Source organism: Equus caballus, chromosome 4 (genome assembly GCF_041296265.1).
Source record: "Equus caballus isolate H_3958 breed thoroughbred chromosome 4, TB-T2T, whole genome shotgun sequence".
Taxonomy (NCBI): domain Eukaryota; kingdom Metazoa; phylum Chordata; class Mammalia; order Perissodactyla; family Equidae; genus Equus; species Equus caballus.
In genome coordinates, this window is record NC_091687.1 from 61,415,838 (window position 1) to 61,476,785 (window position 60,948).

Sequence of the window (60,948 nt, forward strand, 5' to 3'; positions counted from 1 at the left end):
AACAATTAAAATGTCTTGAACACAACCTAAGTTCCAGGAACTGTGCTAAACTACAAAGCAGTCCCCACACTGCCCTGCACACTCGCCAGCAATTCAGAGTCCACACTCAGGAAACTGCTGCTCGATGTAATCAAAGCTTCCATCTTATTTTTATTTATTTATTTATTCTCCCCTTCTTCCATAAAAGATTGAAGTGACCTACAAGAATACATACATCAAAACAAGATTTTAAAAGTGTTTTCGTTTTCTGGGGCTGCCGTAGCAAAGTACCACAGGTGGGTAGCTTAAATAACAGAAATGTTCTGTCTCACAGCTTTGGAGGTTAGAAGTATTAGATCAGGTTTCAGCAAGGTTGGTTCCTCCTGAAGGACCTGGGGAAGGATCTGTTCGAGGCCTCTCCTTATTTCTGGTCGTCCTTTGGCTTTTGATAGCATAACTCCAATCTTCACATGGCATTCTTCCAGCATGCATGTCTGTGTCCAAATTTCCCCTTTTTGTAAGGACACCAACTGTATTGGATTAGGGGCCCACTCTACTCCAGTATGACCTCATTTTAACTAATTACATCTGCAATGACCCTACTTACAAATAAGATCACGTTCTGACATAGTGGAACTTAAGACTTCAACATATGAATTTTGAGGACTTCTACATATGAATTTGGAAGGCACCAATAGGAACTGGAATTTTGAGTGAAAATGACGAAAGTATGGGAGAATTCCCAGCAGAGAAGGCACACACATGTATTGATTCATCGACCTAAAACCTCAGTAAATTAATAAAGTAATAGTAAAAAGTTATTAATCCATGTGTAGAAAGAGGCTCCAGGGAAGACAAGAGTAGATAGGAGATGGAGGGTGGATAGCAGAGAGAGGAGAGGTAACTGATCTGGGAAAAAGAATGAATTTACAACCCGAGGCAATAAAATGTGAGGCATTTTATCACCGCACAGAACTCCAGAGAGCCTGCACTGGGAGATGCCGGATGCCAGGGGAGGCGGGTGTCAGGCAAGAAGCTTGACAGAGACATTGGCTTAACAGCCCATATTCAGAGGCACTGGGCCTCTTCCCCACCCCACACAGCCAGAGGACTATGTTTCCCAAGCACGCTCCTAAAAGAACTAGGAGATTTAATTTTGGAGAGATTGAATGGAAAGGCTCAACCCAGAGGACACCAGGGTTATAAGAGGGCCAAGGGAGTGAGTATGCACAGCGCTAAAACCAGGGCTATTAAGTGAAAGCCCTCACAGCCAGTGGAACTCTCAGGCCCCTTCCCTCACCCAGATCTTAGAATATCTGCAACCAGAAATATGAAAACAAAGAAAGGAGGGTGAGAGATTCTATACTGGAGACCCAAACAGCCCCAGGGGAATATTTTCTGATAATGATACTTAAGGTTCCCCAACAAAAGGCTGGCTCCCTGTCTGGTCATCTTACAGTGATTCCTACCAATCGACAATTCTTGCCCATGTTTACAGAACTTCAAGTGAGCTTTTCGTGTCTCACTCTTAAATAGGAAAGGACAACCGACACTAGAAGAAAGCCTATGAAAGCTGGAAGTGGAGTGAACGAACAAAGCCACCAGGAGTAAACAGAGCAAATTAAAGGAACCAAAGACATTTTTTTGAAAATCAGTCATTATTATCCTTGGAGAGATAAGAAAGAACAAAATTTGATAGAAAGAGAACAAATGGAAAATAAGAAAGGCTTCTTGGCAATTAAGAATATGATAACAAATTAAAACTCATTCAGAACATTAGAAGATAAAGACAGGAAAATCTTTCAGAAAGCAGAACTAAATGTCTAAGAGTTAGAAAATAGGGAAGAATAGATAAGAAAATAAAGAGATAAGAAAAGATCAATTTGGGAAGTCCAACATCTGAATAATAGGAGTTGCCAAATAGAGATAAGAGAAACGGAGGGGAGAAAATTATCAAATAATAATAGTAATATAATAATAAAAGAAAATTTTCTGGAACTGAAGGAAACATGTCTCCACAGTAATGACCCACTGAGAAGATAGCCTGACAAATGAAAGAATGCTCACAACCAAGGACCATCATTGTGAATTTGAGAACACCAAGACTAAGAAGAGACTTAAATGCTCCCAGAAAGACAATACAGGTCACATAGAAAGCACTGGGTAAAGAATGACATTGCAGGCAGGTAGGATAGTGTAGTAGTTAAGAGCATAGAGCCTGGAGCCAACCACCTGGGCTTGTAACCCAGCTTATTAGTTGCATGACTTTGGGTAAATCACTTGGCCTCTCTTGCCTCAGTTCTCTATCTCTGAAATAGAGATAACAAGAATCCCTCCTTTATATATAGAATAAATATAAAACACTTAAGATAGAGCCTGGCTCATGAAAAATGTTATATACGTGCTAACTTAGTTCTTTCTCCAGACTTCTCAACAGCAATGTCAGAAACTAGAAGACCATGGAGTAATATCTTTAAAAGTTTGAGAAAAAATATTTTCAAATCTAGAATTCTATACCAATTAAGCTACAAACCAAGTGTGAGGACATTTTCAGACGTACGGGATATCCAGAATTTTAGTTCCCTTATATTCCTCTCTCGGGAAGAGACTGTTTGCTTAAACAGAACCAGGAAAGTTGAAGATGTGGAATACGGATAACAGAAGATTGAACACAAAAAAGAGAGAGGAATTTTCTAGATGATAGTAAAGGGAAGACACAGGATGATAACTGCGCTACAAGTATTCACTCCTAAAAATGGAGGATAGGAGATTTCAGGAGACAGACCCCTGGGGAAAAAAATGGAATTGACACAATTGAGTACATAAAAAATATTATTGATAGGCATGCAGTAGAGATACAGAGCACTAGGAGGGAGAAAGGAAAGACACAGGAAATCAGGAAGATAAAAAGGTAGGCAGCTTTTAACTCCAGGAAAAACAAAGGATGTATAAGAAAAGGGACATAGTTGTAGTTATTGCTTGCTCAGAAGTAAATAATATCTGTATAGGCAAAATGATGTATATGCTAACTCTTGATTTTCTTGACGACTAAAAATTATCATATAGCTGAGTTTTGGAGATGGGGGAGGGAAAATCATAAGGATGCAGTGGAGAGGGCTCAGTCCTCCTTTACTAAGCTGTTAAAGTCTATAGTCCATATCTAAAACTGAAAATTAAAGAAATAGCAAGATGAGTATGTTATTTCTAAACATGGAGATAAACATCTGGGGATGGAGCCCCAAAGAGTTGAAGGTGATTTTCTCTGAGAAGCGGAACTGGTGGCTTAGGGAGGGATGGGGCAGGAGACTTCTGCTTTTCCATGAAAAGCCTTTTCGTACTATCTGACTTTTTTAAACTACATATATCCATTACTTTGGTAAAAATTAACTTTTAACTTATAAAAAAGAAAGAATAGAGGGAAATAATTCAAAATATTAGTAGTGGTTTTACGTGAATAGTATGACTACAGGTGATTCTAATTTCACTCTGTATTCTTTTCTGTATCATCCAATTTTTCTACAAAGAACGTGTATTACTTTTGGAATTTACAAAGTGTACTTTATTTGTGAAATGAAATAAAAATGAAGAGAAAAGAAAGGTTGTACAGTTTGATGCAGTTTAAAAAAATGATTTTCAAAAAAAGGTAAATCATGACTCCCGTAAAAATATAGAAAAAACACATGGAAGATTAATTAAATAAGAGAACCGGTAAGATATTACAACTGATTCCAAAGAGAAGTTAAAAAACTGCAAACTATAGATGAAGCAAAGAGATGTTGAAATGAACATCTGCATGTGCAAAAAGTAGTCTATCCACAGAGCGATAAGCAATTACACTCTGCACACAAACGATTTGTGTTTTGCTGGACATGACTTATTTGCATTGCTATCAGTTTTCTTTAGGTTTTTTAAGGAGTTGTGAAAGAAGCCTAGTTAAAGATAAACAGGGTGAACATTCCTATAGGATCAGATAATCCCAGCGGTTTTCGCATTCCTTTGAAAGGATATCCAGTAATCGTTTTTGCCCATTTGAAAGCCTCAAATTTTTTCCCTACATGTAGTTAAGGGCTAATTAGTCTATGGAATCTTGTGTCATAGGGTCTCATATGATTATTCAATAGCGGGATGCAAGTTTGGTTTGAGTTCACAGAAGCCAAAGCAAAAAGAGAAACTGGTTATAAGTTTATTAGGGTGCCCAGAGGGGCTTAAAATATTTTGAAACTAAAGAAGTTTCATTTCATTTTTAATTGCTGGCAAATTTTTCCTCTGAAGAAAAGAGATCAATTTGCCTTTGTAGGCAGCTCCTTCTGTTTGGGGGAAAATTACCAAAATGATCCCCTTATTTACACAAACGTAAAGCAATACCCATCCATTGTTTTAGAATACCCTATGAGGTTGCCATTAACTTTGAATGCAGTTAGATTACAGCAGTGTGTTTAGTAAGGGAAATTGGGTTCATTTTAAGTAATATCACGTCATTGGAGAGTTGCGGGTTTCTTAAAAGTCCTTTCTACATGGGTTTAAATTAAACCATCTCTGAAAAATAGTTTTGGGGGCAAATGTGTGTCCTTTTGTACAAGTATTTGCTCCTATGAGAGATAAGACTGGACTTTGCCAAGAGGCCTGTCCTTCTGACCTTCTCTCTATGCCAGACTGTGAAAAGAGACTAAACTTATCTGGACTGGACTGACATATACAGTGTTTCTTAAAATGACCAGATTTGGGGAACAATATAATCAATTTTTGGGATTTCCTTATTCAAGCCGGAAAAGCCAGGCCATATCCTACAGGTGCCTATTTCACTGTTCCTACAGTTGGTCATCCTGAGACAGGAAGGGAGCACACTTCAGCGTAAGCAGAAGGAGCAGAGACGATCAAGTCTTCTGCTTCCCAGAACAAACCTCATGAATTGCGTTCTTTTCCATGTGTATAAGGAAAAATTAGAACTTGAATGTCTATCAGGGAAGGATTGGTTTAAAAATTCAATTATAGTATATCCAAACAGTGAATATTAAAACAAGTAGGTATTAAAACAAGAGTAGAAGGTATATATGAATTGACATGGAAAGTATTTCTCTCACATGAAGAAGATAGACAGAGCTGGTGCAGCAGCTCCAAAACCCAGCCACCTAGTATCTTCCTTACCACCATCCACCATGGATGGTCACAAGATGACAGCTGTTCCTCCAGGATTCACTTCTAAGCTCCAGGCCGGATGAAAAGGGAAGGGCAAAGTACAAAAGGCACAGGGCAGCTGAATCTTCTCTCTTCTCTAACCAGGAAGAGGATAGTATTTCCAGAAGGCCCTTCCCATGTACACTTCTGCTTACATTTCATTGGCCAAAATTGTGTCGTGTGACTGTTGTGACATGGCTAGTTGCAAGGGAACCTGCGCAATTTGGTTTCTCAGTTGAGTACTTTTGCTGCCCTGAATGCAGTCAAGGGGATAGACCAGGTAGCTGGCAGTGTCTGCCCCATGAGTGTATCAAAGACTAAAAGAATGTCACCAAACAGTGAACAGGGTTTGCCTCCAGCGGTAGTACTCTAAGGGATCCATAACCTTCTCTTTGATGTTCTTCTGTACCATTTGGAGCTGTGTCATTCTGTATCATTAGAAATCAGGAACTTCAGGTCCCACCACAGACCTGCTGAATCAGAAATACTGGGACCACTAAACTACTGGCTTTACTGCTTCTTAAAGTGATTCTGAAACTCAAGGAGGATTGAGAAAGAGTGCACTATAGCACTTTAAAAAATCAGCAAAAAGAAAAGATATGTGCATTTTGAGAGGAAAAAATTGTGACAAGTCAAGGACCTCACTCAAGCTAATGTGTGTTTTTCACTGTAAAGCTACAAATATAACCTAATTAATGAATGTGTCAACTGTTTCTTCCTTCTTCTGAATCATTAACATTTATTCTGGCCTTTAGCAGGAAGGGTTTTTCAAAGCTGACATTCAGAAAAAGAAAAAAATGATCAGCCTTGTCTTTTGATTAATTCCTCTACATTTTTCTTGTGCCTCATCTCTCAAATTTACAAAGACTCAATTAGGTTCATGATAAACTTTTTTTAAGTACATAAAAGGAAAAAAGCATATGGAGTTGAAGTGGGGGAAAGGAGAAACAGGTCTCAGGTGGACAAGCTCAGAACCACACGATAAAAGAAAATGGCAACTGCAATCTAGAAACTACCTCCCTTTTCTTATAAATGACGAGTGGGTGGAGAAGGCGAAAGGAAAGGTGATCCCACTTTGACTGGGAAATGAAGTCAACAATGATATTAACTTTTAGGCACTGCCTAATGCCTGATGATAACACCTGTGTCTTTTAGCATCAAAAGGCAGTTTTTTTGATGTTGCATAAACACGATAATAATTTCATTTTCTTCTTCTTGTTAAATGTGTTATCTAGCTTCATTTTAATTGTCAGGGGATATACAAATGAGTATATAAAGTCTTTAGCACCTGAAATGACACCTCATCAAACTGAAAAGAGAAAGTCCCCAGCCACTGTTTCAAGAAAAACATTTTTTTGTTTTTTCTTACAAGAGTTTCATGTCCTTAAGTAAAGTTTGAATTATATCATTGTAACCACAATATGTAAGAAGTTAACAAACCCATTACTCAAATTTTATGAATCAGAAAATATCATTCAGAGAAATGGTATACAAGTGATTTTAAAAGACTAGAATTTCACTTAGAATTTTCATGGCGGATTCCTTCCATTGTGAGATTTCACACTAGGAACTAGGCTCCAAGTCAAAGCACAGATTTCCAGGTAGGACCCCAAGCGCCTGGGAAAAGTCAGCCAACGTGGAGGTGCTCCCGGCTGCTCTTCATGCTGTGTATCTTCTGGGCATCAGTGAATCTTCAATCACCTGGGTGATCACTACGCATACTTCACAAACACAAAGTGCTCTCAGAAAATTCTAGTGTCGAAACATCTTTGTGGAAATTGTGACTTCTAATTCTTGCTTCTTGCCTTCATTTTTCTAAAATAAAATAAAATATTCTCATATGTTCACAGACATTTAGACTACTGAGTGGTATGACTGTCAGTACTCTTAACTATTGTCAAATTTGAGTGGACAGAGGCAAAACAGCCAGGAGGGCTGAGGTTTAATAAAGTGAAAACTAAAGATGTCTCGCTGTAGAGAACCATTTGAATCTCTCCAGTACCAACTGAGAAATATCTAATTACACACTTGTCCCTTTTGCCTTGTAAGTTGTATCTTTTTCTATCTTTTGACTGAATGGATTAATCATTCATGAAGAATCCATCAGTCAGAAGGAAAGATTGAGGAAAAGAAAATCACAGAGGCAAATGCTGTGGTGTTCACACTAACCTTTGAGAAGAACCATTCCAGGGGCAGCCAGTCAAGCTTAATGGTTAAGTATCTGGACTTCGCCATCAAACAGTCATGTGGAGTCAGAGATTTGAACCTCGTGTCTACTAGCTGCTACCTGTAGTGTGACTTTGGGACAATCCATTAGCCCCTCTATACCTCAGTTTCATCTTCTGTAAAATGGGAATAATAAAAATTCCCATCATGTAGGTCAGCTGTGGGGATGAAATGAGATATCATATGCTAAGTTGTGTTAAAATGGTACTTGGTACAGGTCAGCCCTTGATATCAGCTATCATTATTATTATTATGTCTATATAGTTATTTCAATATCAAACATTGCTTTTTAATAAGTGCCATTTAAATGTTGCATTTAAATACTTCACACAATCTCATATTAAATTAAAATCAATTCAATTAGAATTTTTTAAATTCGCTCTCCTCTGGGGCCACTGGAGTCTCTTGAGCATGAACCTATCACCCCCCATTTCTTAGCAGATTTTGTGGAATCTGAGAGACTGAAATACAGCAAAGCAGCTATGGGCAAGTTGGGGAGAGCAGGAAAGGCAAACACCCACTGCGGCAGCCACACCCTAAAGTGACCCAATGAGTCACCTCTGTGTAATTCCCTCCTCTTGAGGGTGGGAGGAAACTGTGGCTTGCTTATGACCAATAGAATATGGCAATAGAATATGTCCCCCCTATGATTGGAGTGAGAAGGAGAGAGAGTGAGAAAGAGAGCATAGGAGAGTGAGCAACTCCAGCTGGAGCTGCAGAGACGCTCCCCTGCGAGCCTTGAAGAACAAACTTCCACCTCGTGGACTGCCTACGGAGAGGATCACGTGGCAGGGAACTGCCGACAGCCTCCAGCTGACAGCCAATAGGAAGCCAGGGCCCTCAGTCACGCAGCCGCAAGGAAGTGAATTGAATTCGTTCTGAATGAGCTTGAAGCAGATCTTTCCCTGAGCCTCCAAAGGAGAATGTCTTCCAGCCAGCACCTTGATTAGAGCTTTGTGAGAACCAATGGGGGACCCAGTTAAGCCGTGCCTGGGCTCCTGACCCATGGAAACTATGAGACAATAAGTGTGTGTTGTTTTAAGTTGCTAAATTTGTGGTAATTTGTTACCCAGCAATAGAAAATAAATACATCTGGCCTTCAACTCTGAGTCCTGTTATACATTAACTTGCATCCCCTCAAAAGATTTTGAAGTCTTAACCCCCAAGTACCTATGAATGTGACCATAATGCGAAATAGAGTCTTGGTAGATGATCAAGTCAAGATAAGGTCATTAGGGTGAGCCCTAATCCAATTTGACTAGTGTTTTTATAAGAAGGGGAAATTTGCTTATAAACAGACAGACATCTACAGAAGGAAGACAATGTGAAGACACAGGGAGAAGGCGCCCATCTAGAAGCCAAGGAAGGCTGAGGCGACTGAAGCTGGGAGAGCGGTGGAACAGATCGGCCCTCACAGCTCTCAGTAGGAGCCAAGTGTGCTGACACCTTCATTTTGGACTTCCAGACTGCAGAACTGTAAGACAATAAATTTCTGTTGTTTAAGCCACCCAGTTTGTGGTACTTTGTTATGGCAGCCCTAAGAAACTCATGTAGTTCCCAAAAACAAGAAGCTGGAAAGGGCTGCTTTCCAATCATGGATGGGGGAAGACTGGAAAGGTGGATAGAATTCATCCACCCATTCATCCATCCATCCATCCATCCGTTCATTCAATAGACATGGAGCCTTTACTTTGCCAGGTGGTGTGCTAAGCATTCGCTATGTGCCAGGTGGGCACTATGCACTTTGTAGTGGGGTTACAGAGATCAGAGCACAGCTCCTGCCCTCAAGGAGCTCACCATCTAATGCAGAGAGGGTAAGGCAAGCACAATACGGTTTGACACATGCTACAGCAGAGGATGCACATGGCTTTACAGTGCTTAATCCCACTCCAGAGAAGAGGGGTAAAGAAGGCTCCCAAGAAGAGGAAGATGGAACAGAAAGCAAGAAGGAGAAAGGAGAGAGTGGTCCAAAGTAGGGAATCTATGTAAAAAAGGATCAAGGCATAAATCAGCAAAGACATTCCAAGAACTACAGCTCCACATGGCCACAGTGGAGAGTGCTTGTGGGAATGAGGCCAAGCCTGCTGATATGTGCTGTGCTAAAGGGTCTGCACTGTGTTCTGAAAGCTTGGGGAGCCACTGAGGAGCCTTAGGGAAGTCAGTGACATGATCAGATACAGGTAGGATTGTGATAGAGAATCCTGAATCATGGCCACAGCAGACGGGATGGAGAGGTGAAGATGTGCTCAAGAGAAATTCATGAGGCAGAATTGACAGAACATGGTGAGTGGTGGTGTCAGAGGAAAGATGGAAAGAGAGGAGTGCAGAATGATTCCTTATTTCTCTTGGTGACTAAGTAGGTAGTGGTACAGTTGCCCCAAACAAGAGAATACGAGAAGAGGTGACGGTTGGAGAGAAGATGAGCTCAGTTGCCACCTTGGTGGCCATTTCCTGCCTGCTCCCTTGCTAAGATCACCCCAATTTTGTTCACTCTCCTCTGAGCAGCCATGATTCCAGGGGAGGTTGGACCACTTCTCAGCACCCCGGCAATAAATCTTAGACCTGTTCGATCTAGACCTGCACTGTCCAAGACAGCAGCCGCTGGCCAAACGTGGCTGTTGCTCACTCGAAGTGTGGCTAATCCAAGGTGTGCTGTGAATGTAAAACATACACCAGATTTCAAAGACTTAGTATAAAAACAAGAATGTAAAATATAACCTTAATAATTTGTTGTATTGATTATATGTTGAAATAATAATATTTTGGATATACGCGGTCAATAAAATATGTTATTAGAACTAAAACCACCTGTTTCCATTTTTTTTAATGCGACTGATAGAAAATTTTAAATTATATGTGTGGCTCACATTATATTTTTACTAGGCAGTACAGGTCTAAATCAGTCATGTGGTCTCATTCCATTTGTAGTCAAGGATTTAAGAAGGTATGTATATGTGATGTCATTGTGACCAGTGAAAATGGGGGTCAGTTGCGAGGCTGCTGGAATGGTTTTCCTCTCTCTAAAGGAGGAACGGAAGACAAGAGAGACATTCCTTTTTCTGCCATGGATGTTGTCATCATAGTGTGCTCCCAGGAACAATGGAAGACATTTCGGGACCTTGAAGACCACTGGCTTAAGAAAATAGACCAGACTAAAAAGATAGAGAAAAACTGTGTCCCTGGTGACACAATTGAGCCTCTGAATCCACAGAATTTTTATGTTAAAATTATGTTTTTCATGTTAAATAAACAAGTATATTATTAAAGTCTAATTTAAATGAGTTCCTTGTTACTTGCAGACAGAAGCATTCTGACTGGTCCATCCAGTGGCAACAGTGTCAGAAGGTGCTATCTCTGTGCGTGTTATCCTTCTACTTCATTTATATTCAAGTTTTCCTCTGAAAAAGAAGGGGAAAATTGGAAAAATAGCTGGACAATTCTTTTGTGATCTATTCCAAAATACCATCCTCTTTCGTGTCTGTGGAAAAAAAAATCCTCATTGGCTGAAATTGCCTTGGTAGGATAACACTTTTCCTGATTAATACTGTACTTTTCTTTCTTTTTTTTCAATATGCAAATAAGGATTAGGCCCAGGGCAGGCAATAGAGGACTGATTCATTTCTGTAGTAACACATATGCAGTTACCCTGAGTTCTGTAAATGGTGGGGAGGGAGCCATTTCCTGGCCAGCTGCCAGTCCCCAAGCCACACAGAACATGGTAGTCACTGTCTTTGAAAGCGGCTTTCTGTGGCTTCATGGAGAAGGAGGCTTGGCGTGATAATCACAGTCTGCTGCATTTTTGGAACCAGTATTAAAAATCTAAATTTCACAGATCTTTTCTCTGGTATTTGATTATACGCTAATATGAAGATTTTAGTGTACAAGACTCTGACCCACCAAGCAACTGCTTTATTTATCCGTCCTCCCCAAGGTCTAAATAGAATAAGCAGCCAACACCAGACATGAGAAACACTAGGAACTCTGGTCAACGCATGAAGCGTGTAAGAGAGGCAAGGAAAAGGAAGAAAGTTTTCAAAGCAGTGTTGGCTGCAGAGAAATTCATGAGAGCGAAGTGGCAGAGAGAAAACAGAAAGGTGTGGGAATGTAGTGTTGGAGCTGAAAGGGACCTTTGAGCTCATTCGGTCCAACCCTTTCCCTTAAACATGAGGTAATGGGGCCCAGAGAGGTGCTCTTGGCTCCTTCCTACTTTCCTTCTACATGCACTGAACGCTGGCCCTGGACTGTCCTCTCCAACCACAGGGCTGCAAGGATGGGGAGCCACAGGCAGCCCGCCCTCCTGGGGCCTCAATGCCAGCTGTTACAGTCAAGATCAGACCCAAGTTAGGGTGATTTTGGTTTTTTCCTCATTTTGTTTTGTTTCTTCCCTGCGAAGCCACTGCCTCCCTCTTTCCCAGATATGAATCAGTACTGGCTCTCAGACTAGTTCTGCTTTATGTCTGTGTGGGGTAGGGGGGGTTGGTCACCACTAGATTAAGAAAATAAAGCAGTAAATTTTTGCTCAGATATTATTCTGGGAAAGCTCACTCTTCCTCTTTCTCTCTCCCTTTCCCTCCTTCCTTTCCTTTCTCCATCCTTCCTTCCTTCTCTCCTTTCCTTCCTTCTTTGCTTCTTTTTTTGCAACATACATTATTTCCTTGAGCAGATTTATTTACCATCTTTAGCAGTCTTCCTGCTCTTGAGAATGACAAAGAAATTTCTTGGTTGGAATCATGATCCAAACAGGACTACCACAGCTTAGGATTCAAGGGAAGAGCGCCCCCAGGGACCCGTATCTCACTCTTGTCTGAAATTTTTACTTCAAAAGTAGCTATCCTTTGGAGAAATGGAAACCAGACAAGTATGCTTCCTTTCCCCTTCCTGGAGCCTGGAATGATAGATTGAAGTTAGAATAGCTGAAGGGGAGAAAGACCCAGCACAGTTAGAATAACATCCAGAAGACGGGCCAAGAGGAAGGTGACCTGTGGTGAAGGACTCCTTCCCCATTCTCCTTCCTGACCGCCCCTCTCCCCCAGTCCTAGCCCCAACCAACAACAAAGGCAGTTCTGGAACCCAGGCAGGAACACCTGGCCCGGAGGCCAGCAGAAGAGCGGTGGCAGGAGGGTTGGGCTGGGCAGGGACACAGCCAGTGAATGAGGGAGGACGGAAGGGACAAACAGGAGGGGAGAAGAGAGAAGGAATGTTTCCTTCAAGAAGCTGCAGGGAATCATCCTGGATCCTCAGTGCACCCGCTCACCACACTGTTCCCCAGCAGTCCTGTTGGCTCTTCGACATATTCCAAATCCATCAGCCTCTTCCCCCACCCTCGTGCCCTCCACCATCATCCTCCAGTAGGGACACAGCCTCCTAAAAGGCCTCTGAGCTTCCACTCTCCTCCTCCTTAAAATACATTCTCCCTGGAGCAGCCAGACTGATCCTTTAAATCCATAAATCAAGTTGTAAAAGCCCCTGGGGGCTTTCCTTCCCCAGCACCAACAATGCTCCCTGTGATATGGCCCCCTGAGTTCCTCCCCAACCTTATATGTTACCACTTGCTCCCTACCTCACTAATGCAGCCACACTGGCCTCCTTTCTGTTCTTCACACATCCCATCACATTCTTGCTTCAAGGCCTTTCCACTTGCTCTTCCCTCTGCCCGATTGCTCTCCCTTCAGTACCTGCCACGGCTGTCTCTTCCTCATCCTTCAAGCCTCAGATCAGTGTAAACGCTCCCAGGTGGCATTCTCTGACCACCTGGACCAGCCTCACTCTTCTTCATTATCTTTATATCACTTGTCATCATTTGAAGTCATCTTGCTGATTCCTTTCTTTCTTTCTTTTCTAATACCTGTGTGTGTGTGTGTGTGTGTGTGTGAGGAAGATTGTCCCTGAGCTAACATCTGTGCCAATCTTCCTCTATTTTGTACGTGGGACACCTGGCACAGCATGGCTTGATAAGCCATGTGTAGGCCCATGCCGGGGATCCAAACCTGCAAACCCTGGGCTGCCGAAGCACGGTGTGCAGACTTAACCACTATGTCACTGGCCCAGCCCCTTAATACCTACTTTTAAAACCTAGAAAGTTGTAGAATAGTGTGGTGATTGTGCCTATCTAGTTTAGGGCTGACTCCACAGATTCTAGAACAGAGCTTGGCACAGAGTAAATGCTCCATAAGTGTTTGTTGAATAAATGAGTGAGAGAGTGAATGAAGAAATGTGGGGTGGTCTCGAGAGTCCAGAATAAAGGCCCTAAACTAGGGTTGTCAGATTTTGCAAATACAAATACAGAGCACCCAGTCACATTTGAATTTCAGATAAACAGTGAATGCATGCAATACTAAATTAGCACATGGCCCAAACATGCCATGCATTCATTCTTTACCTGAAATTCTGGGTATCACACATTATATATGGCAGCTCCATGCCACAATCATTGAGGAGCTTGCGTGAACTGAACAGAGCAAAGGAGACCCTCTCAAATCTCTGCCTTGGAGACCCTTATGGGTTGGAATAGGCATGAGCTGACATACAGAGTTCTTTTGCTCTTTTTTCTTGACTTGAGTGTGTATGTACTATTTGACTAATGGTAAGATGGTTTTGGTAATGGATTTATCGCCCTTTCCTTCCACCCCCCGAGGGGGCAGAACAGAATACAGACCAGTGAACAATAGAGCGAGGGAGCAGACAGAGCGACAAGAAGGTGTGGCTTGCTTCATATTGACAACCCCAGGAGACCTTCTGCTAAAAGAGGGCTGTCCTTGCTCAAACTCCTTCTTTTCTCACAAAAGAGAGAATTCCTGAAGGCGATTTTTTTTTTTTGAAAAAATGGAACAATTAAATAAGTTAAATTTTTTCTTGGACTTTGTGATTAAAAGAAAAGTTCACATTTCTCACAAAAACATTTTCAGTTCTTTCAGTCTCAAAAAATACCAAACTTTAGGAGGAAATAAAATTACGTATATTCCAGTATTATCCCCTTGTGTCCATAAAATGGTTTCAGATGTGAAAAGTGCATTTAAAAAGATGCATATATTTCAAAAATTCCAGTCCAAAGAATAATTTTTTCCCCGTGGCTTCAAAATGTCTAGAAATTGTATGGGTCTGCTGGAAAGTGGTCCAGTGGCATGGCCTCCAGGAGGTTGTAGAAAGGCCCTCAGGGTGAAAGGGGCCATCACGGACGGGAGACATTTTTGCACATGGAATACGTTTGGTCAAGTCTCTTCACATTTGGAAGGAAAGCAAAGCACAAGACACTCTGCTTTGCACGGTTTACAGCGTTGCAATGCATTGAGTTCCTTCCTAGAGCTGTAAGCACTTGATCTGGAGGAAACCCAGAGTCTTCGTATGCCTTAACAGAGCTCACATAACTGAAAAGTACCTTTAATTAGTGCAAAATAGAATACTGTTAAATATATACCTGTAAGCATTTTGTTTTGATTTGTTTTTGAAGCAAACAGGGCTGCTAATTAACAACGGAGATTGTTCCTTAGATGGATCCAGCCGTTTCCAAGGACCTTGGAACAATTCATACACTTTGTCTCATTTTCTTCACGGTAACTTTTGATTTTGGTATTGATATTCCCTCCTTGCAATGTTATGGATGGGATGGGTACCTGAAAAATTTCGTGATCTAGAGCCAGTTAGAAGAAGAAAGTCTCCTCTTCCCCATAATCACCTGTTAGATGGAAACCAATTCAATACTTCAGGTCAGCTGGGAAATAAGGGAGCTACAAAGGGGATAACACTCATTCTGTTTACCTATCAACCACGTCCAACATCTGCCCTTTCCCCATCAACGGCATTGTTATACATTTTATATTTATTTTTACTTATGCACCTCATTCCAAAAAGGATCTATGGTAGTTGTTGAACATACGAGGAAAAAATACATAAAATATACAAAGATATAAAAAAGCATCCAATACTTTTTTGTTCTGAGATCTAAGTACATAGAGTTTTCTAGAACAGAGGCTTAGTGAAGAGTCAACCTATTAAACACCAAATTAGTACACTGCTCAGTATTGCGATTAGGGACCTCAAAAATCGGGACTTGAGGTGTTGGCTGAATAAAAGAATGATGCAAGCAGAGATTGGACACATCCCTAAAAATAAGGCTTTACAAATATATGCAGACACGTACTGTGTCTTCATTGCAACAGAGATGTGCACAGTTTCTGCTCCACAATTGCACAGATAATCGGGCTGGAGCTTTTGTACTGGGATTCCTGGTAAAGCTGGTTGTCACCATTAACTCATCTCAGTTTTCTCATAACATCTAGCTTTTTCCCCACTGAGCCAAAATCCTACTTCTGGTTAGCTTCCTTGGATAAAAGGTATAAGTATACCACATCACAGAAGTTCATTCCTAGAAAAATCGTTTGTCAACTAAAATTTTGTGAATTGAACTATGTTTTAAATACATACAGTGGAATGAGGGAGAAGGGGTTTGGTAGGGAGCCCGCCGTGGAAAGAAGCCCTTCGGTGCTTTTTTTTAAATCTACAAGTCCTATAATTTTTAACATTTTATTTGATATTAATTTTTCCTTAATTTCGTAGGTAGTATGCACTTGTAATAAGTCAGAGAACACAGAGCAGGTACAAACAAAAAGCTAAGAACCTTCCCACCGGCTCCCATTTCACCGCAGCTGATTAATACTGACAGTTTGATGGGGATCCTTCCACACTGTACTTGTAAAAATATATACAAATATACGCATATATTTACTTGGTGGAATTTTAGTTCTTGTTTTCGTTCTTTTTACCAAAACAAATTCTATTATACACATTACCCTTTAATATTTTTCCCTTAGCTATCTAGTGCAGTTCAGTGCGTAGTTTAGCTCTTACGGTTCTATCTCCTCACGTTTGATAGCCATAGTTACCCATTTTCCCCGGTTGTAAATATGTAATGATTTATTCAACCACGCCCCTTTAGATGGACATTTTGGTTTTCCCTAGGCTTGTTTTTTTATATCAATTTTCTTTAAAATAATTAGAGCTAATTTAAAAGAGCACAGACATAACTTGGAGCAAACTACTCTCTCTCTTTTTTAAAATGCATGTTTTTACATCAACGGAGCGGCGTGCCAGTGAACTGCAAGCCAGCTTTCCGTCCCGAATGTGCAGCAGCTGCTCCTCACGCAGGCAGGAAGTGTTTGTCTTGCAAAGCTTTGATCACTCCATGGCCTCTCCACACTGGGAATAATTTTTTCCCGTCTGCAGGCTCGGTAACCCGTTTGTGAACTTTCACTCTACTGGGAACTTAGAGAGATGCATAAAAGTCTGAACATTCGGCCTCAAGACCATGTTAGGAAAGAAGTGCTTCGTAAAACTACAACCTATTTATTCAACTGGAAAGGTGAAACACCACCAATGGTTTGTATACATACTTGTTGTGTGCAAGCATATAGGATGTCAGGATATCAGAGAGTGCTACACAGCTCCAAAAACCCTGATTTTGAACCTCTACCACCCCAGAAAGTGATCATATTTCTTGCTACTCTGACCGTGATAGTAGAGTTGCAAGATTTAGGAAATAAAAACAGAAGATGCCCAGAGAAACCATAATAATTTGAGTTTCAGATAAACCACAGATAATTTTTTATTTTATTATATTATATGCATATATAATATAATATATATCACATGTATAATATATAATATATAATATTATATAAGAACATAATATATATTACACATATAATGTAATATATACTATATTGTATATTACATATATAATACATATTATATGTGCATATAATACATAATATTTTACTATAATATTTCATGAAACACACTAAAACTTATTCACGGCTTATCTGAAATTCAAATTTAATGGGGTGTCCTGTGTTTTATCTGGCAACCCTATATGATAGAAGAAATTTGCTCCATGCCGCCATCCCAAACTTTCCTTGCTTTTGTCTCTATGGCAAAAGGATGCCCTGCAGACTTGGACGGGCACATGCCGTGACCCCAGCTCCTGTTAGTACAGGGGGAGCATCTAGTTCCAAAACACTTTGCCTAGGGCCAGCCTGGTGGGGCAGCAGTTAAGTTCACATGTTCCACTTCGGCAGCCCCACGTTCACCAGTTCAGATCCCAGGTGCAGACCTACGCACCACTCATCAAGCCACGCTGTGCAGGCATGCCACATATAAAGTAGAGGAAGATGGGCACAGATGTTAGCTCAGAGCCAGTCTTCTTCGGCAAAAAACAGGAGGATTGGTGGCAGATGTTAGCTCAGGGCTAATCCTCCTCAAATATAAATAAATTTTTAAAAAAACACACACACTTTGCCTGGCACTGAGCTCACTGCTGGTCGTCTTACATCTACTGTCCCTACTTTCTGGGTTGAGAGATCTCTCTATTCCCAACCTCTTCTCCCCTTTGACCATGAAAAATGGCCCACTCTCTGACCTATGTCTGAACCTTCTAGATTGCATACTTTGTGTGTTCTCTTGCCTCTTCTGCATTTCTGGTGTCTGCAGGGTCTTCACTGATGAAAACTTCTGAATCAAGCTAATATTATACAGTCGGAAGATCCAAGTTTTGGTACCTGCATTATATAAACAGGAAAGTCACCACCTGAGCCCGTTTCCTATCTGAGCCCGTTTCCTATCCTAGCTGTTGAATCTGATGAGGAGATACTCGAGATCATTTCTAGCTCTGACACTGTGATTCTAGGGTCTGCTCTCCTCCCTATTCAGTTCTCCTGGCCACAGCCCTCATCTCCCAGCCCTAACACTGCCTGTGTCCCAGCTTGACATTCAGCTTTACTGACAGAAACCATTTAGCATGGCTCTAATGGTAGGGTCGTCAATCCTTGCTCTTCTAAACACTTTACTCAGCTAACATCATAAATTGCCAGCTGTTAAAACTAGCATAGTGCTTGACCAAGGAAAACACTTACCTCTTTATCAGAGATAGTCAACACAAAAGTTCCTGACGGTATAAATTTTTATGTTGTTTTAAATCAAGCTATTTACATATTAACACAGTTCAATACTCTATAGCTGTAACAACCCAAAGTAGGTCAATTTTCATTACACAGAAATCTTTACAAGAAAATGTTGTGACCCTGAACATAAATACATGCTTTTTAAAAATAACCAGTTAAGATGTACACGTACACATGAACAATAATAAGAAGAGAATTCAAAAGAAAGTAAAAATGTTTAAAATTTTTTAAGATAAAAAATTTAAATTTTAAATAAAGAAATTTTTAAAAATAAAACCACCCATGTTTATAATGGTTTTCATGCTTTTAATCACATGGCACTTTTTTTTTGGTGAGGAAGATTGGCCATGAGCTAACGTCTGTTGTCAATCTTCCTCTTCTTGCTTAGGGAGATTGTCACTGAGCTAATATCTGTGCCAATCTTCCTCTGTTTTGTATGTAGGATGCCACCACAGCATGGCCTGAGGAGCTGTATGTAGATCCGTGCCTCAGGTCCAGTCCGGCAAACCCTGGGTCACCAAAGTGGAGCGTTCAAACTTAACTGCTGCGCCACTGGGCCTGCTCCAACACCGTACGTTTTAAAATAGAAGTTCTGTGGTAAAACTCTAGAAGGGCCAGTCTGGTGAAGCATTCTAGTTCCTTGAAACCTGAACATTCCAAATCACAGGACTATTTATCTTTTTTATTTACACGCAGAACATTCTTCAGAAACATGCAGAAATATACACTATGCCGTGAGAGTGTGAAACACATTCATTACGGGAATTAGAGAATGGCCCTTAGAGATTATCTAACCCACGGTTTTGTTAGCTTGTGTCTCCTCACCTGCCATAAATACTTTCACAGATAATACTTACGGTTACTTTGTGTGAGGCCGTCTGATATTTTTATTCTGTTCTATTTCATTTTTTAAAAATTGGTTGTGACCTACCTTATTGATTTCATCACCCATTAACGGATCAAAACCCACAGTTTGAAAACACTAAAAATATCCCAGCTCCCTCATCTTAAAAACTGGACAATTAAAGCACATTGTGGTAAAAGATTTGACCAAGGTTAGCTCAAGGTAATCCTGTAACCGTGAAAAGCACGAAATACACTCGTAAATGTTAACCTATTCAATCAAAATACTGAATAGGGAATGGCCAGTGGGATATATTGTATATATTAAGCCAATTCCCTAAAAAATTAAGAGGCAAATCAAAAACAAAGGAGAGAGGGGCCACCACTTACTGAGCATCTGCTGTGCGTTAAGCACAAATTTAAGCAAAAAAAGAAGAATCTATCAGAATCGAGATCAGAATCTATCAAAAACCATCAGGATATTTTTTGCTCTTCCTTTTACCTCTGCCTCTAAAAAATTCATTTTGCCCAATAGAAAACAGAAGAACACGGGGCCGGCCCTGTGGCTGAGTGGTTAAATTAGCACACTCCGCTTTGGCGGCCCAGGATTTCACCAGTTCGAATCCTGGGCGTGGACATGGCACCACTCATCAAGACATGTTGAGGCGGCATCCCACATGCCACAACTAGAAGGATCCACAGCTAAAATATGCAACTATGTACCGGGGGGCTTTGGGAGAAAAAGGAAAAACTAAAATCTTTAAAAAAAAAAAAAGAAAGAAAACAGAAGCACAGTAGGGAAAACCAATAAAACCAAAAGGTTCTTTGACAAGATCAATAAAATTGACAAACTTATAGCCAGATTGATCAGGACCAAAAGAGAGAAAACACAAATTATCAATATCAAGAATGAGAGCAGTGACATCACAATATATTACACAGATATTAAAAGGACAATAAGGGAATATTATAAGCAACTTATGCCTATAAAATCAACAGTTTAGAAGAAATAGAAAATTCCTTGAAAGACACATTTTGCAAAAGCTTATTCAAGAAGAAATAGCCCTGAAATAGCCTGAATAACACTGTGTCCATATAAAAAATTGAAATTGTAGATAAAAGTCTTCCCACAAAGAAAACTCCAGGCCCAGATGCTTCATTGATGAATTATATCAAAAATTTAAGGAAAAAAATAATACCAATTCTACAAACTCTTCCCAAAAAATTGAACAGGAAAGAATATTTCGCAACTCATTCTATGAGGACAGCATTACCCCAATATCAAAATTAAACAAAACCAGCGGGAGCCTAGTGGCATAGTGGTTAAGTTCGTGTGCTCAGCTTCAGAGGCCTGGGGTTCTCAATTTCAGATCCCGTGTGTGGGCCTACGCACTGCTTATCAAGCCATGCTGTGGCAGGCATCCTACATATAAAATAGAGGAAGATGGGTATACGTGTTCACTCAGGGCCAATCTTCCTCAGCAAAAAGAGGAGGATTGGCAACAGATGTTAGCTCAGGGCCAATCTTCTTCTTCAAAAAAAAAATTAGACAAAGACATTATAAAAAAAGAAAACTACAGACCCAAATTCCCCAAGAACATAGAGGTAAAAATTTTAAACAAAATTTTACAAAATCTAATTCAATAATATATTAAAAGGAAATACATCATGACAAAGTGGAGTTCACCCTGGGAATGCATTATATTCAATATACAAAAATCAATTGTACTCCCATATACCAGCAACAAACAATCAGGAACTGAAATTGAAAAACAATACCATTCACAGCAGCCTGAAAGTGTGAAATATTTAGGGCTAGATCTGACAAAAAATAATAAGACTTACACACTGAAAACTATAAAACATTGCTGATGGAAAATTTTAAATACCTGAATGAATAGAGAATGGATCAGAAGACTCAGTATTATTAAGATGTCAATTTTCTTCTAATTGATCTATAGGTTCAATGTGATTCCTATCAAAATTCCAGCAAGATTTTTTGCAGAAACTGGGAAGCTGATTCTAAATTCATATAGAAATGAAAAGGACCTAAAATAGCCAAAATAAGTCTGAAAAAGATGAGCAAATTAAAGGGATAACACTCTCCAATTGTAAAAGTTATTATAAAGCTACAGTGATCAAAATAGTGCGTTTGGCATAAAGATAGACAAAAAGATCAAGGGAAAAGAATACGGAGTCTAGAAATAAACCCACACATATCAATACCTTGCACTATATGTAAAAATTAACTCAAAATTTATCATAGACTTAATGTAAAACCTAAACCTATAAAACTAGAATAAAACAGAGGAAATCTTTCTGACCTTGAGATAGGCAAAGATTTCATAGGACAACAAAAGTATAATCAATGAAAGAACAAATTGATTAATTGACTTCATCAAAATTAAAAACTGCTGCATTTCCATAAGAAAACGAAAAGTCAATCCACAGATGGGGAGAAAATATTTGCAAAGCACGTATCAGATAAAGAACTTATATCCAGAATATATAAAGAACTCTCAAAACTCAGCAATAAGAAAAGAGACAACCCAACAAAAAGTGGACCAAAAATTTGACCAGATGCTTCACAAAAGAAGATGAACAGATAGCAAATAAACACATGAAAAGATGCCCAACCTCATTAGTTACTAGGGAAATGCAAGATAAAATCACTGTGAGATACCCACTACACATCTATTAGAATGGCTAAAATTAAGAAGACTGACCATATCAAGTGTTGGTAAGGACGAGGAGGAGCAGGAATTTTCTTACACTGTAGGTGGGAACATAAAAAGGTACAATCACTTTGTAAAAGAATTTGGCAGTTTCTTAAAAATTTAAACACCCACCTTTTGATCCAGCCATTCTACTCAGGTATTTCCCCAAAAGGAAAAGAAATATACGTTCATACAAAGACTTGTATATGATTGTTCATGGCAGTTTTGTCAGTAATAGCCAAAAACTGTAAATAACCCAAATGTGCATTAACCGGTGACTGGATAAACCAATTTTGCTATATCCATACCAAAAAATACTACTCAGCAATGAAAATGAATGAACTATTGATTCAAGCAATGATATGAAGGAATCTCAAAATAATTAAGTAGAGTGAAACAAAAGCCTGATAAAAGAGTGAATTCCTTGATTCCATTTATATAAAACTCTAGAAAATGCGAAGTAATCTATAGTGACAGAAAGCTGATCAGTGGTTGCTTAGGGATGAAGAAGGCAAGAAGGAGGGATTGCAAAGGGGCATGAGAAAAATTTTGGGGTGATGGATATGTTCACTATCTTGATTGTGCAATGGTTTAATGGAGTGTACACATATGCCAAAACTTATCAAATTATACACTTTAAATATGTGCAGTTTACATGTCTATTTATCTCAATAAAGCCGATTAACAACAACAAAAATTATTTTTGCACAGACCAACTTTCTTCCCGTGGCTGGAACCATAACTAGCAAGTCATGGCCACCGTCCTTGTTCCATCGCTAGGGAGCAAAAGTCTGCCTCCAACTTCAGTTTGAAAAATCCCCAGGAAGATGTGACTGGCACCGCTTGGGGTGTCCACCTGTTTGCCCGATGGAGGTGGGCAGAGACGTAAGACACTGACTGGGGTTTTCTTCACAGCTGGGGAGAGAGGACAAGTAAGAAGATGCCACACTCTCTAGGACCCCACGTTGGTGAAGCAAGCCATTCCCCAAATGAAGGGGCTGCTATTCCCAGCAGAGCGAGGTGCTGAACAGACAAATTCTAAATGTCTACTTCAGCATTTTCTGTGCCTTCCCTCACATAATCCTTATAGGAAAACTATGAGGTGGGGATGATCGCCTCCATTTTACAGCAGAGGAAGCTGAGCTCCCAAAAGGGCAAGAAGCGGGTTGAATATTGTCCCCTACTGTGGTGGTTAATTTTATGTGTCAGTTTGGCTATGGCTTACCCAGATATTTGGTCAAGCACATCTGCATTTTGCCTTGAAAGTATTTTTTAGAGGAGATTAACATTTAAAACAGTAGACCTGAGTAAAGCAGATTACCCTCCATAATGTGGATAGGCCTCATGCAATCAATTGAAGGCCTTAAGAAAAGGACTGACCTCCTGCAAGGAAGAGGTAATTCTGCCAGCAGACTGTCTTTGGATTCAAACTACAACATCAACTCCTCTCTGAGTCTCCATCCTTCTGGTGTGCCCTGCAGATTTTGGATTTGCCAGCCTCCACAATCAATCACGTGAGCCAATTCTTTAAAATAAATCTAGATAGATAGATAGGTAGATAGATAGACAGATAGGTATATAGATAGATAGATAGAGATAGATGACGTATGTATATACACATACACACACATATCTTATTTGATCAACAGTCTAGAAATAGCCCTCGCAGATGTAATTAAGATGAGTTCAAACGGGAGTAAGGTGGGCCCTAAATCCAATGATTAAATCCAGTGTCTTCCTTATAAGAAGAGAAGAGGACACAGACATAGGGAAGAAGGCCATGTGATGATAGAGGCAGAGACTGGAGTGACACAGCTGAAAGCCAAGGAAACCAAGGATTGTCAGGAACCACCAGAAGCCAGAAGAAAAGCATGGAACAGATTTTCACTCAGAGTCTCCTGAAGGAACCAACCCTGCTGGCACCTTGATTTCAGATCTCTGGCCTCTAGAATTGTGAAAGAATAAATTTCTGTTGCTTTAGGGCACCCAGTTTGTGGGCATTTGTTACAGCGGCCCTAGGAAACTAATACATACATCTAACCAGCTCACAGCAGAACCGGTGTTCAACCAGGCCTGTTTGTCTCTGAAGATCCTAGCCTTCGCCCTTCACTACCCTGCTTCCCGATTGAAAAAACGTCTATGAGAGCTTTCTGTGAAACCAGCCCAGCACAAGTCTGCATGACACTCAGAGAAAGAGGGTAAGATCCCTGTCAACAGGAGTTGACAGTCCGTGGAAAACACTCACCCACAGATCTAGCAAACACATCACAGATTTGCATATTGTGTTCAGCGCTGCTGTTCAGAGAGCAACATACCAGAGTGGTGATGAAAGACTAGCCAGAGACTGACCACCAGCTCTACTCCTTACTAGCTGAGGGGCTTTGGGATGGTTGCTTAGCCTCTCTGCGCCTCAGTTCCCTCACCTGTAAAACAGCACCTACTTAAATGGTCACTATGAGGATTTAAAAGAGTGAATGCATCTCGAGCACTTAGAGAACAGTGTCTGGCACATGGTAAGCAGGACACGAATGTTGGCTGTCCCAGCTGTGACAGTCTCCCTGGGGAGGTGTGGTAACCCATGTCTGTCTCCAAAGGTAAGCAGCAATTTGACAAGAGAAGGAAGAGGAAAGAGGAGGATTATTCGAGCAGAGGAAAGGCCAATTAGATGTCTAAAGGAGACGGGAAAAACCCTGTGAATGGGGAAAATTCATTAGTTATTTACAGTCTTTAGCTGCTTTGTCAGGAGGGAGGGGCCTGGTAATTAGAAGTTTCCTTGTTTGCTGAAGGCGTGAAGAGGTGAGGCTGTTGAGCAGGAGAGGAAAATGGGTGAGGGGCCATGCTGGGGTGGGTTCTCCAACAAAGCTGATGGGACGGAACTTTGGAGCAGGGGCGGGCACTGGCTGTGAGAGGAGGCAGAGCTGGAGAGAGGAGATCAGCCTAATGGAGACATTCAGAGCACGATGCAGTGAGCCCTCACCACCGACAACAGCAATCACCTTGGAGAAAACATTCATTTCTCACGGGTACCTTATGGTTTTATTTCAGGGAATCAAGAAAGTGCCCAATTCCTTCTCCTTGGTGGGCACAGGCTAAGAACCCAGCCTGCTCTTGAGCCCCAGAGAATACCTGGGTTAGGGGAAGAGAGGAAGGAAAAGTGTTGGTAACATGCTGCCTTACCTGAGACTTAGGTGAGCCTTCTGTCTGAGACGTATGAGTACGTGTTAGGCATCGTGCTAAATGCCACAGATACCCAATGACTGAGATACACGTTTTGCTCTTGAGGACCTCACAGCCCAGCTAGATGACAGACCAGTCAACAAATAATTATAATAAAATGCTATCACGTTACTATTAGCCTGGTCATATTAGAAGTGAGTATAAAATGCCTTAAAAATTTAGATAAAGAAAAATATAAACATGTGGCCAATTAAAAGTATTAGGACTAAAGGAGCTAAATATTAGACCAAACATTAGGACAAAATATTAGAATTTTTTTAAAAAGAAACAGTTTCTAACTCACTTTGGAGTCTCTAAGGCACCCATGTTGAAAATAGCCCCCCAGTACGTAGTTGTATATTCTAGTTGTGAGTGTCTCTGGTTGTGCCATGTGAGACACCGCCTCAGCATGGCCTGATGAGCAGTGCCATGTCCGAGGCTGGGATCCGAATGGGCGAAACCATGAGCCGTGGAAGCAGAGTGAAAGAACTTAACCACTCAGCCATGGGGCCGGCCCGGAAAACAGCTTCTTAATCAAATCCAATTTTTATTTCCAAGCTGAACTACAGCCCCTTAGGTCTCCCACTTCAGCAAGTAAAACATTTCATCCCAACCTGGTTGTCTCCCATCATCGGCCAAGCAGACCTGCTTTAAATATAATACTGGCCTCTCGAGGGGAAACAGGGTTATATTAGTGGGAGGATGTTGTCCTTCCATCTTCACAGAACTCTCTGGGATCTTTGCTGTTACCAGAAAAGATCTGGGAAGCAAACCAAAGAAAACCTGTAAAATTAGGTGATATGGCTAATAACTCCATATCTTGCTCTGAGGGCTCTTCGGATAAGTGACGAGTCTGTTCTCTTGGTTTAATTTAGGCACTCTTGGCTCCTGGCACAGAAGTTTACTACAAACTCTGACCAAAGTCCTTCTCTTAGTGTTTGTCTATGCTGCAAGGTGTCCATGTGTGATCTCGAGTATTTACCGCTGCTGTACAGCCATTGTCCATCGAAAGATCACCTAGCAATAAGAACTAGAAAACCTAGCGCCTATAGAGGTTGAAACGACCATCCCCAGAGACCTGGTGCACGATCAGAACTCCAGCAGGTGGAGATCTGGATTGATTGTGCCCCCAGAAATGATCTGTCCTCCAGCTCAGGCTGAAGTATGACCACAAGTGGGCACTATGTTGCCTGTCAGATGCCTGAAGCCCCATGGCTTAATTATTAGGACTAACACTACTGCCTCTGTATCAACATGACTTTACTGTTTGTTCAGGAAATTCTGGCCCAGGAAGATAAGGCCTTAACCCAATAAGATCCTCCAACACTCATTTATCTGAACAATAGGCTGCTCAACCAGCGTCTTCTCAGGACAATAGATTGTTCATCTGAGCAAATGGCCCACTTCTCAGGACAGTAGGTCACTCAACTGGGCAAATCTGCTTGGCTATCAGATAACTATTTACTCATCAAGTCTCATTTCAAAATCCTCTTCTCTTTGTTGTGTCCACCGACCCCAAATAATTTATCATAAACTTTGCCCAATTCTAATCAGATTCCTGAATTTGAAGATCCATCTTAAACCACTTGAACTCAGACTCCAAAACGCAATGAATATTCTCCTTCTGCGACATTACTAAGACCTCACCAAGTGATGCTTTCCCTTATTATAGTAAACAGTAAAGTCAGCTTTGTTTGATCAGCAGATGATTCTGGTGGACTTTTAGGAGAGTCAGCAGTCGATACTCTAGATGGTTTGAATGAAGAAAATTTAAAGAAGGGACTCCTCCAGAAGAGAGGGCAGGATTACTGGAATAACTAAGGGATGGTGAGGCCCTCAGGACCCAGCAAAAGTGGAAAGCCTTTATCATTCCTATGGCTGAAGGGACAAGGGGAGGAACCCAAAAAGAGTGGGAAATGTAGGGGTGTGGGCTCCCCAACAAAAGCTGTAGTTGTGGAAGCAGACACCCACCGTTAGAAAGGAGGCACGTAGGAAGGGAGCAGGCAGGAAACAGCACCACACCTCTCTGCTCTTGCCCTTCAGTGGCCGGTTGGTTCCTCCCATCAACCAAAATCCAGTGGAAGCCAGGAAGCAAGGGGCCCAGATAATGCAGGAATCAGCCTCCTGAGGGGACAGAACAGGGCAGGGAAGGGAGAAGAACAGGTCTGTATGAACATGAGAAAGAGGAAGTAGGATGAACAAATGGAGAATAACCAGTATAAAGCACAAGGAATCGTCTTTGCATGAGTGAATGAACCCAGCAAGGTACACAGTAATTAATGTTTGTTAATGAACAAATAAATGAGTTATACTGAATATACATTCTTTCCATTTAGGCTTTTGTTTTTGTGGTCATAATCAGTAAATGTCAATGTTGTTCCTTTGCATATAAGTTAATCTTAAGCCAAGATCAATATGGAACTCAAAGAATAGGGAAAATTGGACATGTTTTTGAGATTTCACAGACATTGTCTGTGGTATAATTTGGCTTTAAGCCTGCACTTATGAGTTGAAGGACAAATAATTCTTCACCCCACGCCTTAAAATATCACCAAACCCAGACTTTGTATCTAGGGAGCTTGCCGTAATTGTAAGAGCTACCCAGATCACGTTTTCTGGAAGGAGTTGAAAAGGTTAGCAAATTTGGAAATATCACCAAATAAGTTGCCAAAATAATCCTTTTTGTAACGGTCTGTTTCAAATTATATAGTCCAAAAGAATGTGATCTGATGAGGGTTAAAGCCAACGAAGCAAATGAGGTTTTGGGGCTCTCTACCATGTGATAAATGCTTCCCAGCATAATTGCTAAAAAGCTCTAGTTCTGAAATCAGATAGACCTGGTTTTGAATCTCATACTATGAGACTCTGGACAATTTACTGACTTCCATGCCTCAGTCTTTGCATCTGTAAAATGAGAATAATGTCCCATACTTCTTTGGGATATTACTTTTTGGCAACCCGCATTCATCCTCACTCCTTTTAATGCTTTTCCCTATATCCCAGGACTGGAAGCCTGGTAACGACGTGTTCCAGACCCCATTTCTTTCGTGGGTCTTGATAAGAAATACATTCTGACAATAATATGTATGACCTTGCACAAGATTTGAAAGTTCCGGCTTTAGCAGATGTGAAGTTTCACAGCAAAGTTTCTCTTCCTAGTTATCAGCCTGGGTGCCCCAGGACGGCATGTGCAGCTGTGACCTTGGGCAGCAGTTTCCTGTAGTTTTCCTGATCTGGAGAGAGGCAGCAACGTCTTGCGCTAAGCCTGCGGTGGTGAACCTGAAAGCAAGCAGGTGCCTCCGCTGACTTCATTCACAACGTCAGCCTTTTCAACTTCTTTTTATAAGCATCTAATTCCGGCTGCTAAATCCTTTCCCACTTGAAATATCTAAGGTCGTTTCTGTTTTTCTAATTGAACCTTAAGTGATATCTACCAGAGTGTAAGTTTCATACTCAAAGAGTGCCTTTTGCAGAAATGATCCTTGAATTCATCACTCCAGTGGCCGTCCTTTGGCGTGTGTATAACTGTTTGTGGGATATCCTGTAAAATTGAACACTTTGGAGTTCTCCACAGCAGTGAAGAAAAATTGGCATATTTGTCGATTATCTTGTTGGCACTTTGATTAAAATCATTTATTTGGTTTATATGACCATTTCTAATACCTTAATTATAGAATCATATCATAAAAAATATAGGGTTCAGGGGCCCGCCTGGTGGTGCAGAGATTAAGTTCACACGTTCCACTTCAGCGGCCTGGGGTTCCCTGGTTCAGATCACAGGTGCAGACCTATGCACCACTTGTCAAGCCATGCTATGGCAGGCATCCCACATATAAAGCAGAGGAAGATGGGCATGGATGTTAGCTCAGGGCCACTCTTCCTCAGCAAAAAAAAAAGGAGGAGGATTGGCAGCAGATGTTACCTCAGGGCTAACCTTCCTCAAAAAAAACACACACACACACACGTATATATACGTATATATAGGCTGTACTAGGTTTCTAGATAAGAAAAGCACAGTTTATAAAAATCAAACATATGTTTAGAATCCAAATGACATTTTCATTTGCCAAGAGCTACTAATAACCATTCCTTAAGACAGAACCTGTTACTTTAAATTAGTCTACTCAATGGAAACATAAATACTTTACATGTTTGTTTATTGTTCTCCCTTCTAGTTTGATATGTTGTAATTAAAGTAAAAGAAAGTCATTAATAATTTTTATATTGTTTTCATTAAAGACAGAAGAAAGATGGACAATTTGTTATAAACACAGTCATTCTTTGCCAGTTCTGCTGAAACGCAGTGAGGTGGAAGATGGTCTCCCTCATACTCCCTCCCTGCTTCCCCAGCCCAGCACTTTCCATAAGGACTGTACAGTGTATATTTGAAAATCCTCCCTACTGTATTAACACAGCACTACCACCCCTCCTGGGCGAGACCGTGATCTTCTTAAAGGCAGGTTTATCCCTTTGGGGAAACTCTGGTATGGTGTTCCGCATACTAGCAATATTACTGAGGAGGTTACACCCCATAGACTTACAGAGAGAACCACCCGCTGAGGCTCTAACACTGCTTCCTTTGCAGCCTGAGTTTTTCAAAGCCAAGTCCAGTTGCTTTCCTCAAAAATCTAATTAATCTTATCTCTTAACTAATGAAACTGATTACATGGCACTTTGTAAATATCCAAGGTACTCCCCAAAAGGTAAACAGCGGTAATGGTCAAGATCAAAGCCTCAGGTACGAGGTGCTGCTATTATAGTTTGAGGGTCATGCCTGCCTGGGAAGAACATTAAACACAGGCCGGCTTTGATCGTGTCACTCCCAACACAGAACCTTCAGTGGTTCCCCACTGCCTTCACAAGCCCACACTTCTTGGTGGACTCACCCTCCACACCCTGCCATCTGGTTCCAACCCACCCTCCCAGCTGCACCTCCCACTACTCTCCACTTCTGGGAACAAATTCACCAAGGGCACCACACACAGCTCATCACTGGCCTCGTGGCCTCAAAATACTCTCTCTTCTCCTTCCTCTGCCTCTTGTCATGCTGTGCCTTCTCCATCACCCAGCTTGGGTACCTCCTCTTCTCAAACCACGGCATAATGATGCTCCCACTCTGTACAATAAGAGCAAATAACAGAGGACACTTCTTGTATACTCCCTAATTACTTTACGCATGTTATCTCATTTAGTTCTCAAAACAACTCTATGAGGTAGGATTGCATCCTCCATTTTACAGAGGAGGAAACTGGGGCAAACACTACAATATTTTTCAGACTGCATGATTCAACTCTCAGATAATATTTACAGCTCACTTATGCTCCCAAAAGAAAATCTGACTAATTTACTCCTAAAACGGCTGAAGGACATCTGTAAGATTTCTTGAGCAGTCAGTACTTTCAAAATTCAATATAATAATCTCAAAATTGCAACGGCTTATATGATATTAAATACTTTATAGCCAATAAGCACATAAGAAGACACTCAACATCACTAGTCATTAGGGAAGTGCAAATCAAAACCACAATGAGATACCACTTCACACTCATTAGGATGGCTATTATATTAAAAAAGAAAACCAAACAGAAAATAATAAGTGCCATCGAGGATATGGAGAAACTGAAACCCCTGTGCATTGCTGGTGGGAATGTAAAATGATGTAGCTGCTGTGGAAAACAGTATGCTAGTTCCCCTAAAAATTAAACATAGAATTTTTATATGATCCAGCAATTTGACTTCTAGGTATATATTCAAAAGAAGTGAAAGCAAAGACTCGAATAGATGTTTGTGTACTCATGTTCATAGCAGCATTACTCACAGTAGCCAAAAGGTAGAAACAACTCAGATGTCCATTGGCAGATGAATGGATAAGCAAAACGTGGTATATACACATAATGGAATATTATTCAGCCTTAAAAAGGAAGGAAATTCTGACACATGCTACAACATAGGTGAACATTGAGGACATTGTGCTAAGTTAAACAAGTCAGTCACAAAAGGACAAATATTGTATGATTCTACTTATATGAAGAATCTAGAGTAGTCAAACTCACAGAGACAGAAAGTGGAATAGTGGTTGCCAAGGGCTGGAGGGAGGGAAGAATAGGGAGTTATTGTTTAATGGGCAGAGTTTCTGTTTAGGATGCTGAAAAGTTCTGGAAATGGATGGTGATGATGATTGCACAACAATGTGAATATAATCAATGCCACTGAACTGTACATGTACATTTAGAAATAATTAAAGTGATGTATTTTATGTTATCTATATTTTACCACAATTAAAAACATTCTGTATGAAAATGCTTTCATATCATACATTTGGTTCTCAAATACCCTGTGGGGAAAGCAGAGGAGATAGGATCCCCTATTGCTAAGATATGGAAAGCAAGGCTCAGAGGGGACCACTGACTAGCTCTACATGTGCCCAGAATCCCCTGGGGATCTCGTCACGATGCAGAAGTCGGATTCAGTGGGTCTGGATGGGGCCTGAGACTCTGCTTTTTTAACCTGTCCCTGGGTGACGCTGGGGATCTGCAGACCACAGCCCCAGGTCAGGACCAGGAAGCAGCAGGACTGAGACTCAAAACCTGATTCTTTAGACTCATGATTGAGGATTCTTTTAACTCTTTCAAGGAGTCCCTCAGAAATCACTCCGTATCATCTCGATGGATTGATTAACTCAACTATCTCCAGAAGACCATAATCGGACCCATAATCAGACCGATTTTGTGAATACTCTGGACACATAGGGAAAATCTAAGTTACACCCTCCTTCAATGTGTAAAATCACACATTAATTTTTTTAAACACTACTTGTATGTTAGCTCAAATAAAACTATAATAGAAACTAATTTGATTGTAAACTAGTTGAACAACTTAAAGCTTTCCTTAAAAAGATTATTTATCAGGTATATTTCACCTGGTATATTAGGTATATTATATATATGGTTATATATATATATGGTATATAAGTATATTAGGGCAGAAGTTCTAACCTCCAGATGCACATTAAAAATACCTAGTATACATATTTAAAATACTGATGTCCAGGACCTACCCCCAAAGAGACTGATTCAATTGTCTGGCGGAGTTTTGTTGTTGTTGTTGTTGTTGTTGTTGCTTTGTGTTTTTTAATCCTCCAAACGATTCTAATAGCAGTCAGGAATGGGAACAATTGACTTAAGATGAGATAGCAACCCAAATTCAACATATTTAATAAATTGCATTAGTCTCTGTTCTTCATTGAGATGATTAGGCATCAGAAGAAAAGTCTAGTATGTTTTATTTGCTAACTGCAAATGCAAATGCGATATTTCAGACATTTTATTGGGTCTAAATTTACTCCAGGAGCAAACTTTATGCAAAATAATGCGAGTGTTAGCAATTGTATGTCCCTAGCAACACAAAAGTTAATTTTAGCACCATTAAACTCCCAATTGGACCCACAAGTTTATTTAAAATTATGTTTGGGCTCACCAAGTTAATTCAAATCAATAGCTACTTTACTTCTCCCGCTGAAATAAAACTTGCCACAATAGCCATATTGATGATACCCTTCTTCTTGATTATCATCATTCATATTCAGCCTTAATTTGGATATTGCCAACCAACATTTCCAGCCAAGGACACTTCAGGATAATGTATATAAATTGTGCCTTATTGATCACAGAACATCTGCTGGCACTTAAGTATGTTGACATATAAACATGAACACAAGTTTGCATTTCTGATGTTCATAAAATTATAATTTACAATAAAATGAACATTGTTACGCTTTTCTTAATCACCCTCATAAAGATAAAGTGGTATAAGCAGGAGTTTTAAATTACAAAAACCATTAAAAGAATGTAAAGTCCTAAAGTTTTTTTCTTTTGAATGATTTGTGGAAGGAAAACATTATTTTTCTTTTACATTTGATACCATTTCATTTCTTTTTCCACTTTATGGAAGAAAAATTAATTTGCCAAACCATATTTACTGAAATCAGAAATTATAATGCAATGAAACAGTGTTTTCTTAATATATATATATATATATGTATATATGTATATCTTTTCTTATTTTAAGATTTTAGTAGTCCACAGTAAGATTAGTGCAATTGACTTCTTGGGACACGTTTCCTAAAGATGGATTGGCACAAGCAAAGCAGAGCATGATTGTTAAATAAAACTCATGGCCAAAGTCTCAACCCCCGTCCTGAAGTGGCTGCTGTTAATACTCTTTATTAAGGGTGCAAAGCTGCAGCTTTTCCCATAGAAAACAAGATAAACCAGACAAACAGTGCACAGGTGTTGACCTGCCCCACTGCCGCTCAAAGTCTAGGAGCGAGCCAGGTGACGTCATCCCAGGGCACCCTTCCTAACTCAGGGAAGTGAAGAACGAGTTTCCAGGAGAAGTCTAGGAACAATTCGTTCCCAGGCGTATGTTGAGAAACGGCCGTCCCCATCACTTCCTTTGCTCTGTTCCCACGGCGAGGGGAAAGCTAACACTCATGGAGGGCACGTGATGGTCTAGGACTATGCTAGAAGGTCTGGAAGAATATATGCCACGTATGTTATGTAACAAGAATAATATTTTGAAAATATTAATGGTGTGGTTTTTTATTCCACTCCAACAGTCACATTCCGTGCTGACATTCCACAACTCCAGGAAAGAGGGAGAGGAAATGACATCCTGGGAGGACAAGAATACAACCCAGGGGGAGGAATGCACCAGACAGAATGGAGATGTCAAAGAAAGCCTTCCAGTTCTGAAAGAAAGAAGATGGAGCAGAAGTAGGGGGAGCAAACAGTCAGACCCATGAGTCTTGCCCCCTCCCCTGACTCTGGACAGAAATCCTGGCACAGGCTGGAGCCGGGCTGTAGATGGATTGAGGAAAGCTGGAAGGCAAGAGGTCTTTATAAACTCACTTTTCATGGGGAACTCCGGGAGGCTGCTCCCATTACTGGGTATCCCTATGCCAGAATAAGGTAGGCACAGCAGAGTAACAATGGCAGCCCAGCAAAGCTAGGCAGAGAAGGGACCTGAGTCAGTGTTTCTGTTCTTCCCTCGGTTCCCGCCAAGGAGCTGAGGCACTAAGGCAACCCCACCAGAGAGGTCAAACTTGAAATTCAGAGAGGTCTGCCATGCCAGTGAGAACCTAGACGGAGAGCCCCGGAGAGCAGCGGGCCTGGCCGACTGACCTGAGAGAAACTCTACAGCCACAGAACACAGCAGGGGGACCTCATGTCATGACATCTCGTACAATTTCCACTTGACCTGACTTTCTCAACCTCAGCACTGTTGACATTTGGGCAGATAATTGTTCACGGAGGGAGGCTGTGCCGTGCATTGTAGGATATTTGCCAGCACCCCTGGTCTCTACCCACTAGATGCCGGTAGCTCCCCTACTCTATTCATGATAATCAAAAACGTCTGCAGACATCACCAAACGGGACGACTGGGAGACAAAATCACTGTGGATGAAAGACCCCTGCACTAGACCCGGACTCCATCTTGGAGAGGAAGATAAGGGAAGAGACCCTGAAAAACTGAGCTTCTAGCCCAGAGATAGCTGTTTCACACTGAGCCCTAGAGCATGAAGAGAGGAAGATCCCATCATTGGCCAGTTTAAGCATCTGGCTCCTCCGTTCCACCCACTCCCCAGGCTACTCCGCAGAGTAGAAGCCTAAGAGCAATAGAAAGTAAAGAAAAATAGAAAATATTAACTCTGGAAAGTGTGGGTTGTCAGCCCATTTTACAGATGAGGAAACTGAGTCTTTATGAGGTTAAGCAACCTGCCCAAGGTCATACACCCAATTAGTGGCAAAGCTCGTATTCAAACCCCAGGGAGGCCGCCTCTAAAGTCATGTTCATCCTGATAAGCCAGGCTACCATTGCCTCTTACACATAGCACCACATTAGAACTTCATATATGTTTCAGGGTCATCTCCAGAAGACGTGAACTCCTGGAGGGGAAGGAATGATATTTGTCTGGTTCTATACCAAGCATTTAGTTTTTGCTCCATAAATATTTGTTGAATGAAGGACTAAACCCTCTCCTCCACCTTTGGGCTAAGTAGGACTGTTTTCCAAGGCCTGGCTGCACCTGGGAAAACAAGAATGAAGATAAAAGTTCAGCCAAAGCTGACAATTGCAGGACCAATGTTCTTTCTCAGAAGGTCCTTGAAAGAGGCATGTAAACGTCTGGCTGACTTCCAATCAACAGCGCTCACGTGTATGCCAGGAGATAAGCTCCACAAATTGGCAGAGAAAGGAGAGATGGGGGAGTGGGAGGAGCCGGGCAGGAGATGAGGATGGAGGCTGAGCTGAGATTTGGGTTCAATTTGGAAGGACTGAGAGAATGAAGGAGGAAGAAAACTCCAGGGTTGAGCCAGTACAAGAAGCAAGAACAAAAAGGAAAAGGAAAGAGGGAGTAAAACAAGGAGAGTCCAGGCTAAGCAGGGAGAGATGGGTCTGGCACAATGAAGAGCTGATCCTGGGAAATAAGGGTGGGAGGGAGGGTGAACTGATGGGGAACTTGAAGGTCAGACAAAGAGGTTCAAGGTTATGTCGCGGATTCCTGAGTAACAACAGCACTGACCATTAACACTGATTGGGGGTTACCACATGCAGGCTCTGCTCTGAGCACTTCACGGGGATTACCTCAGACAAGGGAGGCTGATTTCCAACCTGAGGAAGCCCGGAGGATCTCAGCAGACCCTGAGACCTTAAGTAAGGTGCTCAAGTCACATAATTTATAAGTAACAGGGACAGGATGTGAATCCAGGCCATATGGCTCAAGAAGCCACATTCTCAGCCACCAGGCTATGCCACTTCCTGGTATGTGATGTGATAAAGGCAATATTAGCGCCCCGCTAAAGAGGAGATGCACGCACCAGGGTCCCTCCTTCGAGTCCCTAATCTGGGTAATAGTCATTCATTCAGTTGGGATGGGGTTTAGGCAATGGCCAGAAGTAAGATTCAGGATATATTATAGCAAAAGCTAGAGCTTAAGAGCTGTGTGCTAGACGACTATCTAAGATACAATTACTTCGTAGGTAATTCTATATTAAGCGCCTTCGTTCCTTGGTTATCTGCATCCGTTTTGCATGTCCGTCTTCAATTTAACCACACTAAGGGGATAGGGAACATGTTTGTATTATTCCCTTCTTTCTATAATCTCAGCCTGACCACCCTTGGTGAGCATCTTGATGGTGGAATTGTGTGACCACTGATTGTAAAACGTAGAGCCAGCGATGATTCTGGTTCTGAGAAATGCAATCAGCATTGTGGCTGGTGAAAACACACAATCTGTGTGTGCATGGTGGTGGGAGGGTGGTTACTTGTGTGTTTGTTTCATTCATTCATGCAACAAATATTTATTGAGCACCTACTATGTGTCAGGTACTGTTTTAGGGGGTGGGACACGTCATGGATAAAACAAAGATCACTGCCCTCCTAGAGCTGGAATCCCCAGAGGCAAGACAGACATAAACATAGCAAATAAGTATATTATATAGTGTGTTAGATGATAATAAGTGTCTTGGAAAAAGTGGAAAGTAAGAAAGATCAGGAAGGGAGCAGGGGAGCAATGACTTAAGAATGAGAGTGAGCAAGCCAGGTGGACATGGGAAGAAGGAGTGGGCCTGGTGTGGTCAATGCCCAGCAAGGAGGCCAGTGTGGCTGGAGTGGAGGGAGCTTGGAGCCCAGGGATGGCAGGAAACAGGTCGGGGGTGGGTGATGCTTTATGATGGGCCTTGCGGACCTTTACTCTAAGGGAAATGGGGAGCCCCTGCCGGGTGAAAAGCACAGGAGAGGTACAATCTTTCTATAAGAATAGCCCATAGGAAGCAAGGGTAAACTATTGCAATAATCCAGGACAGAGAGGGTGGTGGAGAAAGCCAGAGTAATCATTTTTCCCCCAGTGTAGTGCCTGCCCAATGTCGTTCCAAAAATAATTGATGGGGTCAGAGTCAACCAAAGCAAATTCTTCATGAGTCAGCAGGGGGAAACCAACACTGGGGAAGACATGACACATTGTCATGCACTGTTCAAATAGCAACAAAATGAAGAATCAGACACTCAGATCTACTCAGTTATGAAAAAGAGTGCCCAGCACCCAGACCACACTGCAGGCAAACAAAGCATTCACACCTGCATTACTGAAACTTCAGTCCCTTCGCCCCACTGAAGCCTGAGGAAGCAATCAGCTTCGTCTTTTCCCTGTTCTGGAATCTTTCCATAGGAATTGGGGCCATGTCCCATGCCTCTCCACAGGATTCCTGCCCTTGTGTGAAATGTCCTGGTTCCCAGTGAAGTGTCTTAATCTACCCATTTATAAGTACTGGGGGAATTTACTTTGTTCTAACAGGTTGCTTTAACTAAATATCTAAGGTGTAGTTTCGCTAAACCACATGGTAAGTATTTTGCATTCGTATTGTATTTTTTGCCGTAGAAGTCACTGCAAATGCTTCTTTGCATTTTCTTGTTTCCTGAAGCAATTTCCTCTGCTAATGCTTTAGTTACATTTCATTAATTTTAAAACTGGATTTTTTTGTGAAATTGGGCTGTACTTGTGTGAAAATACTGACTGATATGGAGGGCATTACCTAGTAATGGGAACATATTTCTTAGTTTTAAAACAAAGGTCCACTTGGTTGTTACTTACGTAGATCACTTACAGCCGACAAAGCTGAGCATGCAGAATGTACATTTAAACACACTTTTTATCTCCCACCTGTTTTTGTACTCAACGAGTCCTTATTACATTATTCAGAATTCATTTGATTTGGCCCCTCCTCTTGGGTTGAAGAGCCTTTAGTCCTCTTCCTCTTGGCTTTAGAGGAAAAGGAGGGATAATCTTGGCTTTTCAGGAACTTTATCATGTCTGCTCTAGTTCTTTACCAGCTTCCTGCTCGAATGAAGCCAGCTGTTGGGTGAGAGTGTGGCTTGGATAGTTGGGGAGTTCGTCCCTCCTGTGCCACCCTGGCTCTGCACGGCCATCTTCAAGCACCTCACCTTATCAGGGAAGCCTCCAGAGAGCATCCTGTGACTCCCCCAAAGGCCAGCCAATAACCCCATTCCAGGAGACTTAGGGGACCAGTGAGATTTTGTGTGATGGAAAAGCAACTCTGTCATTTGACAAATATTTATTAAGCATCAACTACACGCCTGGACCCTGACTTCAAGGATGTACTATCCAGCAGCTCTGAAACGCTGCAGGAGATCAGCCTTTCCCTCTGGGAAGAACATCAAAAGGCTCTCTGCAAGTGGAGCTATGGGGCCACCCTGGACATGTGGACCCATCCCCACGTGCTGCCTACATACCAGAGATGCCTAGCATGGGATGAACTGGAGACATCGCTTTACATTCTAGGATGCGTGGGAAACTCATCTTCACAGCCATGGTTCACAACATGAGGTCTGGAATCAGTTGGGTTGGATTCAAGTCACAGCCTTCCCATGCACTGGCTGTGTGACCTTGGACGAGTCACTTCACCTCCCTGAGCCCTGGTCTCCTCATCTATAAGGTTGGGTTAGTAAAAGTGCCACCTTCACAAGCTTGTTGGGAAGATTCAATGAATCCTCACACTTAGTTCAAGGCCTGACATATAATAGATGCTCAGGCAACCCTCATTATATTGGTAACGGATTCTGTTTTACTGCATGGTAGTAAGCAGTGTCTGGGGCTGCTTGATGGGTGGTGTGGGCAGAACATGGGGCTAATGATGTTTTATGACATGAAATATGCAAGATCCTGCAGTGACCAGATTTGCTGCCCCAACCCTCCATGGTACCAACCTCAGTTTAAGACATAACCGTCTGAACTGAGAGCAGGGGCCACATACAGAACAGCTGCAGTGTTGTTGCTGCTACTGTTGCTGTTTTGAATTGAACTTGAGTGTCGTAAGCTGGGACCCACCTGTGTTCTCTCAGCCCCACACTCCATGCTGCCTGACCCCAGCAGCTTCCACATTCCCTTTCCCGCCTTGCTCTGAAGACTTTGGAAGTCTGGTAACTGCTCACTTCACTGAGCATCCAGATGTGCCTGTGTCGTGGTGGGGAACCTCTCAAGGTCAGATTGTAACACAATCAGCATTCTTTAAAGTCCCACCGCTTTGGCCACAAATGAGGACCCGCTTGCTTACCTCCTTCCTGGCCCTTAGCGAAGGCTTTGGTTTGGTTCTAGAGTGTGGGTGACATTTGGACGGTGGAGGTAACGTGACAAGAATGGCGGGGAAGGCTCTCTTACCTACCAATCAGGGCTTTTCCCCGTGGAGTGCAGCAGACCTCAAACCCTGGGAGTGATTTCTCTCCAGACGTGGATAAGAGGCCATTCTTTCTGTTCACTCCCCTGCAGACTCCGGTTGATGTCTTGCCAGTATAGCAGGATGCTTCCCCACTCCACATGGGCTGGAAGCCAAGGAAGGCAGTTTTGTGTTTGTCCAGGCACAGAGTGCTAAGGAAAAGCCCTGAAGCAAATCTACGCTTTATATCTCTCCAGCGCCTGTTGCAGAGAGAGTCTCTTATTTCTTAGCACAAGCCCGAGGCAAAATTCAGGTCAACCCAAGAATCATGCTTTTCCAAACCTACGGAGTCCTACTGTGCATCAGGCTTATTCTGCGAATAATGTCTTTGATCCTCAATGTGCTATTTCCTCATGTGGCTCCATACATCCCCTCTCCTGCTTGCAACCTGGGTGACCCTGGGAAAGCAAAATGAATTTTAATGTCAGCTTATGTCATACCTAATCTGGAGGGCAGATCTGCTGCTAACGACAACACAACAGAAAGGTCGCTTGACTACTTCCCAAGTCAAACAGAAAGAACATTCACGTTATCAGAGCTCTCCCCTGTGCAAGCCCACACACACAGGAGAACGTGCCTTCTTGTTCCTAAAATCAGACTTCGGTGATGCAACCAGAGTGGAGGGCTTCACTTTGAATTCAGATTGTAGTCAGCAACTGTTTTTTCTTCAAGCCACTAAGCTTGAATTGGATAAAGAATGTGACTCATGAAATAGGTTTTATTTAAGGGATTTGGGGCCTTGATTTTACATGTATGCTTATGAGCATGGGAACACTGTGAAAAAACCGTGTAATCATGGGTAAATATTCAGATTAGAAATCCAGAACGCATTCCAGCTGTAGGATTTTAGTTGTTGTTGGCTGGTTTTGTTCTGAGGGGTGGGGGAAGTGCAGTCTATCCAAATTGGCCCCGTTGTGACTGTGTTTCCCACAGGATTTGTTTTTTTAACATAACAACAAATGCTTATACATTGAGAAGTGGGAGTTAAACACTGTGTCTTTATTTTGTTTAGCCAGGCGGTAGTTTAACCCTGCCTTGTTTCAACTCTGGTCTTCTATCCTCACCAGTGGTGAGAGTTGAAGAGAAACACTTCGTTTGGGCTGGGAACCTCATAACTCACTTCCAGTTCAGGATCATTCGAGGGTTTCCTCAGACAAATGCATGGATACTTTCTATTCCCCTCCCTGCTCCCAGGACACATAGGTTTGGTTGGTTTACATTGGTTAACCTGATGGAGAAATGGAAAATTCTGTTAGGGATCAACTTAGAGCATCGGCTTGAGATGAAGACACCTGGCGGGAACCATGTTTGATTCCACCTTAGTCCTCAGTGTCTGGATGGAAATTTCAGAGCTGCCAGCCTCTGCGAACATCCTGGATCTGGTGGCGTTCCCTATGAACGCTGCCCTCTGAGGGCCACAACTTCGACCCAAAGGCAGTGAGGCAATGCCAAAGCAGAAGAGAGGCTCAAGGCGTTGGAAGGAGGTTTTTCTGGAAATGTCTCCTCGCGTTCCCTGATTTGGGACCTTGGCTCCAAGTCCGTATTTGAATGCAGGTGGACTAGACCATCTCTGACGTTCTTCCAACTCTAAAATGTCGTTCAAGCTTGATTCCCTTTTAAGGCTTCTAAGGCCTCAGAGGTCATGCAGAATAAATAATAATAACTGTGCTCCAGGGTTCAGAGGTCAGGAACCCTAGGAAGGAGGTCTGGAGGCTGAAGGGTACAGGTTGCCAAGGAGGACACAGAAATGTGATTTTTCTTTCAACTATAAAATTATAAATTGAGAAGAGAACTATCTATAGAGATATGGCATGCTGATGAAGTGCGATCGCTCAGGAAGCATACAGCGCAGTGCCCGGCGGCCTAGGAGAGGTTCTCCGTGGTAGGTGGTTGAAATAACGAAAAACTGAGTGAAACTCTCAAGCAAGCAACTCACCCCAAGGCCTCGCCATGAGCAAGGGGCAAATCCAGGCTGTGAGCCTACGTGCTCTGACCTCAAGTGTAGTGATCACTACCCTGATCCTCACACCTACCAATGTGTCCCCCAGGTTGGCTGGTGGTTAATCGTCGTCATTCCAGGGGGAAGTTCTGCTTAGACATTCAATACAAATTATCCGATTCAAGGGAAGGAATTTAATCTTAATGTTGGATTCACTCAGGTGGTTGACATGGGAACCTTTGAGTTTGTTGCCAAATGGGACAGAAGTCTGGGTGGCCTAGGGACCCTGGACTTGCAACTGGCATCTGAAGTGAGGGAACCAGCCCTTAAACCTGCAGAGTCTGATGCTAACTCCAGGTAGTCAGTGCAGAATAGGAGGATTGGTGTTGAAAAACAGCGTAGGGGTGCTTATTAAAATTCCAGTTCCTAGACCCATAGTATAAATGGCTGAATCAGACTGAGGGTGGAGCGAGGGAAGCTGCCCGTGATTCCCCGTGAGGGAAGCTACAGTGATTCTGAAGCACATCTGCTTTGGGGAACCACTATCTCAATTTCTGCTTCTGCAACCTCCATATCAAACTTTGAGTTCATCCTGCCAAAGGCACCAGGCTCCAGACTCTGGCAATTAACCAGCTTGCCAACTGTACTGTCTACCTGGAGAGGCTGAGAAACAGACGCTTCTAGAGTTTGAGCCCTGCCATTTCAAGAATCACTTTGGTCAGGCCAGCCCACACGACCCCCTTCTACATAACTCCTTGGGCAAGGCAGGGAGAATTCTGTGAAGCCAACACGAAGAGAGGTGAATCCCTTGATTAAGTCCATTCCCAAATCCTCTCTGGGTTAGGAAGACCCTCTCCAGCCCTGAGATGGCAGAACTTCCATATGGCTAAAGTGGGGGCTCGTGTCTGGAGCCTTAAAGTGGCTGTCCCTCCGTGGAGGAACGCCCAGGGACGAACCCCCTGTGTGGGAGCCCGTGACATAGACCCCCATCTCCTCCCTGGGCCTAGAGAGCAGGGCCGCAGACGTTCCTGTCCTCCGTCAACATTGTCTACCTGGGGGTATGTTTTTAGTACAGTAAAAAGGAAAAATAAAAGCAAAAGCAAAGTACACAACAAAAATCATCCACAGTCCCACCACGATGGCCACAGGTGGTGCTGGATTTATATTTCCTTCCAGTCTCTCAGTCCCCATTTCAGAAACATGGCTGAGATCCGTGTTCCTGTTGATGACTAGTTTCCAGGGCAGTAAATAGAGAAGCACAAAGTTCCCTCGTAAGGTCTCCTCGTGGAAGAACATGTTCAATATGCAACAGCTTTTGTTCCTTCTGCCATGGAAAACTCACTCTCTCAAGGAAGGCTTTTTTCGTTTTTATTTGCCTCAATCTTTTTATTGCCAAGGTAATACCTTTGCATTTAAAAAAAAACATCCCAACAATATAAAAATGTATAAAATCTCCTCCATCCCAAGTTTGATGTGTATGGTTCCAGACTCTTTCCTTTTCATGTAAAAACATATATGAGCTATACCTACATTGCTTTTTAAACTGCCAACATGGAATAATAATGTAGATTCTGTCTGATGGCTTATTTTTTTAACCTACCAATATATTGTAAATACCATAGATGTTTTTAGTGAGAAAAAGAGAAAGCAGAAAGAAAAACTGGGCTAGAAAGTGAAAACGGCATCTTTAATCTGGATGCCAGGAAGAAAGTATGTACTGGGTTTGCTATGCTAATTGAAACCACAACCCAAGATTATTATATACTTTGTCCTAAGTATGGGATTGAGAAATGTAACTACGTGGGTTGCCATTTCTTAAAGTACGCAGAACAAATAATAAATGTATGGAAAAGAGGACTAAGAAAAGGTTTACGTAAGTCTTAATCATGGACTGTGCTTCAATAAGGCATCAGCCTAAAATTTTCCTTTCTATTTTTTAATAGGCAATGCTGCTAGAAAATAGTGAACTGCCAAAAATACAGATTTACCTTTTTCTTTAAAAAAACACAGAGCAGTCAATTAGTTCTACAAATAGGTATTGAGTGTCTGTGTACTAGGCACTGTGATAGGAGATGCGATATGTCAGTGAATAACAGCCCAAGATTTACTCCTCCACTCCTGGAGGCCGGAGGGGTGTGGTGGGGCTGGGGCAGACAGTTAACTATGTGCATAATCAACAGGTAAATTATCTAGTATATTAAAAGGTAGTATGCGCAATGGGGTCCCCCCATAGCTGCTCAGGTGTAAGAGTAGCTTAAAAGTACTGGAAGGTGTTGCTTCATTGAGAAGACAAGCTTATGAGAAGATAAAGTTTAAGCAAAGCCCTCAAGAAGGTGAGTGAATGGGCCAAACAGATCCCTGGGGGGAATAGGACGCTGCCTGGGTGTTTGTTATGGGTTGAATTGTGTCCTCCTCTCCCTGATGAAAAATGATATGTTGATGTCCTAACCCCCCAAGCCCTGTGAATGTGACTTATTTGGGAATAGGGTCTTTGCTGATGTAATCATGTTAAGATGAGGGCATTAGGATGGGCTGTACTTCAAGGACTGATGTCTTCATAAGAAGAGGGAAATTTGGACACAGACACTCAGGAGAATACCATGTGGGGACACAGAGACATGCAGACACAGAGGGAAGACAGCTGCGTAAAGATGGAGGCAGAGATGGGAGTGGTGCTGCCACAGCCAAGGAATGCCCGGGCCTCCAAGGCTGAAAGGGGCAGGAGGAAGACTCTCCTGGAGGAGAGGAGGGAGCACGGCCCTGCCACTACCTTGATTTCAGACCTCTGGCCTCCAGAAGCATGAGAGAATAGATTTGTACTGTTCTAAGCCCCCAGTGTGGGATACTCTGTTACGGCAGCCACTAATCCAGGGAACTAATCCAGTGTTCAGGGCACAGACGGAGCCAGTGTGGCCAGGAGGAAAGTGAGGCCAAGAACAGGAGATAAGGTCAGGGAGACAAGTGGAGGGGCACAAGTTGGGGGACAAGTGTGGGGCAGCACCCCGTCAAGGTGAGGACTTGGATTTTATTCTAGTGAAATGAAATTGTGGGCATAGGAGGGGCAAGACCTGATGTGTTTTCCAAGGTCTCTCAGTGTTGCTGCTGCGCAAAGAATAGACTGGATAGTCGCAAGGAGACAAGTTAGGAGGATTTTGCAGAAACCTTGATAAGAGGAGTCCATGGTCACAGTGAAACGAACAAGAAATGACTGGACTCTCCATGCATTTTTTTTTTTAAGATTTTATTTTTTTCCTTTTTCTCCCCAAAGACCCCTGTACATAGTTGTATATTCTTCGTTGTGGGTCCTTCTAGTTGTGGCATGTGGGACGCTGCCTCAGCGTGGCCTGACGAGCAGTGCCATGTCCGCGCCCAGGATTCGAACCAACGAAACACTGGGCCGCCTGCAGCGGAGTGCGCGAACCTAACCACTAGGCCACGGGGCCAGCCCCTCCCCATGTATTTTGAAGGTAGGATTTCCGGATGGGTTGAATGTAGGGTGTGAGACAAAAAGAAGATCAAGGATGACATTAGCTGAGGATGACGTTACAGAAAGAGTGCCTCATCTTAGCTGGCTTGGCACTATTATCACTCAGGCAGGCAGCACAGAAAAACCAAACCACACCGGACCAATGAACAAAAACACACTGCAGACACTGAAGAAGTAAAGTACCATGGTTTACACGGCCCAAGTGAACCTTTGAGAGACTTTAGACCTAACGCTAGGACCCCCAACTGGGCATCAGGAGACTATTTTTAACATAATTCTGATTTATTGAGAAATCATGGAAAAACAAGTTTAATTTTTATGCTTATTTTCTCTGGAAGACAAAAGCGCAAATACATGGTTGTCCTTATATCTTTTCGTGATTTGATGAGGAAAAATCATTTCACATATACGAGGTGATTTCTCCGAACTTAACAGAGAATGGTAAAATCTTTTCTGCCATTTTATGACGATGCAAATGAGAATATGTATATAAATACATATGTATGTAAATACAGACACTCATGATTTAATGAGCTATAGGGAGCCTGAATTCAGGAAACATCTATGAGCACCTCCTGCCGGTGCTGGGAGAGGTTTAGAGGGTCAGGGATAAACAGGACATGCCCCATTTGGGGGAAGGAGAAGAAGTAAATGCACAGAGATACACAAGCAGGGTGTATAAAGTATAAACACAAATTGTGGCAGCCCCAAAGGAAGAAAGAATTCATTTTGAATTGAGATATCCAGGCATGTTACATACTGGAGACGATATTTAAACGAGGTCTGAATGTACGAGAGGCAAAGAAGGGAGGAAGCATACGCCAGGCTGCACAAACATCTTGAGAGGCTTGAGAAGAAATTAAGTGTTCGAGGATGAACAGAGGTTTGAAGAGAAAACCGGTGAAAGGATGTGGTCAGGGAAGAGGCATGAGAAGTACCTGACGCTGTGGACAATTGTCTACCTGCCCACTCCCCTTCTCAGAAGCCGACTCATGACATCCACAAGCTATTAGAGTAAAAATTATTTGTAAACAAAAATTGATAAACAATGAGAAGATTCATGTTGCATTTTTATCTCAATCCATATATTAATACTTATATTCAAATTTTAAGCTGTCTTTCCATGACTATTTTTTGCTGTAACATGCTCATTGAAACAAATCAACACAGAAGTGGTTTGTAGAAAAATAAACTTCCTTCCAGCTCTGCTTCCACCACCATCACAAGAGGAAACCAGACTTAAAGTCTGGGATATATCCTTCCATCCTTCACTAGGTTCACACAAACATATGTTCACAGACGTGGAATTTGCCCCTTTAAAAATGAGGGGATCGTATCATACAACGTACTCTGCAAACTTTTTTTTTTGTAAAAACGTCACAAACATCGTCCCAGGCAATATCCATAGATCAAATTCACTTTATCAATAGGTGCACAATATTCCATTGCATGGATGAATCACAAGTTATTCAGCTGTCCTCTATCAACAGACATTGATATTTTGTTTTCAAATTTTCGCTGTTTTTCACACATCTATCCTCATTTACTGGGACATTTTGTTTCTGTAGAATAGATTCATAGTGATATGCTTCTTAAATAAAAATATGTTGCCATTAAAGATTTAAGACCACTATAAAGCAAATTACTTATTTTTCTCTTCTAGAAATAACTTTATTACATTGCTAATTCCCATTCTAGATTGTAGAAATGGGTAGCTGGGAGAAACTCAATTTTGAAGAGAAAAAATGATGCTCAGTGTTTTCCTTTTCTTCCACTAAGTGTTCACTGCTGCTCTGTGCTCGGCACTGGGGCAGGATCAGTGTCACAGTAAGAGGTATTTTAAACGAAGAAGTATGAGCCGGCCCGGTAGCACAGCAGTTAAGAGCGCATGTTCTGCTTCTGCGGCCCAGGGTTCGCCAGTTCAGATCCTGGGTGTGGACATGGCACCACTTGGCAAGCCATGCTGTGGTAGGCGTCCCACATATAAAGCAGAGGAAGATAGGCATGGATGTTAGCTCAGGGCCAGTCTTCCTAAAAAAAGAAGAAGAAGAAGTAGGTATCCTTCTTTCTGGAAATTCTCTCTCTGTTGGGAAATGAAACTGGGTTCCTTTATAGCATCACTGGATTTAAATGGGAGGAGCCAGGGAGGAATTTCCCCCACAGCCCTAAACATATCCAAACGTAATAGGCCTCTTCTCCCAAACACAGGCCAGAGGCAAAAGACAGTTCTTTAAAAGTGCTCCTATTTCTGCCACAGGTAACCAGAAGACAGTTTCTTTTAACCAGGAGAAGGCCACCTTGCTCCTGGCATTTGCTAAGATTAAATCTCTACCTCTAGCCACAGGGAATGAGCCAGCTAAGAAGGAAAAAGTGCAAATCCATTGGACAACACCCAGCCTAGTGTCAAAGTGTTTGAGGTCCAATCTGGGAGGAGGCTCCCAGCTGGTCAGACTCATCCTCACATGCTGAAGGGGTCGGGCTGACGCTAAAGGGGAGCTGCAGGATTTTGCAAACCACATTGCATTTTAACAAAATTTAAAACCATCTCCTAAACCCAAACCTAGCCAGGTAACCGCTTTAGGATGTTATCTTCAGTGCTCTAAGTACACAGACACACCTTCTGGAGCTATGCGTTCATCTTTTCTAAATGGACCACAAAGAAGTCCAAGATATTCTATCACTGTGAAGTTTTTGGGGAAACATGTACTAAGATGATGAGAAATGAAGATGACAAAGTGGTTATGATGAAACTTCCTTCCTGCCTGTCTCCCAGCAATTCCCTTTCCAGGCACAGGGGCGACATCTTTGAGCACGGGTCTCCTGAATCTGCTGCAGTCAGTGTACCCTGATGGCTGTTAATACAGCACATGCATGCACCACCCCTGCAGGCACGCGTCCCGGAGATCTGTAACTAACGCTGGGAACTAGACTGTGAACTTTTTCACCAAATACACTTGGGATGATCATCGGTTGCTCCACAAGCGCAGGAGGACTATGGAGAAAAATCTAAGTAGAGAGGAGAGCAAGACTGAAAAGAACTGAGATGACATGATACGGAAGATGCAATCACGAAGGTACTGAAGATACAACTCCAACTCCAACGCTGACTAACTTCTACTCTAGGATCTGCTGGAGATGCTTTCTCTGGAAAGCCCTCCCTCTTACCCCTAGACGAGATGGGGCCCTCCCGTGCACGGGAAGCACATGCCACACTGTCCACCCGAGAACAAGCATCATGTCCTTTCTTGCTCACTTCTGTATCCAGCACCTGGAAACAGTGTCTGGTGTAGACGAAGCACACAGTGAGCAGGGCGCCAGAGAGGCAAACGAAGGGCTGAAGGAGGTGATGCCATGGGCACAAGAGGATGCAAGCGAAGTTCCCGAATCTAGGAGTGCAGAACTGATGAGGCGCCTGCTTGTAAAGCTTAGTTTTGTATATTTATCAGTAGGCAAAGCAAAGCAATATTGTAAGATACACTTCTTAGGATAGAGTTTCAGAAAACTTCTAAAAGAGAGCTCTCTGGGTTGGTTGGTTTGTTTTTACTACTGTCATTCCCAAAGGGTCAGAAATTTTGAACTTATAAATTAAATCTTGGGGCCTCAGAGCAAGCCTGCTTGTTTCCCTTCTTTCTTTCCATCCTTTCTTCTTTTCTTTCTTCCTTCCTCCTTTTTATCTTTCTTTCCTTCCTTCCAAATATTTCTTGAGAATCCAGCATGTGCCAAGCACAAAGAGAGGTACCAAGGACATAGTGATGGAGAATACAGCCCCAGGACTAGAGGAAGCTGCAGACTAGTTTGCATTAGTGAGCATATGCTGTCTTACACTGAAGTAACAGATACACCCTGAAATCTCAATGGCTGAGCACAACAGAACTTTGTTTCTCACTCCTACAAAGTCCTATATAGACCAAAAAGACTCTCATCCCTCCAATGACCCAGGGATTCAGGCTCCCTCTATGTTGGAGCATCACCCTCTCACACGTGGCTTCCAGGGCCACAAGAAAGGAAGAACAAGCATGGAGGCAGCACGCTGGGCTTTCCTGACCATAAGCCCAGAAGTGATGGATTAGTCCCACTCTCAGGTCATTGGCCTGCAGTAGCCACAAGGCCCCAACCTAACTGCAAGGGAGGCTGGGAAATGTGGGGAGCACATGGATATTTACTGAGCCTTTAATGTCAATATCACACTAGCAAAGGACACAGACAAGAAACAATAATTTCTACACAATGTGTGGAGGGCACTAAGGAAGCACAGATGGAGGGCCTTCACCTCAACCTGGGAAGGGGCAGGTCAAGGCTTTTCTGAGGAGATGGTGCAGGTATGCTTTCAGATCGACGGCATCAGACGTTTAGAGCAGAGCTCTGCACTACACGAGACCGCAAACTCAAAGTATATACTACTTCTTTTTAAAGATACATACAGAAATATTTACCAATGAAATGATACGATGTCTGGAGTCTGCTTCAAAATTCCTGGGGGGTTGGGTAGGTGCAGGGAGAGCTGGAACAAAATAGACCATTTATTAAAAATTGTTAAAACTGGGTGATGAGTATATCAGGTTTTTGATACCATTCTTTCTGGGGCAGGACTTTACTTATGTTTCAAATTTTCCTTAATAATTTGTTTAATTACATAGCCGTTGGGTAAATTACAAGTATAGAGTGTCCTGTTACAAACCACACTGATGTCACCTACATTTCTAATTTAAACAAGCTATTGCTCTAGTTCTACTCCCATCCTTGATCTCAGGCCTCGGCTTCTCCCTCCTTCTTTGCTGACTTGCCTTTGTCCACATCTGCATCGCTGTCTGCAGCCACTTCCATTTACACAGCTTGAGACGTTTTCAGCTGAGAGGCGTTAACTCCCCAAGGAGCACTGCCCTCTCCCATCATGCTTCCTTTACAAGCAAAAAAGCCCTTTTGATTAACTTCCAAGGGCTTCTGCCTCGATTCACTCTCAATTGATTATGTTGATACAACCTACTCCAACAAAAGCCACTCTAAAATTTCTGGACCAGCCCTAAATTTCAAGAGCAGGCAACTTCCTGTTTAGGAAACTAAAGAAGTGGCCCCAGCCTCAAGGAACTCTATGTCCTCTTTCCTTAGACAAAAACCTGATTCATCTTTGAGCCCCTGACACCCAGCCCGGCACAAAGGCTGCCACAGACTGGGAGCTCAAGAAGTTCCTGGGGAGGAGATGTGTCTGGTCCCCTCAGTACTCCCCTTTCTCCAACTTCCTCCAGAGCAGAAAGGAGCTCACAGAGGCTGGCTTCTCCCTGTAACCACACTCGTCAGCTCACGCTCATCTAGACTTTTCAGCTGCTGCCCAGCACAGAGTCTCCTGGTACACTCGGCCGCCCACTTTCCTGTGTCCCCACATGGCCAAGATGTCACTCAGACACACTCCGCAGTTGGTGCCACATTGTCTCCGGCGTTTTAATCCACAAAAGGGCTTCTCTCCTTTCACAGGTCATTATTTTAACATCTTACTATTTTAGAAGCCTTCCGTTTTAAAAATAGCCAGTAGCCAGTCTCCTTCTGCTGAAGCCCTGTCTCCACCGCGAATGTGCTCGCTGGGGAGGGGGAGGCTGAGGAGTTGGTGACTCCTACGAGAAGATTCTCTGCTCTGCATTTTGTGGGCATGTCATATCTAGAAATGCATCTGGAATCAGTCCAGGGCATTAAAGAAAGAGCTTCGGTCCTTATTTGTCACTTGGCTTTTCCTTCCTACCAGTCCATAAAAACTTGGGCCAACTTGCTCAATCCCCTGAATTTTGCAAACAAACAGGAATAAATATTTTGCTTCCAAGTTTTCCTGGGAATGAGAAAGGGTTCAAATTATTCTTAATGTACCTTTAAGAAAAAAAAAAAGCTTACCCTTAGCAGAAAATATATGTTTCTGGGATTTCAAGACGTTTACATTTTTCTTTTTAGCATGTCTGTATTTTCAACTTTTTCCATGAGGATCAGGAATTATTTTGTAATATTTAAAGTGTAGTTGTCTTTTTTCTTTCTTTGAAACCAAGGTTTTTCAATTACCTCGGTGCTATTGACATTTTGGACTTGGTAATTCTTTGTTGGGGGGAGGGACATGTGTGGTGCACTGTAGGATGTCTAGCAGCTTCCCTCGCCTCTACCCACTAGATGCCAGTAGCAGCCACACAGTTGTGACAATAAAAAATGTCTCTAGACATTGCCAAATGTCCCTTGTCGGGGAAGGAGGCAAAATCACTTATTTAAAATCCACTGTTTTAAACTATAGAGGTTTGGGGTCTTTGAGGGGTGTTGGAAGCTATTTAGATAAACAAGTACCATATTAGCTGGGAAAAAATGTCACCAAGCTGCTAAGATTAAATATGCTAAAGAGGACGAGGCATTTCTAAACAACAAATGTCCAACTACACTCACTCCAATTGCCTTAGCTGACAGGACGACCAGGGGTTACGGAACAGCCCACTGCAGACAAGAGCAAACAGGCTGAGAAGCACAGCCAGGCCCAGAAGGCTTCCTCCAGAAGTTGGAAAAAACCTCAGAAGTGGTGGCACTGGACTCCTTTGCCCACCAACTGGATGCCGTCGCCTCCCAGAGGAAGGGCAAGCAGGAGGGAGAGAAGAGGAGGCAGCTCCTATGAGGGGAGCAGTTTAAGCAACAACATCATAAAACTGTTATTATGAGACTGTTTGGGACTGGAGTGCTCTGCTCTTAACCCAAGGTGAACTGGAAACTCCTTTTCATTTCAACACCAACCTTCTCAAACTCGTCAGTCTGTTCTCCAGGCTCCAAATGCAGTTCAGCTGTTGATTCAGAATCTTCCAACGGCCAAAGCCCGTCACGGTTTTCACTGTCCAGGTGCTGGGAATGTATGTGGCAGGGATGAGTTCGAAAGAGAAGCTCACCCTCTGACTCTCACCCCGGAGGAGAGAGAGGCTGGGAGTTCCCGTGGGCACCTTGAGAGATTTGCCAGGAAAGCAACAGTAGGAGATGCTTGGAGCATGTGGCAGGCAGCAGATGCCCTGAGGCTTGGGTGGGGGTGGAATTCGGCCATTTCAGGAGGAGCAGACACTAGCCTAACCCTTGCGGCACCCTTGGCTGGGGCACCACCTCAAAAGTGTGCCCCTGGTTACCTGGCAACCTTAGGGCAGCGTTGGAATTGAGCACTGGGCCTCTGAGTCTTAGCAAGACCTGGCCAGCCCAGAAACAGGAAAGCTTCTTGCCTTTAAGCAAGCGTAGCAGTGGGGCCAAGCATGGACTGAAGATCCCAAAATTTGGGAGCAACTCTAGAAAAGGTGTTAGAAAAAATTGAGAAAGACTGAAATGGGCAAAGAGACAGTTATTGGGTGTCGTGTCTTTCATCGCCTTTGAGCTATTTTACAACTCTGCAGCTGTAGAAAATGGGTAATGTTGTGGGTTGAATTGTGTCCCCTCAGAAGATATGTTCAAGTCATAACCCCCAGGACCTCAGAATGTGACCTTCCTGGGAACTAGGGTCACTGCAGATGTAATTAGTTAAGATGAGGTCATACTGCAGGACAGTGGGCCCTTAATCCAATATGGCCGGTGTCCTTAGAAGAAGAGGAGAGACACAGACACATAGGGAGAATGGCATATGATGACAGAGGCAGAGACTGAAATGCTCCAGCTGCAAGCCAAGGATTGCCAGCAAATCCCCAGAAGCTGGGGAGAGACGAGGAAGGATTGTCCCCGCAGGGAACAGAGGGAGCTTGGTCCTGCCAACACCTTGATCTTGGACTTCCAGCCTCCAGAGCTGTGAGACAAGAAATTTCTGTGGTTTTAAGCCCCGCAGCTTAGGTACTGTCTTATAGCAGCCCAAGGAAACTGACACAGGTAGTAAAGCCAATGACTCTTGTCCACTGAAATGCAAATGAATTTATTCAGTGGAACACAATCAATTATTGTCCTGTGGATTATTGACCAGGTTTGCATCTTTTTCTAAATTTACTTCAGGCTTCCTGATGGCCTATACACGTGTGCTATTTTTGAATTTTCCTTTGAACCGATAGTAACCAATCCTACTTGTTTCTTTAGGAATTAATGAGTTAAATAAAATCCTTCACATTGTTCATTTTATATTTATTTGAAAGTCGTGATTTTATCTTTATTTAAAAACTCTCTTTTAACAGGGAGCAGGACTCTCAAAACATCCCCAAGATTAAACTCCTCCTTACCATGCTCATAGGAAGGCGGAGTCAGATTTAATTCCGCTCAGAAAATCAAAGCAATGTAACAATGACGGCACCCAACGTGGAGGCGCAGATTCACACTTACAGCCTGGAGAACCCGGGTGCCGTGGGTAGACAGTTACCCAGAAGCCTAAATTGGAAGCCGTTGGTTCGTTTTATTTAGTTTTGATTCCTACAGAACAGTTTCACAGTTATTATTGGCCTTACTTTAAATTTGCCTTTTTCATCCATTCATTAAGTCTCTTCTGGGCCAGCCCTGGAGAGGCTCTGAGATGAAGCCCAGTTGTCATCTTCAAAGAACTCAGAACTGAGTGCTAAATACCCCACCTGTCACTGAGAGAGTATTCAGTGCTGATCGAAGATTATTTCCTCAAAATCTGAGATGGAGACCTATACCACTAGCTCGTGGAGGACTAGTTAGTCAGGTTTTAATTGTCATATTACACAACAATGTCCCCAAGCTAGCAAAGCATTCTATGAATCTCTGTAGGCAGAAATTCTATACATTATTAAAAACATCATAATGCAACTGTGCAATAGAACACCTTACTAGAATAAGAGGCTAAACTGGAAATGTTATGTAAAATTAGTATTTTTTAACAAAGCAGACAGCAATTATATATTTCAAAAAGACTATGCCTTGTTTGTAAATGAAGAAATTGTAGCAGCCATAAGCAAAATTATATGTCTATAATTTGTGTTTTCTTGCCTTGTCTTTAGTACCCTTCCTTCCCTCCCTCCTGAGGATACCCACAAGGCTCAGCCTGTACCCTCAAAGGAAACTAATTGTCCTAAAATCCTTCTACTATCCCTTTTTAAATAGCAGCTTTCAAATAGTTACTATAAAATAAACATGTAAATTCGTACTAAGGTGAGAATGACTAACAACACCCACTGAGTTCTCACTTTTGGGGCATATTTACATTTTAATGAGGATAGTTCAATTCATTAAGCTCTTAGGATGTGTCTTCTATGACCGAGCATTATGTTACTGCTGTGAGCTCTATATGATACAGCCCTGCTCCTGGCTCATGGGACATCAAGTTGGGCTGAGCTCCAGACCCATAGCCTGCTTGATCCTTCTGACCTGAACAAAACTCTTAATCTTCTCCCCACAACCGGTGCCTCCTCCTCCATCTCACTAAGTAACATCTAGCTCCAGGCAGGCACTCAAACAAAAAACCTAGGTGGTCTTCGTGATTCTTCTCTTGACTCATCCTCTACGTGTAATCCATCAATAAGTCTGCCTGCTCTGCCTCCAAAGTATACCCCAAGCCCATATCCTTCTTTCTCTCTCCTAGTCTAAGCCACCATCAGCTTACATCTGGACTAGAAATGTCCTCTCAACTGGTCCCTGATTCCCTGATTGCCCCTCTACAATCTATTCTCTACACAGCAGCCAGAGCAGCCTCTTAAAGACATTTGGCCCTCTCCCCTAATGACTTCCCGTTGCACTGGATGTAAAATCTGAACTTTTCTTGACCTCAAGGCTTTACATGACCTGGCCCCACCACCTCTCTGATCTCGTCTCCTGGCTTTCTTGCCCTGGCTTACTCTTCTCCAGCCACACTGTTTTCCTTTCAGTTCACTGAGTAGACCAAATTTGTCCTGCCTTGGGGCCTTTGTACTTGCTGTTCCCTTTGCCTGGAATGACCTTACCTGGTCAGGCCACATGGCTGGTTTCTTTGTATCATTTACATGTCAGCCCAAATGTCACCTCCTCAGAGAGTCCTTTGCTGAAGAAAAGCACTCCTCCCAATCATGCTGAGCCACAGCACCCTTTCCAGTACCTTCATCACACTTGGCATCATCTAGAACCCTGGCCTGCTTACCCATCTCCCCACGTGCCCCATTCTCCAATAAACACCCCCTAGAATGCAAGCTCTAGGCAGGCGAGGATCTCACCTCTCTTGTTCGTTGTTACATCTCAGTTTATATTAAGCACAAAGAACAGGTTTAATAAATATTTATTGACTGATTGAAGATGCAAGATAAAAGGTTCAGGAGAGAAATCTTTCCTAGCACCTTTTAAACCAAACCTATCATGGCAATCCGTTCCCCTAATGGGCAAGCTCAGCCAGCCCTGTGTGGAAGAGAGATTTAAATGATAGCTTCCAAGTATAGGGAGTTTTAGAAACTACAAGGAAAGACAATACACTAGACACAGTTCCAGGTAATAAACAGGAAGGCATGCAGGAAGTTTAGTGTGAAAGGATGATCGCAGTCACGGTTCTAGATAGAAAAGGAAAGAAAAAGATCACCAGGACCTCCCTCCATTTGAGAGAAGCATCAACAAGATCCGGATACTTCTTTCAATGCACCGAAAGGAAGAGTTTGGAAAATCATCATCAGGAAGTTTGGAGCTTGTTTTAACATTACTTATGGAAAGGCCTAGAAAAGAGGGTGGTGCAGATCAACAGGGCCAAATCCCCCCATTCAAAGACCAGACACAACTCATTGGACTGGAGTTACTTTGGGCTGCTAAGGTGGGGGTGGGGAGCAGCTTAAAAACTGCAATTCATGCAAAGGAAGCAAGAGAAAGTGTCTCCCTTCAAAGGTAAACAAGAATTGAAGAAGGCGATACAAAACGATCCTTTAAATGTGTCCAAGGCACCTAACAGCTTCCATCGGCGTCTATGACCATTTGACTGTGACAGTGCAAAAAAGTTGCTCAGGATGACGTAAAGGAAAGCAGGAAGAGAATCAGAATTTTCTGCTTTGGTCTAAGGAGGAAGGTGGAGTGGTTCTATTTCCAAACAGTCTGGTGGAAGTATGTAACTCCAACAATGACCACCATGACGAAGGACGAAGTCCATTTGTCCGAAGAAGACTGGTGAGGGCACTACAGCTCCCCGCTGCATGGTGCTGAGCGTGCAAAGGGGCGGCCTGAGCGCAGGTGGAGGAGCCCCTTGGGCCAGTGGCGCCATGGCTCCTGTGATCCCATAGATGCCGAATGAATAAGCGCACTTGTTAACCGCCCCAAATGATCTGTGATGGTTTTTAACTTTAAAAAATATTAGGGGCCGGCCCAGTGGTGCAGCGGCTAAGTGTGCACATGTTCCACTTCGGCGGCTCGGGGTTCGCTGGTTCGGATCCTGGGTGCAGACATGGCACCACTTGGCAAGCCATGCTGTGGTAGGCATCCCACATATAAAGTAGAGGAAGATGGGCACAGATGTTAGCTCAGGGCCAGTCTTCCTAAGCAAAAAGAGGAGGATTGGCAGTAGTTAGCTCAGGGCCAATCTTCCTCAAAAAAAAAAAAAATATATATATATATATGTATATATTAGACAAGATTCTCCCTCAAAGGCTATTAAAAATTACAGACCGACAAGTGACTCTGAATCAGGACACAGACTGTAGATGTGGCTCAGTACACCCATGGGCGGAGAGTTGGGGCACCCTGGGACAACTAGGGACTTTGAGGCCAATCCTGTGCCAAATCCCAGTTCTGCCACTTATTAGTGGTGTGGCTTTGCTCAAGTTCCTTAAGATGACCACGCCTCCAATTGCTCATCTCTAAAATGGTGATAGTAATAATGACCTCACAGGGTATAGTGAGGATTAAAAGTTTTATATATATATATATATATATATTTTTTTTTTAAGTGTGATAAGGCCTAGCCCACAGCAGGGGTCCAGTAAATAGTAGTCCCCTTCTCTCTTCCTTCATGGGGATCAGGGCTGGACTCAGCTTTAAATGGTCTGAAAGAGGCCAGTGATCAAAGCTCGTTGGCTCCCCACGTGCCCAACTCTGGATAAACTGTCCCCTGACTCATAAGGCCACGGAAGGGAAGAAAAGAATCAGATTATATGGAAAGAAGGCAGGTGTAGGCCACCAGAGTTCATGCCGGGAGGGTCCCCAAGGACACCTGGCCACCTGCTGAGTCTGGCCCTGCTCTAGGGGGTGATGAACAGCCCACGCCAGGGTCGCAGTTCTGGCCTAAAATAGTCATAATATGCAACATCTCTCATTGGATAGTGCTTTCTCTACACCAGGCAGGATTCTCAGCATTTAACATATATTATCTCATTTAATCCTCACAACAATGCTACAAGAAGGAAACTATTCTTATCTCCACTTTACAGGTGAAGAAACTGAGGCACAGAGAGGTTAAGTGACTTGTGCCTAAACCTACTCTGTTCTCAGTCTAGTTCTCTGACCTCCAGGTGCTGTTTGTTTTCTAGAACCTAGTCTAGTAATGAATATTTCCAGAGAGGCCCACGGCTTTAAAACACTTGTGAAGTTAGCAATAGCCATCAAATTTTAAATGTTCATACCTTTGACCCAGCAATTCCTTTCCTAGGAATATACAGAAATAATCACTCAAGAATGTAAAACTATCATAACACAATGCAATTTGTTGCAGCTTTATTTCAAAAAGCTAAAAAATTGGAAACAAGCTAAAACAGCCACCACCATGAAATGGATTAAATAGTTCATGGGGCCCCCATGCCAAGAGGATCCTATGGAGGCGTGAAAAAGAATGTGGTAGTTCTCTATGCACTGACCTGGAAAGCTGTCACAATGTATGACATGAACGAAGCAAGAGAAAATACAGGCTGTGGAATGGTCCTGTTTTTGCAATTGTATTGTATGTTATTTGCCAGAAAGGGGTGGAGGGGGATCTAGAAGACTATAACCAAGCTAGCCTCAGTTGTTATTTCTAGAAATTTTGCTGTTCATTACATGTTACTTTTATACTTTATTTTTTTACAAGAAGCATATACTGATTTTTAAATGAGAAAAAATAAAGATACATATGTGTATGCTTGCCTATACTTTGTCTCATTTGATCCTGTGACTCCGCTGGATGATGCATAAACTAGAGAAGAAATTGAGGCTCAGAGAGGCCAAAGGACTTGCCCAAGGTCACCCAGCTGTCAAAAGAATGCCCCAGTAATCCAGTCCAGTATATCTGACTCCCGTCAGTGCTGCAGCATTCTGCGTCCCTGAATCGAACTTGCAACCGTAGGGTTAGCCCACCCTGGTACAAAGTCATGATTCCTCTTTACTGAAAAACGGCGTAAGATTTCTGTTAGACTTCAAGAGGTAAAAGAGTTGGAGACAAGCCAGAGAGAAGAAATCAAACAGTGAAGGAGTGGGACGATTTCTATATAGCGGACGGAGAGAGAGGGCTTGGATGTTAAAGCCGAGAGTGGCTAAGACTAAAATTTAAAAACCATGGAAGAAACAGATGTGTAGATCAGAGCTCTGTTCTCTAAATCTGAGGATATGATTTAAGTTTGAAAATACTAGCTTTTGGTTAAATACAAGCTAAGTACTATGCGTAGTATGCATTAGACCAAAACCGACACAAAATGAAAATAGAAATAATAGACGTTTGTATCAATTCAGAAAGCATAGCTCAATAACTGTATAATCTGGGAGCCCAGGACCAGGCCCGACCTGCTACAAAACACCCCACAGAGTCACTGTAGAGACAGAATTTGGGGCCACGGGCCACCGGCATGACTCAATGCCACATTTATGATTATTTTTTTATTCCTTTTCCATTCCCTGAGAGCAACAAGACTTCGTTTCTAATATTTTAAATTTTGTGCTTTGGGTTTAGATTTCTTTTTTCAAAATAGATTGTTTTGAGCTATTTGAATTTGCTCTTGTGTCATTACTTCAGACGACATCTTATTTCCTCCATCGCATTGCCAATGGTCCTCCTATTTGGTATTCAGCAGATCTTGTGACTTTCAGTTGTTCTTCTCTTGAGTATTTTTACTTATTGGTTGTATTTTCAAAAGCTACTCTCGAAACTGAGCATATCAGAGTTAACAATATCATCATCCTAAGGATTCAGGCTACACTTTATTTTATATTCAGTTTTTGTTTATTTAGACATAATCTAGTCTTGGGTAAATCCATGTCTCCAAAACCATGCCTGGAACTGTCATTGACTAAGTGATTATATCCTGGATGTACTAGTAGAATTAATTATACATTCAGATGTATTCGTATAGTAAGTCAGTATAATTATGTTAGTAAACTACGTAGAGATATAGAGACACCGCTGGTGAGGTCACAAGGAGGACAAGAGCCCACCACTCACTCCCCTCCCCACGGCCCCTCAAAATGTCACTGTCTTTTTCAAAATATAGAAATAAAACAAAACACTGTCACTTTAAGATTTCTTTTTTTGTTTATTTTGATTCTGTCTGAATTCTTAATATACAATTTCTTAAACTAAAATTTTGTCTGTCATCTTTGTTACAGCCCCCAATAAGGAGCAGCACCTCTGGGCGCTGGAGTTGGATCTGTTCGTTCATCCGGTGCCCCCTTCCTCCGTGCCCACTGCGTCCGAGGTGAAGTGCGGTGAACAAATAGCTCTTAAACCCCACTTTAAAATGTACTCAAACTGACCCCGTCCACAGACGAACGGAGAAACAAAATGTGGTATTTACATACAGTGGAATATTTTCAGCCTTCAAAAGGAAGGAAATTCTGACACGTGCTACAACATGAAGGAAGATCAAGGACATTATGCTAAGTGAAATGAGCCAGTCACAAAAAGACAAATACTGCGTGATTCCACTTATATGAAGACCCTAAAGTAGTCAAATTCAGAGAGACAGGAAGTGGAATGGTGGTTGCCAGGGGCGGGGGGAGGGGAGTGGAAAGTCGTTGTTTAATAGGTTTAGAATTTCGGTTTTGCAGGATGAAAAGAGTTATTGAGATTAGTTGTGCAACAATGTGAACGTACTTAACATTACTGAACTGGACACTTAAAAATGGTTACGATGGTCGATTTTATGTTATGTACATTTTACCACAATTAAAAACCCATAAGATTTTTTTCCAGTGAACTACTACAATTGTACAAATGTGTTATTTACACTATAGGGTGTAGAATCTACATTTTTTTAAAAGTCACATTAACCACGTGGATTCCCAAAGAAAATATTTCTTAGTATGCAACAAAGTGTGAAAATGAGTATGATACAGAAAGGCGCCTGTGAACAGACAGCAGGAATCTGTCTCTAACTAGAGAATTTACGTTTAAAAGTGTTTCAATATTTTGAAGATATCAACAAACTTTATACGGCGCGGCAAAAGATCCAGAATAGCTACCATGACACTGAAGGAGAGGAACATGGGATTGAAGGACTGACACGACCCAACTTCAAGACTTACTGTAAAGGTACGATGATGAAGACAGTGTGGTACTGGTGAAAGAAGAGACAAATGGATCAGTGGAAGAGAATAGAAAACCCAGAAATAGACCCACATAATTAATAGTGGATTGATCTTTGACAAAGGAGCAAAGGCAATACAATGGAGAAAGGATAATCTTTTCAACAAATAGTGCTGGAACAACTGGACATCCACATGCAAAAAAATGAATCTAGACACAGACCTTACACTCTTCACAAAAAATTAACTCAAAATGGATCATAGACCTAAATGTAAAATGCAAAACTCCTACAAGATAACACAGGAGAAAATCTAAATGACCTTGGGTGTGGTTGATGACCTTTTAGATACAACACCAAATGCATGATCCATGAACAAAAGAGTTGATAAGCTGGACTTGATCAAAATTAAAAACTGTTCTATGAAAGATGTCATCAAGAGAATGAGAAGACAAGCCAGAGACTGAGAGAGAATTTTTGCAAAAGACATATCTGATAGAGGACTATTGTCCAAAATATACAAAGAACTCTTTTTAAATCCAACCATAAGAAAATAAACAACCCAGTTTAAAAATGGGCAAAACATCTGAACAGATACCTCACCAAAGAAGATATACAGATGGCAAATAAGCATGTAAAAAGATGCTCAATGACACATGTCATTAGGGTTCGCAAGTGAAAACAATGAGGTACTTCTATATACCTATTAGAATGGCAAAAATCCAAATCACTGACAAGACCAAATGCTAGCAAGGGTGTGGAGCCACAAGCACTCTTCT

General features: G+C 42.3%; 1 long non-coding RNA gene across 1 annotated transcript; it reads right to left on the reverse strand.

The window, feature by feature from the left end:
* Window positions 1-3,515: 3,515 nt before the first annotated feature.
* LOC138923904 (uncharacterized) lies at window positions 3,516-53,447 on the reverse strand. The gene is made up of 4 exons (XR_011438200.1): window positions 51,570-53,447; window positions 49,256-49,323; window positions 39,346-39,794; window positions 3,516-6,969 (listed from the first exon to the last, which is right to left on the reverse strand). It is a non-coding gene; the product is annotated as an uncharacterized lncRNA (long non-coding RNA).
* Between the last annotated feature and the right edge of the window lie 7,501 nt (window positions 53,448-60,948).